General features: G+C 36.0%; 1 protein-coding gene across 3 annotated transcripts; it reads right to left on the bottom strand.

Annotated features, from left to right (window-relative positions):
• Positions 1-35,737: 35,737 nt before the first annotated feature.
• Positions 35,738-69,601, bottom strand: LOC131079414 (26S proteasome regulatory subunit 4 homolog A). 3 transcript variants are annotated; one of them, XR_009113975.2, is made up of 7 exons: positions 68,993-69,580; positions 49,043-49,288; positions 38,444-38,613; positions 38,068-38,284; positions 36,784-36,924; positions 36,373-36,515; positions 35,738-36,239 (listed from the first exon to the last, which is right to left on the bottom strand). XR_009113975.2 is itself a non-coding variant. In XM_058017352.2 (6 exons), exons 1-6 carry the CDS (start codon positions 69,467-69,469, stop codon positions 36,432-36,434), a joined length of 1,335 nt encoding a protein of 444 aa, XP_057873335.1. In that variant the 5' UTR covers positions 69,470-69,601; the 3' UTR covers positions 35,738-36,431. The 3 variants fall into 3 exon arrangements, 1 of the variants encoding a protein (XP_057873335.1); XR_009113976.2 differs by having other exon boundaries at positions 35,738-36,173; XM_058017352.2 differs by having other exon boundaries at positions 35,738-36,515; positions 68,993-69,601.
• Between the last annotated feature and the right edge of the window lie 2,488 nt (positions 69,602-72,089).

The raw sequence follows: 72,089 nt of genomic DNA, 5'->3' as shown, positions 1-72,089 counted from the left end.
CCTTCTACACCAGAAAGAGTTGAATCGAGACCCCTAGATAGCCAAGAATTTGAGGAGAGCTCGTCTAGCTCTGAATCTTTAGAAGAGGAGGAAGAACCTCTAACTCAACTTGTTCGAAGGTCTACAAGAAATAGACAACCACCTGAAAGGTATTCACCTAATGATTGGAGATATATTTTTTCTTTGAATACTAATGTGGATCAACCGAAATCTATAGAAGAGGCATTGGGTATGAATGATGCAGAATCCTAGAAGATTGCTATGGAAGAAGAAATGGCAACTTGGAAAAAAATGATACATGGGATCTTGTACAATTTCCTAAAGGACGGAAACCTGTTGGTTGTAAATGGGTGTTCAAGAAAAAGATTGGTTCAAATAGAGGCATTGAGAAGTATAAAGAGAGGTTGGTTGCAAAAGGCTACTCTCAGATTGAGGGTGTTGATTATGGTGAGATATTTTCTCCTATTGCAAAAAAGACATCCATTAGAATTTTGCTTTCTATTGTTGCTACTTATGATTTAGAGGTTGAGCAAATCGATATGAAACTTGCTTTCCTTCATGGTGGTTTGGAGGAGGATATTTATATGACACAGCCAGAGCACTATGTGGTGAAAGCTAAGAGTACTTTGGTCTGTAAATTAAAGAAATCTTTGTATGGTCTCAAACAGAGTCCTAGGATGTGGTACCAAAAATTTGATACATATGTGTTAAGTTTGAGATTTGAGCGTTCTAAATCATATCGTTGTCTTTATTATAAATCTGATGGTGATCATTTCCTGAACATTGAATTGTATGTTGATGATATGTTATTCATTGGTAAAGGGAAATGTATGATTTTAGAACTAAAGTCTCAACTCGCTACTAAATTTGAAATGAAAAATCTTGGTGCTACAAAGAACATTCTTGGGATGAATATTAGAAGAGATAGAGTTAACATAAAGTTGTGGCTAGGCCAAAGTAAGTATGTGAATTCATTTTTGCAAAGGTTCAACATATAGGATTGTAGACCATTATGTGTTCCTTTTGTAGTTGGAAGGAAATTATCTACTTCAGATTGTCCTACATCCCCATTGGAGATGGAAGACATGAGAAGAGTGCCTTACCAGAGTGCAGGTTGGAAGTTTGATGTATGCTATGGTTTGTAGCAGACCAGACATTGCCCAAGCAGTAGGATTTATTTCCAGATATATGTCTAATCCTGGTAGAGTTCATTGGGATGCAGTCAAAAGAGTCTTCATATATTTGAAGGGTACCTCAGAGTATTCTTTGTGTTATCATGGTAATTTGGTTGGAGATATGACTTCCCTTGATATTCATGGCTATGTGGATTCAGATTGAGCAGGTGATATTGATAGTAGAAGATCCACCAGTGCTTATGTATTTACTTTATTTGGTGGTGCAATTAGTTGGATTAGTAAGCGACGGGATGTGGTTGCTATGTCCACTACTGAAGCAGAGTATATGGCAACTACTCATGTTTGTAAAGAAGCCATTTGGCTTAAGAGGTTGTGTTCAGATATTGAAATAAAACAGTGTTTAGTGACAATTTATTGTGATAGTTAGAGTGTGATTTGTCTAGCTAAGAACCCAACATTTCATGCCCGAACCAAACATATTGATGTTCAGTATCATTTTGTCAGAGATATGGTCAAAGATGGCAGGGTGAACCTGGTTAAGGTAGAAACTTTGATTAATGTTGCAGATGCTTTAACTAAGGTTGTGAGCACAAAGAAGTTCATATGGTGTTCAAATTCTATGGTCCTCATGGCCCCTAGCAATTGATTTATTGTGTTGATACTCCCTTTGCTCTTGCAAGGTGTTTGACAAGTGGGAGAATGTTGGGAAAAATGGTGTCTCAACCTTGTATTTACATGAGGATACTATTTATAGTTAATTTTTATTTGGGCACGAAATGGTGTGAAATTCTCTCTGAAGCTTCTATTTGGTTAGATAAGCATTCCAGTAAAGTTACATCACAAGATCATAGCTAGTTTTGAAGATATTAAAGTTTTCGTTTCGGACGGGTGCGATGAAAGGTTTAAATTTAATTTTGAGGACTTTATAGGCCCCGATAGCCCTTAAAAGTGGGCATGAGAAAAGTAGATGCTTACGAGGCAATAGAGAACTTCACAAGATTGGTGCTTCAAACGATTCGTTAATAAGACACACGGTTCTCAAGTTATGGCCTCCGAAAATTTGTACTCTTGAAATAGGAAATATAAAATGTATCGGACACATAAATGAGTTGTAAGAGGGAGGGATTGATGATTAATGATGAATAGTAAATACCTAACAGATACTAAGAGGGGGGGTGAATCAGTATAGATAACCTTCTTCAACAATTTAAACTGCAAAGACTGCACTAACTGGTAAACAACATCACCAATCTAAATCAAGGCAATACCGGTAAAACACAGTGGTTGTAAACGTCATAAACCAGTTCATCTAGATCATCTTCAGACCTAACATCTCATCTCAACTTCACCCATATTCTTAAACAAGTAATACATCAGAAATATAATGAGCATTGGATCAGCATGCATTACCGCTTAACAGAAAACACTAAAATATCACAAGAAAAAGCATCACACATGACACACTTATTTTTCACGTGGAAACCCAACTGGGAAAAACCACAATGGGGATGAATACCCACAAGTTGTTCTTGAACTCTTTTGAAGTTCGCTTTGTTAGGAGCCTAGTCCGGTTAAAGACTTTACAACAAGTTCTGCTAGGAACCAAACCTACTAGGGATCGCCCGGTTAAGGGATGGCTACATACCTGGTTAAAGGTTACCTCACAAGAGGATTTGAAGAACTCAATGATTTTGAGTCACCCCGTTAAAGGATTTACAAAAATCCTGTTAAAGCTACCCAGTAAAGGGATTTTCCAACTGCTGAAATGGTTAGAAGTCAACAGGTAATACACTGATCTGATAATAGCACTTAATGCCAAGGCAGATCCACTTCAGTTCCTTTACATCGGCAATTACACTTTGCAGGTATCTACTCACTTCACTGGTCTGGCAAGAATCACCTCACATACAATCATTTGCCAACAATCTCAAATGAGAATCATCATCGACCTTATAGATAACGATTAGGTCAGAAGCCAAAACCTAAAACCCTAAGCATCTAGGTTAACAATACAATTGGTCCAATCCTAACCGTTTAATCACATTTCATGGGGTAAAAAAATCTTGAACAAATCTCAAGATGTTCTCCATCATCCATTCTTCACCGCTTCTGGAAGCTAATAGCCCATCACGTGCTCTCCACCGTTTACTAGGATTTTGCACATTCCCGAGGTGGATAGAATCAATATTCTTCATGCAAGATCCTCAAGAAGATCCTTCACACGCACAAGGGTGACATGGCAATGCGATCTAATCTTCATTTCAATGCTAACTCATCACAGGATGTCATTGGTAAAATCACACAGACTTGGAATGCATCAACCAGAAACCCTAAAGCTGAGACTACCAACCGGTAGTCATATCAAATGAAACCTCAATACAAACTTTGCATATACTGGTTCACATTCCAACATACCAGTTCACCTTTTCACATATACCGGTTCATACCATCATACCGGTTCTCTTGCCAGTTTGCTTACTTCAATATACCGGTTCATACTTTAGCATATTGACATCAATGACAACATACACCATCATGTCATCAAACTCTGCACATATGCCAACAATCTCCCCCTTTGGCATTGATGGCAATATACAAAGATATATCTACATCTTCACATCTTCTCCCCAATCTCTTCCATACTATATGTCTTCAATACTATAGATATCTTCTCTACTTCACATCTTCTCCCCCTTTGACAACAATGCCAAAGTGGAGGCATAAACATCCATGATCTACTATGTTGCTCCCCCTAAGGAGTAGCATACTTCAACACATCAATCCTAAAAAGATTTGTCAATGCAATACTTGACTGATGTGGAGCACATACCTTTAGTTCACCTGTTGAAGGGGCAGCACCCCTAATTTACCTCTTAAATAGGTAAATGTAGCCTTTGGTAGAGGCTTGGTGAATATGTCTTCTAATTGCTCTTTACTGGAAACATGTTCCAATACAACCTCTTTGTTTTGAACTTTCTCCCTCAATAAATGATACTTGAGCTCGAAGTGCTTGGTTCTAGCATGCAATACCGGATTCTTGGAAATATTAATTTCACTTGTGTTATCACAAAATATACTCACCGGTTCAAATACAGGGACTTTGAAACCGCTTAATACATGCTTCATCCAAATTGTCTGAGTACAGTTCATAAATGCTGCTACATATTCTTCTTTTGTTGTAGACTGAGAGATACAACTCTATTTTTTTCTCATCCATGAGACTAATCTACCACCGAGAAAGAATGCATCACCTGTTGTGCTCTTCCAGTCGTCCACATTACCAGCCCAATCGGCATCAATAAACACTTTGAGATTGAAATCATTACTGTATGGATACCACAATCCATAATCTATAGTTCCCTTCAGATATCTAAGAATCTGCTTGACTTCTACCAAGTGGGATTCTCTTGGACTTTTCTAGAAACGTGCAGCAATGCCCACTGCACGTGTTATGTCCGGTCTGTTGTGTACTACATAGTGCAACTTACCAATCATTGACCGGTATTCCTTCTCATTCACCAACGCTGAGTCATCTTCTTTTGACAATTTACAACCAGTCATCATCAGTGTACCAACCGGTTTGTTGTCTTCCATGCCAAAGGTCTTCAACACCTCTTTAACATACTTAGACTGGGTGATAAAGATACCATCTTTCATTTGTTGAATCTGTAATCCAATGAAGAACTTAATCTCTCTAATTAGTGACATCTCAAATTCCTTCTTCATCTCATCTGCAAATGCATGGCTCATCTTGTCATTTCCACCAAAAATTATGTCATCAACAAACACTTCATAGATCATAATTTAATCTCCTTCTGACTTCAGATAGATATTGTTGTCTTCACTTGTTCTTTTAAATCCAATCTTCACAAGATGGGAGTGTAAACGTTCATACCATGCTCTAGATGCTTGCTTCAATCCATACAAGGCTTTATGTAGCCTACACACCATATCACTATCTTCTGATAGGGCAAACCCATCTGGTTGCTCTATATACACTTCATCTTCAAGTATTCCATTCAGGAATGCAGATTTTACATCCATATGATACACTTTGAATCCCTTGAAGGTTGCATATGTAAGAAGCATTCGAACTCCTTCCAATCTAGCTACTGGAGAAAAGGTTTCTCCATAGTCTTCTCCTTCTTCTTGAGCATATCCCTTACATACCAGTCTTGCTTTGTTTCTTACCACTATGCAATCTTCATTCAGCTTGTTTCTAAAAACCCATTTGGTGCCAATAACATTTTTGTGCTCAAGTCTGGGTACCAAAGACCATGTACCTTTCTATTCTATCTGGTCAAATTCCTCTTCCATAGCCTTAATCCAGTCTTCATCTTTGTGTGCCTCTTTAAATGTTTTGGGCTGAAATTCAGAAATCATGCAAGAATTTTCTCTGACCTTTCTTCTTGTAAGAATTTCTGCATCCTTATCTCCTATGATTTGCTTTGGATCATGATGCAGCTCTACATACCTAGGAATGATCTTGGTTGATTCCTCTTGCTTTTCCACTTCATCCTCATCTTCATCTTCATCTACATCAGCATCTACTGGTGTAGGAGCACTGTTACTTGTACTTGGTTGTTTTGCAACTGGTTCCCAAAAGGTTACAACTGGTTCATCTATCGCTCACTCACTATCGGTTTCCTCAGGTTTCTTAGAGGTTTCATCAACTCTAACATTGATACTTTCAACAATTCTCTGAGTCCTATTGTTAAAACACTTGAGAGCTTTGCTCTTGGTGGAATACCCTAGAAATATTCCCTCATCACATTTTGCATCAAACTTGCTATGGTATTCACTTCTCTTGATATAACTCTTGCTACCAAACACTCTAAAGTAGCTTACTACTAGAGTTTTACCAGTCCAATACTCATAAGGATTTTTATCGTTACCTTTCTTGATTAGTACCTAGTTCATAGTGTAGACTGCAGTGCTCACCGCTTTTCTCCAAAAAGTATGAGCAACCTTCCCTTGAATCAACATCGTTTTGACTGCTTCAACTACAGTCCAGTTGTTCCTTTCTGCTAGGCCATTCTTCTATGGAGTTTGGGGGGCAGACAGTTGCCTCTTGATGTCATTCTCTTCACAGTACTTATTGAATTCTCCATAAGTGAACTCACCTCCTTGGTCAATTCTAAGGCATTTAATCCTCTTACCACTTTCCTTTTCAACTAGTTCTTTGAAGGCTTTAAACTTTCCAAAATCTTCAAACTTGTCTTTCAAGAATGTGACCCACATCATTCTTGAGAAATCATCAGTAAGAATCATAAAGTACCTATCTCCCTGAACACTCCTAGTTTTCATAGGACCACACAAATCAGTATGTGCAAGATCAAGTAAATTATCTGTTGTGAAAGATTTACCTTTGAAGGTTGAGGAAGACATTTTCCCTAGTTGGCATTCTCTGCACAAAGGATTCTCCAATTTGTTCAACACAGGTAATCCTCTAACTTCCTTGATCTTACTGGCCTTCACAATATTTATCAAAATTTACATGGCAGAGTCTCTTATGCCATATCCAACTGTCATCAAACTTAGTCATTAGACATTGACTGATATTTGTATTTAACTGAAATAAGTTACCTTTGGTCTGCATACCAGTGGCCATCAGTTCACCAATCTTTCCTTTTATTTTGCATACTCCATCTTTGAATTCTAGAGTGAGTCCTTTATCATTCAGCTAGGCAACACTCAAAAGGTTATGCCTGAGACCTTCTATCCAATACATATTATCAACACTCCTTTTTCCATTTAGAGAGATGGACCCTTTCCCTTTTACCATACATGGTGCATCATTACCAAATTGGACTACACCTCCATCATACTCTTCCAAAGATAGAAACTTTCTCCGGTCACCAGTCATGTGGTGAGAACAACCACTGTCAATAATCCACTCATTAGAATTATCAAAGCGAGAGACAAGAGCCTTCTTGTCTTACACATCTTCCTTAACGGCTACAAACACTATGTCTTCACTTTCTTCATCTTCTAATTCATCATCAGTGACACCTTCATCAACTGCAACAAGACAGTTTCTCCTATTTCCTCCTTTGAACTTTTTGAACTTCTTTGGTTTGTCCTTATTATCACTATTGGGACAGTTTACAGCAATGTTCCCTATCCTATTACAAGAAAAACATTTCAAAGGGAGCTTACCTCTGTATTTTCTAGTTCCCTTAAGAAGTCTCTTGGCAAGAAGAGCTTCAAACTCCATCAGGATCTCCTCATCATCCATATCTCTGCTTTGTCTACGTTCACAGCTGGAACTAGCTTCTTTTCCCTTTCTAGATAGTGCATTAGATGCTCTAAAGGCTGAATCAGTCTTCTGAATACTGCCATCATAACTGTTTAGCTCATATGCGGTCAACTTAGCAATGATAGAATCAAGGGATACCTTTGTCTTGTCAATAGATCTCAACTCTTGAATAGAGGCAACCCTTATTGCATAGACCGGTAATAAGGTTCTCAAAACTTTGCTAACAATGGTGGAGTCATCCATTGTACCTCCTACACTCTTGATGTCTCCAACAACAGTTTTAATTATTATCCCATATTGTTAAATAGTCTCTCCTTCAACCATCTGCATGTCTTTAAACTTTCCCCTAAGGCTCTCTCCCTTAGCTTGCTTCACATGCTCATCACCGCCATAGATAGACTCCAGAGTATCCCATACATCTTTGGGATTGTCTTTGTCTTGACAATCTATAAACTCAATATCAAATAGACTGTTGATAAGAGCTTCCATGACTTGCCCATTCTCCTAAATTTCTCTTCTTTGATCATCGGTGAGAGTACTGGTAGGGACAACATAAGTATTATCAACATAGTTCCAGTGTTGAGCGCCCATGCTTTTAATGTATATCTTCATTTTGTCCTTCCATATCTTAAAGTTATCTTTGTTGAACTTAGGACCTTCCCTCTTCATCATTAGAATAGGATCTTTTCCTCAAGCGGTTAAGCTTATAACACAAAGGACCTGGAGGACTCTTTGATACCAATTGATGCTTAATAATGAATAGTAAATACCCAATAGATACTAAGAGGGGGGGGGGTGAATCAGTATAGACAAAAACTTCTTCAACAATTTAAACTACAAAGACTGCACTAACTGGTAAACAGCATCACCGATCTAAATCAAGGCAATACCGGTAAAACACAGTGATTGTAAAAGTCATAAACCAGTCATCTTCAGGCCTAACATCTCATCTCAACTTCACCCATATGCTTAAACAAGTAATACATCAAAAATATAATGACCACTGGATCAGCATGCATTACCGCTTAACAGAAAACACTAAAACATCACATGAAAAAGCATCACACATGACACACTTATTTTTCATGTGGAAACCCAACTGGGAAAAACCACGGTGGGGATAAATACCCACAAGTTGTTCTTGAACTCTTCTGAAGTTCACTCTGTTAGGAGCCTAGTCCAGTTAAAGACTTTACAATAGGTTCTGCTAGGAACCAATCCTACTAGGGATCACTCGGTTAAGGGATGGCTACATACCCGGTAAAGGTTAAAACCCTGTTAAAGGTTACCTCACAAGAGGATTTGAAGAACTCAATGATTTTGAGTCGCCCTATTAAAGGATTTACAAAAAGCCTATTAAAGCTACCCGGTAAAGGGATTTTCCAACTGCTGAAATGGTTAGAAGTCAACATGTAATACACTGATCTGATAATAGCATTTAATGCCAAGGCAGATCCACTTCGGTTCCTTTACATCTACAGTTACACTTTGCAGGTATCTACTCACTTCACTGGTCTAGCAAGAATCACCTCACATACAATCATTTGCCAACAATCTCAAATGAGAATCATCATCGACTTTATAGACAACGATTAGGTCGGTAGCCAAAACCTAAAACCCTAAGCATCTAGGTTAGCAATACAGTCGGTCCAATCCTGACCATTTAATCACATTTAATGGGGTAAAACAATCTTGAACGAATCTCAAGACATTCTCCATTGTCCTTTCTTCACTGCTTCGGGAAGCTTATAACCCATCACGCGCTCTCCACCGTTTACTAGGATTTTGCACATTCCCGAGGTGGATAGAATCAATCTTATTCATGCAAGATCCTCAAGAAGATCCTTCACACACACAAGGCTGACATGGCAACACGATCTAATCTACATTTCAATGCTAACTCATCACAGGATGTTGTTGGTCGAATCACATAGACTTGGAATGCATCAACCAGAAACCCTGAAGCTAAGACTACCAACCGGTAGTCATATCAAATGAAACCCCGATACAAACTTTGCATATACCAGTTCACATTCCAACATACCAGTTCACCTTTTCGCATATACTGGTTCATACCAACATACCGGTTCACTTCATACCATCAGACCGGTTCTCTTGCCAGTTTGCTTACTTCAATATACCGGTTCATACTTCAGCATATTGACATCAATGACAACATACACCATCATGTCATCAAACTCTGCACATATGCCAACAAGGACAAGTGTTGATGTGTGTTTTAACACATCATAGGGCATCTAGAAGGGAGATAAGGTCGTTTACACCTTATTAGATGGTTTTAGCCCATGGTTTTGTAATATCGCTTGACAAATTCTTGTATTGTATCTCCTATATATGAGGTGCATGAGATAGAGGTTGTGTGTAATATTCTTATGGTGATTGAGTTACCTCTGAGTTTCTAATTAGTGGTACTCCTGCAAAGAGATTTCTTTGCAAGTATATTGTAATCTATTATTTATTACTGAATAATATATTGAGTTTCTTTTATAGTGTGGGGTTTTTCTCTCGAAAGGGTTTTCCCCATGTAAATCACTGTGTTATGGTATGCATGGTATTGTGTCTATTTATGTGAAGTTTTTGTAACTGCTATAACAATTTGTAAAAAAAATTGCATTATCCTCCTCTCAAAGTTAGCGTAGGAAGTTGTTTCACTACTTAACTTCCTTGCACTCCTCATAATGGACTCGATATTCTTCCTACACTTTCTATTCCTTCCATATATGTCTTAGTCTCACCTCCTGCGTCTTACAAAGGAAAGTGCTTGGCATATTCTATGTCTCAACCTAGTGTGGTTTCTCATGTCTCTCCTCCTTTAAAGGAATAAAAGAAGCATATGTTCATTGATCCTCAGCCTTCATAAGTCTCAACTAAAACTAAAAGGAATCATTGTACGAGAGAACACCAACAAAGATGTCATGCTAAGGCTCGTTAACTTGTTTCTCAAACCATTTTTTCCATGAAGACACCAAATGATGACTTGATCCCATTTGTCCAACCTTCACCTAACCCGAGGGAGTAAGTTCAACCTAAATCACTGATTAAAAATCCTTTTAAAAAATGATGGTTCATTCTCTTTTCACATTAGAGATCCTATTTTTATAAATATAGATGATGATATGGATGATGATGTTTTTCATGCTAACAATGGTGATTCTAATGATTATGATAATATGTATGAGCTTATTTATGTTAACCATGACTTGTCCTCACATGTTGCGAAAGCATTAACCCTAGCTCCTAGTGACAAACAAAGTGACTCATCATTAGAGCATGGTCCTTGTTTAGAACTTGTTGTAGCTCCATCTACCATGCTTGACATAGATCCTCTTTCATCTTGTCCACCTTCCCTAAATGATGTTCAGCAAGATTGGGAGGCAAATGATTTGCTTGACTAGCTTCATTTGTGTTGTAGATCCTGTCTTGTGTGTTTTCTTGTTCGTAATGTGCTTCCCTTGTGATGTGTTATTGTGTTATGTTAGGTCATCTTTACTCTACTTGTGCAAGGTAACAAAGAGGTTGAATTTGTTGTGACATTCTTTTATTTGTATCTTAATCTTCTATATTTTGTCCCTTGTGTTGTCTACTTGGGGATGATGCAAAGAGTTGAGATATTGTTGGTCCCTTCCATGATGACTCAAAAAGACACATGTTCCCTTCTTCCATTGTGCTTGTAGTTCCACTACCTTTGGGAGATGGGGTCAATTCAATATAAATCTTAATGATATACATTATTTATCATAAGATCATACTGACCATAGAGATAGTGGATCCCTTATGTGATTTTATATTTTGTGACCATTATCCTTTTATTTGTCCTTTCTTGGGGGCATCTCATTGTGGTAATGTGCATGTCTTTTGGATGCATGCTACCTTAAAGCAATTTCTCCCAATAAGTCATATGCAATCACTTTAACGTGGGGGCATACACTTCATTCAATGTTACACTTTATGCACACACCATGACATATTTTTGATACCCAAGAAACTTTGTAACTGAGCCTTTTTCTTTTTAATTTGGTATTTTTATTTTTCATGACTCATAGTAAGAAAATCTTACTAGGCTAGCATTCCTGTGTTCTCTCTTTTCTCCTTTCTTATGATGTCCCTTTTATCTTGATACTAGAGTAGTAATATCCTAAATTCCTTGGGAGCTTAGTGTGTCTTGTCTCTTTGATATCTTCATGAAAGTTTTCAATGCAAACCTTTGTACTTCCGTGAGAATGCTTAGGCTCATACTCCCACTAAATTGGGGGCTAAATGTAGCGATCCTAAATTATGCTCACCTACAATTTTTTCCTCACTTAGGCCTCACTTTGGCATTCCATCTTCCAAGGCATGATTGCAATGTTGATTCTACTCACACCACTTACCTATTTCACATTTTCATCAATTTCCCAGCTTCGCCCCCAATTTGGAGTCTTGATTTCCAAGACCAGGATGTACCATGCCCTAGTCTCAAATCAAGACCAGGGAATACCACACAATGTTCCTAAATCAATACTAGGGTGTATATGCCCTAGGTCTCTTAAATAGGCCCCAAATTGCCCCCTCTTAACGATCATCTTTGGTGAGCGGGAAAATACATCCTGTGTTGGCCTGTGTCAAAAATTTAATTTGATTTTTGAAAAGAAAGTATAAAAGGAGGTCTACCCCTCTCATTTGAACCCTAATCAATCAATTTTCATAATCACCTACACTCTAGCAAATTCAAGTGAGCAATAAAACGGGCATTCATCAAGCATTGGAGTAGAAGTGAAATCAAGTTTCAATCATTGAAGACGGCATTCATGATCTATGTTTCATGAAGACAACCTGCATGAAACCCTAATTTCTTGGTGGAGGTCATTCAAAAATTCATTGAGTATACCATAAGTGTTTCAAGAATTTTCATCATTTCCCTCAAAATGAATGTATTTTACTATAGTCTTTCATTTATATTTATCAATTCCAAAATTGGGGTTCAACCTAAGGAAAGCCCCTATTCCCAACATATTTTCCCTTTTCTCTGTCTGAAGGGATAGGTAAAGAGTTGTAATTAGGAGGATCGATAGAATTCACAAAGACGAACAGGTTCATCTTTCAACGACAAGAAATTTAGAGGACCATGGCAAATTGATACTACTTGGTCTCGAAAAATCAGCCCAAAATTTTGGGAACAGATCCAAAACAAAGAGAACACATGACATTTGTAAACCCTTTATGAAAGGAAAGCAAATGAACCAATAGTTTGGTGAACCTAATTAAGGTTCATCCTCTGCATTAGAGGGCAGCTCCTTGTGAGATTTACAATGAATTTGTATGCAGTTAATTTAGAAACGAATACACTTTTCACCAGAAAGCGCAAAAGGCTTTCGCATTAATTCATCAACACAAAAGAATGCTACAAATATCTATTTTCAAGTGTAGAGCTCACAGACTTCTACTTCCACATATGCTCATTCAATAAACTCAAAATAAAGTAAACTCAAAGTAGTGTAAATACTGATCGATTCTCACTCATGCCTTACAGGACAACGGGGATCGGTGCCATTTAAACAACAATGGAAATTTCTTATAAACAATGAAAATCAATGAATTTACAAACATAGAAAGAACTGGTAATGAAATATCAAAATCACAAAGTCCAAATCCTGGAGACTATCAGTTTCGGCGGAGGCAAGTCAATGGCATCCCTATCAGAGCAAGGTTTCCAACACTAGGAACATTTCTCCATTATGTTTTGCAAAATGTGTTTCCCGGTTTGAAGCGGCATGTTGACTCCAAGCGGTTCAAGGGATTAAAGTGGAATAACACATTTTTACCAGTCTTCATTTTTGTCAAACCGACAACCGACATTTTGTATGAACCAGTAATACTCTATGATGAGTTACCAACCAACATTTTGTGATGAGTTACCATCCACCGATTGTTTGACGGTGCCGACACATTAACGGTGCTTTTTGTGTCGTGGTACCAAGTATGTCCAGGTTCATTGAACCTAGGAAATTGTAATGTAATCCTATTGGACCGACATGAAATAAGATTCCTTTATAAGGACAAATATAGATCTCTAGCTGGGGATCTATGACTCCCAGAATTCGCTAATCCTTCAAACACACATCAACATACATCTCAACAGAGATCGCTAATCCTTCAAACACGGAGATTTTAAATATTGCATCAAAATAGCATTTCATTCAAGTACCGGAAATATCAATTCTAAGAAATTCAAGGAAAATCAAATTTGTTCCTCCAAATCAAAGTTTTTTGGACCCATTAAAAGACTTATCCCACCATATAAATAGCCCCCAGGCTATGATAGTTTGTTACACATAAAACCAGAGTTAAATAATTAACTCTATCCCAAAGTTTAAAGAAGTCTAATTTCATAAAACTAAAAAGCGATAACTAAACTAAAAACGTGGCATGAGCCGCGAGCAAAGAAAACATGATCAAGCTCCAGTAGCTGATGTGGCTTCAGCCTATCTATCTTGTGATCCAGGAGTACTTTGAATGTTCTTCCATTCCAGGTGAGTTGTTGAGAAGCTTAAGATGAGCTGATAATGTGGGAGGCCTATGTGTAAAATTCGTTGCTTCCGTACTTCTTTCTTCTTACCTACCTGCAGGACTTTATTCTTATGCTTCTCCAAATGATCAAAATAGACAGCCAACATAGATTCGACTCTTGCAACCTTTGAGAAGTTCTCAATTGCTAAGGACTTTGCTTCCTGAACCTGTTGTATGTGATCTTTGAAGGCCTGAATTATTTGTGATGAGTCCTCAAGTGTTTTCTTATCCTCTCTTAAGAGCTGAAGATATATGCATTTTATTTCTTTTTGCATAGTGTCATTCAACTCCTTCAATTCTTTTAAAAGCTTGAGGAATTTTTCATGTCCTTGTTGAATGATTGAGTTCCTCCACTCAATGTTTTATTTGCAAACAAATAGTATGTTGTCATCTAGGCCATGCACCATCTTCTCAGCGAAGAAGTTCATTATCCCATATCTTTTTGTGTCTCTCATCTGCCTCAACACATCTAACCATTTATTCTTTTCTTTCTCCCAGGCAACCATCTCTATTTCTAGCTCTTTCCCATCAGATTTTGCATTCTCAAACACTTTGACCAAATCAGAGATATAACTTGTCCCTTGTTGTGCAATTGATTCAAGTCATTCGCTAAAAACATCTATGATCATTCGGCTCCTTTGAACTTGATCAAGTAGCTTCTGATTCAAAGGTGATTTTGGGTCGAATGATAAAGAAACCTGGGAGAGAGGTTGCGGATTCGGGTTCTGGATAGCATTAATATTCTGGGCCATCTGAATTATAATTTGCTTCATCTCACTTTTATCTTTCTCATCCTTTCGGTTCCTTGTGAGAATCCTTTTAGTTGAAGATTCCAAGTGTTTTACATCAGTGGCCCGAGAAGTTGTCCCTAGATCGAGCTTTTCAATGATAAAATATTTCTCGGTAACATTCTCAATCTCTTTATCTGTCGGAGGTCTAGCTACCTCTACAACCCAGTGTCCCATCTGCTCATCCACATTAATCATGGTTTATGTTTTGAGTCTTTTGGAGTTTGAAGTCCTTCCCAGGCATTTGCTAACCATATTCTCCATTGGGATCAAAATAGGGATGACGTTCCTCATTTTGGTAAGTGAGGCACTCAGCCACTTAGGAGCGGTGGATGTTTCCTTTAGCAATGGTGATTGCTAATCATTAGTGACAACGGCCATAGTATTCTCGAAATCTTCAGGTTGCATGATTTATTTTCCACTGTCTGTTGCATCTAGGAGGGGTCGATCTTGTATTTGGGCATCCATTTTTTCTTGAATTTCTTCTTCAGAATCTAAGTCCACTACTAGTAAACTTGCCAAGGTTTTCTGATTACTTTTCTTGTTGTGCGATCTGGTAACACAGGTGGAAGCTGAACCTGTGGGAGACTCTCCTAGACTTGTGTTTTTAGTCTTCTCTGTCCTTTGTTTCCTTTCACCTGCAATATCAACAACAACATTAGAAGAAGGGAGAGATGTTTGGGAAGCCGCACGAGTTCAACCGACTTTCTTATCCTTAAGTGCAAGAACAGGCTTTTGCTTGAAACGATGATCCTTCAACCTTTTCTCTAATCTTCATATTACATTAAAGGTTCTAGACTGAATGCTATCATCGCCTTTTATACTCCAATCAATTTCTGGAATAGGATGTCCCTATATCTTTTCATCAAACTCAAGGTCGACTACTTCTTCATCTCCTTCTTCTTGCACCCCAGAAACATTCATGGATAGGCCCATTGTGAAAATTTGTTGAATTGTGAACCTTGACCACAGCCTTCTTCGGACTTCGAACTCATCAACACAATTTTCCCAATAATCTTCCAATTGAGGTTCATGCTGAAAATCACTATCCACTTCTAAATTTACTCTAGCAAATGCTCGGCTATCAAATTTGTATCTGGCAACATATGGTTGAAGCTTGAACTTTTTGAATTCAAGTTCAAGGTTCAATGCATCTAAAACAGATGCACAGCTATAATGGCCAAGTTCCACAGGAAATATCACCCTGGACTTCCCTCCACTCTTTTTGTCAATGTGTGCCAATTGACAACAGACTTCAATTATAATATAACTATCTAATACAAACTGGGGCAACCTAAAAGGTTCACCTTGGAAACCGCCAACTTGAATATAACTGAACTGAGGAAATTGGATAAAATAACTACCATAAATACCGATGAATTCCATGGCCTCTGTTGTCAGTCTCTTATTTATGTTTCCCTATAACTCGTGAACCAATCTCCCTGCGAAGATGTCATTCCATCTCATAAAATTCTCTGCATATTTTAGTTCCTGCAGGTGAGGATAATATTGATACACCTTTATCCCATCAATCCAAGGTTCATGATGCAGCCCATTCCAATCTCAGGTACATGCAATCATATAAAACAAATAAGATGACATAAAGAAGCCAGTCATTCCTACAAACCTGTTCAAACTTTCATGCAATCTTTCTGCAATTACCTGCCCCCAATCTAGGTAGGCACTCCCATTCAACATGACTTGGCTATAGAATTACATCTAGTCTTCCCAATAGAAGGCATGGGTATTCCCTTTTAACGTATTCAAAAGAATGACAATGCCCGCACCTCCACTATGAAGTGTTCTCTGGTAAGCGGCCTCGGCAATCTAGACCCTCCTTTTTGAATCTTCGGTAGCTAATTTCTTTCAATCACACTTCTATAAGTGCCCTTCTTCTTAGAGAAGAATGAATATGATGTGCCAATAGTCCATTCCTCATATGGCTCTTTATGAGGTATACCCATGGCTGCCATTACAATTTCTATCAATTTTTTAACAGCACTTCACCATTGACATTCATGACGCATCTATACTTTGCATCATACCTATTCATACATTCTAGTACCAACTCCGGTCATGGTGCAGTAATGGGGAATGTGGCGGCTTCAACCAAACCACTCTTCACTATTCTTTCCATCATTGAATTTGGAACTGGTTTTTTGGCTCTCCCGAGAAAATTAGAGAGGTCCGCTGGAGCTAATGAAGTATCTCCCATTTCTGGGAGTGAACTAATTGGGCAAGAATTGCGGCCTAGTTTGGGCAAGGTGGGCCTCATTATGGTGCCTCTCATTTAAACAAGCAATCTATAGGGATACAATGAACTTATGCATAGCAAAGGAGAACGAACGACAGCTAATTTCTTGAATAAGAAAACACAATAGAAGAGGAATGACTAAAACTAATTTGGTTTCAATTGCAAATTCTTGAAAAGCTTCTATGCGCAGATAAAATACCTTCAATTTCTCCCACTTGCATTACAACTGAAGAAAATTCTAGAGACAATTGCTAGCTTCCGCAACAATGATAGACAAAATTACACTTAAAACTTAGCAAGTTGTACGAATTAAGGAAGTTCGTGCGAGCTATCACCTGACTTGACATATAGTCAACATGCATTTAATGTTTAGATAAATTTATCACATGACTCGCGCTTTATCATAATTGTTGGTCATAATTTTTAGAAACTAACCTTTTTGAAATCCTCAGAATATTCTCTTTTCCCGCCACCACCTTGCTTAATGATGCATGTATCAATTCTACATAGAAATTTTTGATCTTTTAAGAATTCAGACTTTGAACCTTGAACCAAGAACCGAGTGGTTCAAAGGTTCAAGTTCAAACACAAGAAATGACACAGAACAACATAGAACACCAACTTCACGACAAGACAAATAACAATTAATGAGCGAAGACGAAACCGACACATGACCAACTTTGAACCTTGAACCTTGAACCAAGAGGGTTCAACGGTTCAAGTTCAATACAATTTACAACATAGCGTCCACCTTATCATAATACAAAGTCATGAAGAGAAGACCTTTAAGCGCGTTTTGAACTTTGAACCTTGAACTTTTACAAAGGTTCAAAGACTCGGGTTCAAAGATAGAAAGTATATACCGAAAGGAAAAGAAAGACCAAAGGCAACCTCTACATTTGAAATTTTAATGAAAGCTGGGGAAGGACTAACATTATCTTAATGTAACCCTAACCCTAATTTTTCACCATTACACATAATGCATACATATATACATATATGCATATATACATATCTACATATATATACATATATATGTATATATGTAAACACACACATATGCACAGGTACCCTTTATGGGTGTTGAGTGGTTGCAAGTACTGGGTATTGACTCCACTTGGCTCCACAAGTCTGAGTGTACCCTCCTTGACAATGGTTAACAAGAAATAGCACACTGGCCAACTTGTCACTAAGCCTTAGCCATTATACATTATTGAGTGTGATTTCTCATGTGTTTACCAATTTATATCCTAGCTACCATAGTTGGTAATATCCAAAAAACCTTATTATCCCCTTGTGGTAGACTAGTAAAGAGTGTTTACACATATATGTGTTTATTTTCATTTTCCACCAATTTTAATTATGAAAATGAGTTTAATGGTTTTTATTGCAATTTAATAATGTAGAAATAAAATGTGTCTTGTGTATTCATTTTAATGGAAATTGAATAATTGGGGAAATTATAAATTTGGCTCATATTATTATTTTCAAAAAGGCTAAAAGGGCATGGGATTTTATATTGGGAAATAGTTCATTTGTCAACACTTGGTTACATTTTTAATGTGGAGTTCTCAAACCTCCCTACACTTGGAATTCAAGATAGATATTTAAGAGGGAAATCATTGAATAAATTTTGTGGGAAATCTTGCATTTGGATATGAATGTGTACATGATCTTGTTGCTCTTTTGATTTGAAGGATTATTGTGATTATTAATATATTCACTTTTCAAATTTGGTGCACATGAGAGGGAGGAACTTCATTGTTTCTCCTTCTTTTTGGTATTCAAATGATTGAAAATTATTTAAATTGGCCTTAGGAACAATTCCCTTATTCAAATAAATTCATTTTATTCAAATGATTGAAAATTATTTAAATTGGCCTTAGGAACAATTCCCTTATTCAAATAAATTCATTTTATTGATTGAATCAATTGATTTGAGAAAAATCCATAAACCATGTCATCTAGAAATGTTACTATGTCAAAATTTCAATTGTAAGGGCAAATTGTGAAATTGACTGTGAAAACCTAGTGTTGTGTGGATAGGAATCAAAAGGATGTCTTTAGAATTTTGAGTTTTGGATTTTGAAAATTTAGTGTTCTTGAAGTTATTTTAATGGTGGAAATCACTTTTCCTTGGTAGCTGAGAAAAATAGAAAGTTGTTTTAAAAGTGGAATTTTTTATATTTAATGTTTAATTATAATGTCGAATGGTGGAAATATGTATGGAATTTAGAAGTTGGATCAATTTGGATATGTTATGATTAAATGTTATTGAGAAATGAGTAATTGAAAATGTTATGAATAGGAGCATTTTGAATGAGTATGTTTTCATTGTTCTTGCATTGTATATTTTAGTTTTATTTACTCATTCAAATAGAATGAGAATAGCCTTAAGATTAGGTACTAGAGCTAGTCTAGGGAGTGGCTCCCAACATGCACTCAGCTCGTAAGTGGCACGCTCGAAATTGTGGTTGGGAGTCTCATAATCAAGTGATAACTAAAACTAAAAATTGGTTAAAACATTAAACAATATAATAAGATGCCCCTTACATGCCTTGAGCGCTTGTATAGGCCTAGGATGACTTCAAAATGCATGCCCACTTGTGGAGTGTTGGGACTTGTCTTAGGAAGACATTCCTACTCGTAGAATATTGGGACTTGTATGACCAAATATTCTTATCTGTATGAGAGGTGTTGTGAAAATATACAATGCAAAATTATATAGAGAAAGCAATGAATGATAAGCATGTAGATTTATGTAGAAAAAGCTAGCAAAAATATACTGGGAAAAAAAACCACGGGCAAAGATGTTTTGTATTGTATTTCTCAGGAATTTTCACAATTACAACAATCTTCAAAAGTGTCGAGATTATATGACTTCTCGTAGCATTTTACATCGGAGTAATAGAGTCCTAATTAAAAATAACTCTCCAAAAATTGAAAGAATGAATTATGCAACTACATGTCAAATAAATGTCAAAATTTCTAAAAAATAGTAAGTCCCAAAAATTTTGAACACCTTCAGCTTGAAGCTACATCCTTTGGACAACTGTGTCGGGCGCAAGCCTGAAGCACTATCGTGGTACCCCATGATGACTATTTGTCATTGTTGGAAAAAAAATAGTACCCTTCCCTTTCCTAACTATTCATCATTGTTGGAATAACACTAGAGTTTCCTTCATATTCCGACAAGAGGATGCATGGTTCCTTGTGGTACCATCCATTTATACACAGGTAATGACACTCCCTATGCTTTCACTCTAGCATCTAAGTCCTAGTAGTTTGAGTAGCACGTGGGAGATGTTCTTGCCTTCCCTATTGGTGTGGACAAATTGATTATGATGAGATTTCCATATATGATTGGCCTTGTATGTGTATGTGTTACCTTTTGTTGGAAGTTTGTGTGATTTCATGCCTTGTTGCTTTATGTTTTGTGTACTTGTATGAGTGATTTACCTGTTCTCTTGTATAGATTGATCCAAAATTGAGATGTATAATCTTTGATCATGTATTATATGTATACTTCATGTTTGGTGTGCTTGTGTCTAAGCCTATAGCCCCATGTGTATTCTTGTTTGAGTGTTTGGCTCATCTGGATATCTCCAAGAACATGGTGGGGTGGACCTCTAGGTTTCACATGGTTGGGTCACATTGTTAATCACCATTAGGGATGAGATTTTTTCTTCGAGGATCGATGTTGAGTTCACTCGATCTCTCCCATTAGTTCATACTTCTAGTTCCTTTCATTTCATGCAAATGTAACTTACGTATATTTCAATCAAGGCAACACAATGATGAATAATGTATATTAAAACTTCCTCATGAATGATATTGTAAACAAATGATAATGGGATGAATTAGATTAGTTTTGTGTGTGTTGATGTTGGTATCGGATCTTGAGTTGTCATAAATTATCTCCTTTTATTTGAATGTTTTATCATGTTTTTTCGTAGGAATATTTCTTTGGGCTCTAAAATTGACTTTAATGGAGTCTTTTGTTGTCTTGGAAGGTGTTTCAGTCCCCTCACAATTTTGTCAAGTAGTCTTGTAGAGTTTTGAGTGGTTTTGAGTCAATTTGGGCTCGTTCGGGGCATTTCGTACAGTCTTGTTAAGTCTTGCATAAGTGAAAGAGAATTATATATGTTGTTTCTAGTGTTTTTTTTCTTGGGAAAATATTTTAGGGTGTTTTGGAGGTGGTTTTCTCCCTTCCCATACTCTCCTTTACGCATTGATGTTGCCTAGTTTCCAGGGGAGTGACTCTACCTTGTCCCAAAACCTTTTTAACATTTTCATGTTCCTCGGGTGTTTCCAAGGTATTTAGTCTACTCCAACATGCTTTTTATGTATGGGGGACTGATCTCTAGCTTTAATAGTTAGCCCACTAGTTAGGACATTAACACAATCAAAGGATGGCAATGTAGAAAACTGCTAACAATGGACACTAGCACCAAGATTGGACACTAGTGTCCTAGACGATTATAGCATGCCTAGAGGGATCCAACATGGAATTATAGTGTCCTCCTAGTGTTCCTTTGTCTTGGTTTGGCACCTAAGTTCACTATGAGCACCCTAGTCCAAGGAGATGTCCAACAAGGTTTTTGGAGCTGCGAAGGGACAATTTGAGTGTGGTGAAGTTGTCATTAGGGATTGAAGAGTCAAGGGAGCCTCTAAGATGGTCCAATTTTGTTTCCAATGATCTTTTATGGTGTCTATTTTATTTGGTTATGTGTTTGTATCCGCAAAAAGTTGATCGTCGCACTTAGGACTAAGGAGATTAGTTACCAAGAGAAGTCTTGTAGCTTCTTATGAAGTTTTGTAAGGTTCAAAACCTCTTATTGACCTTTTCTAAGGTGTCATAATCCTTCACCTATATGTGGTTGGCTTTTAGGGACTTTTTTCGCCCATTGGTGCATTGTCGCATGTGATAGGATGTCGTACGTAATCATTGGAGCTAGTGATCTTCTATTTGTGTTATAAGAGCTTGATCATAATTTGGTCGGCCTAGTGTGATATGGATTGGATTTTGATAATTTTGTATTCCCATCCTAGTCCCATTTGGTGAGAGGACACAATTGAGGTATGTGTCGATCATCGTCAAGGAGACATCTTTCTCTCTCTATTTTGTCATTTCTCATAACCATTTGTTACATTGTTAGTCTTTTGTTGTTGTCATTTCACTTGTGTGATTGTGTAGTCTTGTTAACTTGTTCTTGTGTGTTCACCCAAATCTTACTAGTAGAAAAAAGTGTGCAACTACTTATTTCATTTAAACTTCAACTACAAAACCATAAGCTTTAGAAGTATCTAATAAAAATGATCAAAACACACAACTAGCATTATACCAAAAACCACTATGAAATCTCCCTCCACATGATCAATGATGAGCCTATTTTATGGTCTTTTATTTCAAGTGTTTTGAGTTGTTTTGGGACCTTATCTTACATTTTGAGACATTAACTTTGTGTTTATAACCTTTTCTAAAGTTATAATGTTGGAAGACCTTGATATGTCCCTAGTCTTTTATGATACTAGCATTGGCAATATATGAATGCAATATCAATATGTTTTATCTATAAAAAGGTGTTAAATGGTGTATTTAAGTAATTATGAATTTGTTAGGATATTTGCATGTTAAACTTGGTGGATGCAACTGATGGGATAAGAAGTCTAAGTTGCTAATATGGAGTAAATGTTGATACTAGGATGTGGTAGAACTTTGAAGAGGTCATGGACAGAAAAGCAAGGAGTCAAACCTGTTAAACCTAGCCAGTGAGTTATTGTCACTATCTAGAGACTCCTCATATCAGTTATAAGGCAGTTACCTTTTCATTAATTTACCATGTCTGCTAGGAGAGAAGATATAAGAATAAGATGTAAATGCAATAATGCAGAAACGGAGTCCTTCTCTATTTCAGCCTGTTAGTTCTTAGTTATTTCATGTTTTCAATAAAAGTCTTCTACCTAAATGTTAGGAGTGGAATGGCTATTGTGGATAGGAAGTGAAGTATTCATTTTTTTATAATTTCTCCCAGTATTTCTTAAAAAGGATTGGTTGGAGAAAGCATGCAATCTTCTGGTTACTATTCAAAACATTTTGAATAAAAATACAGTTTATATCTCTTTTTTATCAGCATGAGTAGTGATGAGATAATGTGTGTGTAGTACTTGAGATTACAATTTATAGCTGAGGAGACTTATCCAAGGGGTCCCACTTGGTGAGGATTATGTATATTTATTTCTTGCATATTTACTTCCTAGTTAGTTTCATTTTGTTTCTGGTAGACTTAGTATTCGACTATTCTTGTAGCCACGGGACTATAGCTCTATGACTGTTCCTCTAGCCGAACAGAGCAGCGTAGTTGTTCTTGCTAATTAGAAGGATTATTATTTCAAAACTAGTTTCAGTTGGAGTAGAATGCAGTCATTGTATGTTAGAAGTGTTTTCCTGGCAATGTTTATTCTAGTACTTTAGTTGTTGAAAGCTAGGATAGGATAACTCCTAAAAGTTCTTAGTGCACAACTAGTGTTGGCCCATTTCAAGTTATACATCCCTAGGTTTGATATGATAAATGAGCTTTAGTGATGAAATTTGATGACTACTCAGTAAAGATATCATATCTTTGAGTTGAGGTGTCATGCCCAATTATCTATTCATTGCTTGAGTGCAACATTTTTGGTGTCGTTGTCGGGGATGGTGTCAAGCTAAGAGTTTGTAGGGAGATATAATAGTTTTTATTGCATTTATATGGAAATAGAATTTTTTGTTTTCATAATTAAGCAGTAGGATTAGATAGGAAGAAATTAAGCCATTATATTAATTCTCAGCAGGCATAGTGTAAATTGAGTTAAAAACTGCATACATAGGAGAAGGAGAAGGAATGCTTATGGGAGATTCCTTCCAAACGAACCTAATCTTGAAGATCAACCAGTTGACCACGAATTTGATCCTTTTGATGCATATGAAATAAATCCTTTTAGTGATCTTTTTCAAAATTTGGGACTAGTTGAACCACCTCCTCAAGAGCCACTAGTTGAGCAACCCCTTGAAAATTCTTGGCCACTTGTTGTCTATCAAGCAATTATGGTTGCCCAAGCTAATAATGCTCAACCTACTTTTGAGTTTCCTATTCCCAACCAAAATCAACTCCCTAATCTTAAGAATACTCCTGCTTCAATTCTTCCCAAATTTTATGGTTTCGTGACATAGGACCCAAACACCTTTCTGTTTGAATTTGATATCCTACGTAGGAGCTATGACTACACCACCGATGCTCACAAGCTCAAACTATTTCCTACCACATTGAAGGTATCTTCTCTCAGGTGGTTTATGAGTCTAGGTGTTGATACCATGACAAGTTGGGATGTGATGAAGGAAAATTTCCTTGAGAAGTGCAAGGATTATTGTAGAGGCAGTGATATGTGTGGGGATGACATTTTCAAGATGTCACAGAAGGAAGACGAAAGTCTAGAAGACTATGTTGAAAGGCTTTTGTTTAGCTTCAAGAAATCTAAGCATAATGCATTGAGTGAAGACTCGCAGAAGTTAATCTTTTTGAAAAGAATTAATGATGAATGCATGGATGCATTGGACCTTATGGGGGGAGGAGACATCACCCAAGTTGATCGGGGTGATATAAAGAAGCTTTGTCAAAATTATTCTAGAACTGCTCATAAAAAAACTAGAGGTTATTATTCTATTGTGACCATATATCACATTTAACTCATTAAATTCTACAAAATTAATTTTATATTAATATGATCGATGTTATTTTCCTTGTACACAATTTCTACACTTTTGAATGGTTTTATTAAATTTCTTAAGATAAAAAAAAAAACCAGCAACTTTGATTGGTGATTGATACCATTCACTTTGGGAAATAAATCTTTGCAAAAAAAAATATTTTTAACAAACAAGAAAAGAAAAGAAAAAGTTTTAATCATTAAGTGTTTTCTATATGCAAGACACGCCGAGTTGAAAATGCATTTAAATGTAATTAAATATGTATTTTATCGAGAAAGTCACTCGTGGGAAAAAAAACAATTTCCTACATTACTATATATTAAGAAGCACTTAATTGATTAGAAAAGTTAAAATAGTTTTTTCACGTAAACTAATTTATTAAAATATGATTTCAAAGATGAGTTGAAATCAAGGTCACATTACCCTCATCTTCATCTTCTCAAGGTGATGATTTGTGTGAGCTTTCAATGTTAAATAATTAAAAATTAAAATAATGTCTAGTTCACTTTATTTAATAATTTTTCCTTTAAACTTTTTTAATAGGTTGATGATTATCCGAAGTTATATTATTTTATGAAAAGATAAATATTTTAAATTTATTAATATTTTTATATTGGCATTGAGAATATGTAGGTGTAAGAATAGTCAATTATTTATTAAGAATTAAAAATTAAGAATAGTCACTTATTTATTAAGAATTAAAAATTAAGAATAGTCATTTATTTATTAAGAATTAAAAATTAAGAATAGTCAATTTTTAATTAAAAATTAAGAATAGTCAATATTTTTTTCATCAAAATTATCTAAAGATATGATTTCACCTCATCCCTTTAAAATATTACAAGTAATATATTCAACAACATTTAATCATTAATAAATTTATATGAACCATTCAACTTCAATTATGAATTATAAATTACATAACAAAATAATATTTAAATTTAAATGACTTTATTATCTTTGCATGCATATCCTCACTAAATCTTTATTTGAATTTATCAAACACAAGTTCTCAATTTTACACTTAGAAAACTTTGAAACACCCTTCACATATTTAATATAAGAGTGACAACATAGATTATTACTTACCTACAAAATTTTTGTAGTGTGTACATACTTTGTAAAAGTCATTAAAAGCATCACTCGACTTTTCCATGGGAATAATGTTTCAATATAGTCAAGGAAAAAACTAAAGAGATAAAATAATATTTTTAAATTAAGCCATCAATTTTTTGCATTTTATATTTTTCATTTGTCTGTCTTATTTAAATTTTATTGAAGTCAATGAATATAGGTTGTATTCTACTGGATTTTTCTAGTTGTCTTTTCTTTTCCAAGAACATTAGGAAGTCAATGCATTAACATTAATAAGTGTGTATAATATAATTTTCATATTTGAAAAAGACAGACACTTCCCATATAAACTTTCTAATCCATATGGTCTAAACTTAGACTTGGCTATGTTAGTATTAAATTACAAATGATACAAGAAGAGTGATGTGGGGCAACTAAACAAGCAATAATTGAACTATCATTGTATTCCAAGCCTTAAAAACGAGGAGCACAATTGTCAAAGATTCCACTATAATATAAGAGTGAAAACTAAGGTCAATAGAGTGAACAATGAAGCAAGGCCCATATGGATAATGATAGCATTGAAAACATTAGTAAACTATATATTTCAAGGTCACATAACCAACTTGCAAAAAGGGTATCTTTTTGTGATCAATAATGACAACTATATGAGGATAAACCTTCAATCTTGAGCATAATAATGTTTTTTTTTTAAAATTGATTGGGAATAATTATGCTTCATTAACACAATGTTAGAAAATAGTTGCCCACCCTTTCCACTTCTATGTAGCTACTCAAATTAATTATACTAAAACATAAATAATGTGGTGAGTAAACGGTTTAAATAAATAGTAAGAAAATTCAACATATGAAAATACAGAAGTATATATATTACGATAGAATCCTATATGAGGTCAAGGGGTATAATAGAATGTGGAGGGTGACAAACCCAAGCAAGTGGGATTTGGCATCTCAAGGAACAACTCTAGATGGGCATGTCTTGAAAGCACCAAGAAAACTCGTAAGTTGTGATCCTTCCTTAAAAAGAGATAAGATTTTCATAACATTAAATAAATTGATTATACCTATAAACAAGGAAACTTACAAATTAATAATATTTAATGTAGTTAAAATAGTGACATTTTATTCAAAATGATTTCATGTCTAACTTCATGTAAGCCTTTGGGATACCATGGCTATTAGAGACATCAACTCAAGTACTATGTTGATATATTTTATAGTTCGTGAGTTATAATTTTATATTGTTTGAGTTGTTCTAAGATAACATTTATGAGTGGTCCATGATATTTTTATTTCTATGCATTGAGGGGATTATTTAATACAAAATATGAAGTGGTGATAATTTATAAAATTAGGAGTCATTTAACAATCTAATGATTTTGATTGATTAAATAATTGAAAGCATTCGCATATAATATCATATAATCTTATTAAATGACAATTCAATAATATAGTCTAATAAGTAATTGAAGGCTTTTACAACAATAATTAGATTATGTTTTATTTTTACTAGATTGTCTCGTTAAAGTTGAGGACTCGAACCTAGGTCGATCTGGGTGTGGCTTATTTCCAACACCAACACCCTCCCTTAAGCCACACCTCTCATGTGCTTGGGGCTCCTAGCCTGGACCTGGCTCTGATACCATGTTGAGACATGGACCAACTAGGACTCGAACCTAGGACCTTCCATACGTTGTTGAAGTGCTCTACCACTGAGCTACTGGCCCCTCTTGGACCAGTCCATCGTCGGTCCAGGTGTGGCTTATTTCCAACACCAACAAAAGTCTTTACTTTTTTGTCTTACCTATATTGACTTCCAACATTCTTAAAACAATTTTAATCTACATCATTTGATTATTTGGCACTTGCCTTCTTAAGTGTGTTGATAATCCCCATCTTCCCACAACATTTCTTCTATACTTTTTTAGGGTTTTTTATTTTTAAAATTGAATCTACTTTATTTATTTATTTATTTACTTTTTACGTCGAAGGCATCTCTTATATTAAAGGGATGACCTAATATCTCAAATCAATGGTTAACATTTGCTTAAATGCGTGCAAGACGATTGAAAGGTTTGTCGACGTTTGAAAAGTTTGTCGACGTTGATTTTTTCATTTGATTTATTATTTTATTTGAAATGGTTGCAAACTCTGCCCACAGTATTGTTTTCTCTTCTTTTGCCAAGTCCAGCACCTGCTCCACCAATCACGTTGATGTACCTGCATTTGAAACTTGGCAAGATTTATCTCGTCTGTTCATGCTTTGTCGTTTTCTAACCGTGCAGATTTCTAGTCGTGCAATTCCTCGACACGTGACTATCAAGGAATGTAGTTGTTGATCCTATTTAATGCACCCAAACAGATTTTTAAAAACAAATATTATCTATCATATAATCTAAAAGTTTTTTTATTGATTAGTGTTAGCAGCTTATAATTTATTTACTTTTATTTTTTAGGAAAGCTAAATTATAGCTTACATATTAAAAATCTTGTTATACTATTCGTTTAACATGGGTAATCCATTAGGGCAAATGTTCAATAACATTTTATATTATTAATTATCCTCAATGGAAATTTTTCAAAAAATGTGTAGAATAATTTATTAAAAAAATTGAAATATATATTTGAATATTATTTTTGGTGGAATTAATTAAAATAGTTTATAATTTTGTATATATGAAAATAAAAATAAAAATAATTAAATAATTATATAGAAAATTTGAGGAAAGAATTAAAGAAAAAAATTAAATATAGACTAATCTTATGTAGCAATCTTTTTGCTTTGAAAGTGTTTTTTATAAACTAAATATTTAAGTAAATCTTAAATAAAATAAGTTAGTAATTAAAATAATAAATTTGAAAAAATATCATCTTTAAGAGTTAGATTTAGGATTAAGTTTAATAATATGCACAAAAGGGATTTGTTGAGAAGTCCTTGGAAACTTTCAAGCAAATGCAATCAACGTGTATAAAGTTGGTCCCAAAAAACTTTTCCTTAATTGTGCCAAAAGAGAAGATCTATAATAGGACGGCATCTATCATAACATCATGGAATGAGATTTTGTTAGATGTTGTATCCATCTCTTTCTTACATCCTCTCTTTTTGTTCTTTATATCTCACTCTATTTTTTTCCCTTTATCTCCTTACCTACCCCGCTCTCTCTATTGCAAAGATAACAAGAGCCTAATGGTAATGAAGTCTCATTCAAAGGTTTTTTTTTCTAAGAAAAACAAATTATCCGTGTAGGAGTATGTATTGTTATTTCAAACTATCACTTCTACATTGGGACATTTTTGGCACAAACAACATTTGCTAATGGCCTACCAATTGACCTCATGCATTACACAAATGTATGCCAAAAAAATACCATTTTTTTCCTAATTGACCTTCCATACCTCTTCGACGTACCCATTGCACACTAAGGTGCAATTGCTAGCTTGTTTTTTTCCTATTGTATCTCCCCTTGTTTCATCCCCTTCCCACTTCATAACCCTTCCTTGTTCCCACATTCTCCTTCACTCCACATCACCTTTATCCTTCAATTCCTTGTGACCTCTCTTTCAAGAGTAAATATTCTCCACCATTAGGCCAACTTAGGTGTACTTTTGAGTGTTCAACCCCATGCAACTAGTTGAAAAATAAACTATTGAGTATTCAAACCCATGCAATTGGTTGAAAGTAAACAATTTGCACATAGTGTTTCACATTGTGTGCTCCCATCACCTGGGTAATCCCAAAATGTGTCGATTGATTAAACCCTACCTATACAATCCACCACATCTAAAATAAGGACCATGATGATGAGGCACATTTTATTCTATACTAATTGAGGTGTTTCTTCATCCTAGCATTCCTCCACCAACTATATGCATGATCAACCTATATTTAAGGTAGTAAATTACCAAAAATCTATGAATCGTCTTGGTGATGGCAATTAGGTTGACAATGTCAAACTTCTTTGATAAAGCAAAACTCTTGGATTTACAATCATTTGAAGAGTTACTGCATGGTTCCAAATGGTCCATAATTAATATTTTTTGAATTGTTTTAATTTTTTAATGTCATGTAACCACGATCCTATAGTTTTGTAGGAATAAAACCTTCAACAATTACACATTGGTATGTTCTACATAGTATATTTGGGAGTTTGTTGATTAGTCATTAGATTTGGATACAAGAGTCTTAACCTTAAATTAACATCAAAAAATGTCGTTATTGAAGTGCAATTGTAATTTTATTTATAAAAAAAATTAAACATGATTTGTATTATTACCTCCATAGAAAATCTAAAAGTTCTAAGAACAAGAAACGAATTTCCAAAGGAAAAGCAATACAACGAATTAAAGCATTAGAGTGTAAGGTATAACCATGGAAATACCATGAGTGGGTGTTAAAGAAATTAAGATCCATCACTATACTTTCTCACCATTTACCCTCTTTCTGTGTTAATGTTTTTGGACAAAAGTAATGCTTTATCTATCCCATAGGTTATCTTTAGCCTCGTGGACATTAAATTTGTCTTCCTCTTCATCTTCTATCACCATTGTCTCACAATTCTCTTCAATGGGAGATCAACCATTTTACAACCACATTATCCATTAATGTTCATTCCTCTTCCTCCATAGATACCTCAAAGGATTGAATCCCCTCTCCTTCAATATACTTTCAAGTACTATACCTTTATGTGATTATTTCTTGTTTATTTTTTTTCCATTGATGGATATGTTAAGCAAACATTTTTCCACCTATAATTGCTTTAGCTTTTAAATGAAAAAACAAAATATTTCTACCAAATAAGTCGTGTTACTTAGTTCTACCAAATAAGTCGCGTTGCTTAATGTCTACTTTTAAACACCGAATTGTTCTTTATAGACAATAACTAACGTTCAACTTCCTTGATAGATACCTTAGCAACCAATTCTCCCCTCATGTAAACTAAAACTCAGCTTTACAAGGAGAAACATTTTGTAGATATTTGATATATTTGTAGTTCAATATTCAAGAGATTTAATCCCAACCTCTATCGTATAGGTCTTGTAACATTCTCTTTAGCATATGTATGTGATTATTGCAAGCGATATTGTAATTTCATTTTGTAAATAGCATGTGGCTATTGCAAGCGATATTGTAATTTCATTTTGTAAATAGCATGTGGCTATTGCAAGTAAGATGGTAATTTTATTTTGTTAATTTAATATAATGTATTTTTAGATAATTTGCAAAATTAAGACCTAAATTGTGACATTTCAAGATTTGTACCTCGAAACAATGAAAATTGTACCAACGTAAACCAAGCACAAGTGCTTACTTCATAGAAACATCATAATATAGGTACACCCACAAAGCATAAAAAAGGTATAATAGAAATTCAAACAAATCACCCTAAGTAGTAAGACAATTTTGAGTGACACTCCACATTATAAATAACTTATTGTTGCTATGTCATTAGATTTGTACTTAGCAAGATATAAAGCATTTTTTAAGGCTCCACTTTATTTTCCAAATTACCTAAATGATTATAGTGACATCTAAATGTAGTATGATAAGTATATAAAATGGCAAATATATGAGATTCTTATGAAGCCTTTTCTTGTACGTTGTATATTCCCAACCATGTAATTTATTCTCATTTCCCTTCAAAATTTGAAACAACACCTAATTTATTCAAACATATGAGATTATTATGAAGACTTTTCTTATATGTTACATATAATTTATTCTTGTTTCCCTTCAAAATTTGAAACTATACCTAATTTATTCTATTTAGGTTTTCTTTGAGTTTCACACACTTCCCTCTTAAGTAATTTAAGAGGTCAAATTAATCTAATGTATTAGTTAAAAAAAAAAAACTAATTTTAAAATTCAATTTGGTATTATATTACCTTTTGTTTTAGCATAGTGAGATTTCATTTTATAACAAACCATTGTTTTACTAAAATTGCACTACTTAACGTCCTTCGTATTTATAATATTGTGGAGGCTTCTTCATTACCTTAAAATTCTAAGAAATATGTTATACCATGTATCTATAGGTACCTTCCAAGTATCCTTTAATTCATGCCCATCCCACATTAGAGTGCTCATGCTTTACCTTATGCACGAACTTGCTCCATATCTCTATAGTACCTTGTAAGGATCCTTTAATTCTTACCAAACCTTTGGATGGGCGTGCTTTACCTTTATGCACGGACTTATTTACATTAGCTAATTGTGGGTTCTTCAAAACCTCAAATGATCAGTTTCCCAATCGTGTATCTGCTTTAGCTTTTATAAGGAAAATTATGTCTATTATGAATGAAATAAGATGTATAATATTGACTGACTGGCGAAATATTAATTGGGGGTAAGTTTTCACGAGGATCGGGGACCGTGATTCTCACCAACATGTGAATTTAAACCCTCCTCACCACATACAAGATCCAACAGAAAGATGTTTCATGCCAGGTACCTCCGAAGAAGTTTGGTGTTCTCTTCTATTCTACTACTAACCTATTACTTATCCGAATCGTTCTGAAAATGCGAAAAAAATAATAATGTAATGGTTAATTAAGCCTTAAGCTAACATAACAAAGCAAAGGGATAGACCTCAATAAGGGTTAAAAAAGGGAGTAATGGCTAGCGATGAGTTAAAGACGGAGAAACAAAATAAAAGAGAGGCAATTCAGCAAAAGTTCTCATATCAACACAAACAATCTACATTCATGAATAGTTAACCACTTGTGGTCAGGCTGACCCAGCTTACTTTCACAAAATTACCTGTGCATAGAACTATGTCAACTAACATTGTCATGGCTGATAACTTTGAGATACGCACAAACAATTTACTTCCATACAGAGAGGTCATTGGAAAACAAACACATACACAATCACAAAGATAAACCAAGATGCACTCTCCAAACCAAGATATGGACAAAGCAAGCCCATTCATCAAAAGCCCAAAGACATTTATAAAGAGGCAACCCATATTTATACAACCACGGGTTCAATCTTTTGTACAATGGCAACCAAAGAGAACCCAGGAGAATTTACCAAAGAAAAACGAATGGGAAGGGACAAACGTCAAAAGGACTTCACCATTAGTCTGATGATTTGTATGAGATATCAAATCAACACCAAAGAGCACACGAAGGCAGTGAGGAACATGGCTGCCACCCTTTGGAGCCATGATGGCCAGCCATGTGAACGAATAATCTGTAACATTCAAGTGGAAGGAGCTTGTGGAATCCAACCATGAAGAGATCTAAACTATCCACAGGGGTTGTTTGATGGTGGTTGCAGTGATGGGTCGTTAGTGAAGAAGCGAGTTGGAGAGGCCCTGAAATAACCACCTCAACTTGATATCATTGACCTAAAGGATAAACAAACTTGGTGGGGAGTAAATGTGTTCATGTACAGCAAGGAGAAGCAGCTTCCCACACAAAATCTCTGAAAGAAGGTTTAGCTCAAATTTACACTAGAAAATGCAAGAAGATTTCAACCATGAATCACTCGCTACATCAATGGCTGGTACAACCAAAAGGGTGGGGGGCTGGTTTTACAAAAATATCAATGAGGGAAAAAAGAGAGATGGTGTGAAGCCTTGGATGCTACCGAGATCCATAATGGTGAGAACCATGGGTTGCCAACATGACAAAAGCCTGGGAAACCTCCAAAAGGGGAGAAGGAATGAAAGGAGTGGTACTCAGTGTGACCACGGCATTACAAAGGAAGACACCCATGCTATCAGATCTAAAGATGAACAGCCCGCAAAGAATCTTGGTTGTTGAGTCATCGAACGGACACCAAAGGCCATGAAAGCCAACCAAAAAGAAGAGCAACCAATTCAAGCAAAAGGCTTGCAACAAAAAATCATTTTGACTGTTGGATTCAATGACGATGCTTACCAAAAAAGCTTCTTACTGACTTAACTAAAGCTTGGGATTATATGGACAATAACATGGTCATGATTTTTCTAGAATTGTGAAGCCAATAACTATTTTATTTTAATTTTGCATTGCCTCGGTTTCCAAGCTTGAATCTCCCTTTATCTTTTCAGTATATTTTTTTAATTCACTTGGTCTAGTTGAAGAACCTTTTTTATCCCACGCAACCATTCAACTCCTCATGAATTTTACCTATCTACTGTTAATGATGCAAGTATAGTGCCTGGAATAACTTCTACGTTGCAAATTTGAGGTTGTCTCATGGTGTTCATTACGGAAATTTTATCAAACTGTACAGTTTACAAAACTTACAGAAAATGGTTGCTTGCTTCTAGGGCTTGGTTAGCAAGTTTAGTCGGCGTGAACAAAACTTAAGCTCCTTTACAGAAAGGAAAGTTGGAGTAAATTTCACTACTAGCATGATAAGGGTTTTCAATTCAGCTCCTTCGACACTCGATGTGAACTTTTAAAAGGCCTAAGCCTTTCATAGATATTCTTGTATATTATTTCTAAACCAAAATTCTGTGGTACTCTTGCATTTTATTCATCGTTCAGGAAATTTAGAACCATGACAATCCACCTTGGTTATTAATTTAGGCCGTCCATTTAATAGATCAACATTATCAATAGATGGCTTTTGTTTGACAACTTTAACGTTCATATATAGCACAGGTAAATGAGCATAGCAAGAATAAGTGGTTGATGAATTCAGCAGGACTTACCCAACCAAAAAATCAAAGTATAAAAAATAAGAAATTATATGATAAGGACAAAAGAAGGCACTATTCAGTTAGTGATATTAACCATTCGCTTAATTTCTTGCTTAGTTTGATAGCTTCTGGCAGAACACAGTTTTCTGCCAGAAGCTGTCAAACTAATTCTAATGGACTGGAAATGTCATGTCTTTAATTTCTTGCTTGTTCACAAACCATGTGAGCTTGAGGGTTTTGTTTTTTTGCGAAAGTGGCAAGCCACTAATATATAATATTAATAATAATAATAATCAACTGGTTCAAGGGCTCCTGGAGGAAAGAACCAGCAAGAAAACCATGTGAGCTTGAGTGTTAACGATGACACATATTGGGATAACAATTTGTGCTACTCAATCCATACAGCTTAAATATATATTAACATATATTTTGTGTTTCATATAGAAACTGAAGCACAGGGTTTTATTCATGATGTAAAGAAAATGAGATTGACATTAACCAGTATGATTAAAAAAGGTCAATGGAACTCAAACCAAAGGTAGATCCAAAACAAAATGGAGAATAAACATAGGAGATGAAGTAAAGAGCACACCAAGTACAAGTTACAACCAATGCAAGGCAAACGTGCTAGGCATTCTCATTATAAAAGATTGTGAATTCAACACCTAACAACTGATATTCTGCAGAATGGCCAGAACTGTGAGATTATATTAAAGAGATTTAGAAACCTAGCTTTCGTTCATAGTAGACATGGTTGCTAATTATCTAGCTACAGGGGGAGGTATCCCAGCCAATAATTCATAACTGCTTTCTCTGTAGAAAAATTTATTGCAAATGACTTCTTGAATTGACCACAGTTGATGATGATCTATCATCACAGAGAGGTGCAAAATCCTGTATAAGCAATTTCCTTCTACAATCATTGAAATATACTGATAGAATCTCTCCACCCTAGATGACACATATCAAGTTTCAACCATAACCTTCATTGATCTGTCTTTCAACTTTTCCATTGCCATAAGATTTCTAATTTTCATGAAATTTATTTCACAAGCTTCAGATACACTTCAATATTTTCAGGTCAATTTCTACGAGTAGTTCTTAATGTTATTCACACCAATCATAACCAAATACCGAAGTTATAGGGGTTTGCAACTAAAACAAGTACCTGCACCCCCAAACCTATGCTACCTTGCCAATTCTAAGCAAATTAAAAAGTATTTTAATATAAGGTATACATAAGGGCTCTTCAATACCTCACTTGTATAACAAAGCAACATTTGCACTCAATTTTATTCACGATTACACAAAGATGCTATCTGGCAATCACAATTTTTATAGTATATACAAGAGATAAATGAGAAAAACCGACCTTCTGTTAGAGAGAACAGTCTTCCAACATGCGCACATGCGGCTAATAAAGTACATTTCTATGCTATTTAATCCCAATGAAATAACAAACAAACATGTGCACATGTGGCTTATAAAGTACATTTCTTTTGCTATTTAATCCCCCAATAAAATAACAGACATACCTCTCAAGAGGAGCCATAAATTACATACCCAATACCACGTTCAGAAAAGCCATTCACAAATAGCTCTTGGCAACTAAATTTGTAGTTGAGAAGCAGACAACCTGCAAGCCTTCAACTTTCAAGTTTACCCTTTTTTGAAAAAAGAACTTTATGGCAATCAGCCTGCTTGCAAAACCAATAAGAATTAATATTTCTTCACAGACCCCAACAAATGGCAGATTTTTGAACCTGCTGGTTCAATATAAAGAAATTATATGAGTTCATTAAAGAAGAGCACAAGCCACACATGCATGGCAATCATATGATCTGAATGCTCCAAATAATTGTGCATATCATCAGTCGAACATCTCAGCCTACTTACTGAACATATGCCCATCCCATTCACAAATCTGACTGATTCTGATATGCTTTTACAGAGCATTACATGTAGAGACCTTCAGGAACACCTTCCTTCTTCTTGAACATAACTTTCTCTTTAGCTTTTTTAAAATCAGCTTGAGTTACCTGAAAGGATTCCATTACTTTAGAATTTCAAGATACCGAAAGATCAATTAACATAATGGAAGTTGGGATAAGTTCGAGAACATTCTAACTAGAATAATGTAAAATAGCAAACATGACTTAGAGGAATTGATAGCATATCACCATCCAAATATAGAAGACAAGGGCCAATAGAAACAAAGGCACATAATAATAGCCTATTTAATCTTTGTCAAATATGTCATCGCTAATTCTAACCTATAATCTGATAGTTTTGTTTTGAAACGCTCACCTTCATACGCCTTTCCCTCAAAGCAAGTAACCCCGCCTCAGTACAGATAGCTTTGATATCTGCTCCTGAGAACTCATCTTTTGTCATTACGAATTCTTCTAGATTAACATCATCTGCAAGTGTCATCCTTGCAGTATGTATCTACAACAAAGAAAGAAACCAGATGGTAACAAGTTTGCACTGATAAGAGACGAAAAATCAGAAATTTCACAACACTAGAGCTAGAAATCCCTAGACAAAACTCCCCACATTAGCCCTATGTTACCAGTTCATTGGCCTGTGGCCTGGAACCAGGTCCAGTTCAAACCCAGTACAGATTCCAGGTTGATTCAACTGTAATGACACCCAGGGTCCCATCAAAAAGGGCTGGATTCAACCTGGTTAATCCTGGGTGAACCCAGACAGAACCCAGATGAAGCCACAGGGATTAAAAAAACAATTTTAAAAAAAATAATAATATTGTCTTTTTAACTTTTTATATGATGGGAAAAGACAAAAAAACAGGTTGGTTCACTCTGCAGCAGGCAAAATCCACAAGAAAGTCATCACATTTCATGGAAAAAAATGAATTAAATGCCCTTGCAGCTCGCCAATCCCAGCGCCATTTCTCTTTTACTCAAGGATTACAAACAGCACAGACTGCGTTATTCTTTCCAGCATCCACATCTGCACAGTAAACATTATCCCTTTTGACCACAGGTTTTATAATTTTATTTCTTCTTCCCTGCCACAATCATGTATTTTTTCTCCCCATGGATCTCAAAGTTCACCCACTAATTTTGTTCTCTGACAGCATTTTTATTTTAAATTTTGTTTCCCCGTGTTCAGATATATTTAAATTAGAAAATTTACAATAACAAAGCAAATTTAAAGTTTAAATATACTTTTCCATCTTAATAAATTGAAAAACTGTATTTTCGTATCATGCTGAGATATATTTAAATTTTATAATATTTACTAATCTTTAATACACATTATTAATTTATTTAACCTATTAAAATTGCTAACTTTAAATTATTTCAACAATATAAAAAAATTAAAAAAAAAACAACTAAAAACTTCAATTTATTTATAGTTTTAAATTTTTCTTCTTTAATCAATACATACAATCGAGAGATACTAGATCTTTATATATGATTGAAATGTGTATATACTATATATCCACTGTACACAAACCCCAAACTGGTAACTTGACATAGAACTAATTAAATATTAAACTGAAATCAAAATTTAGCCAATTAAAAATGTTTGAAAGAAAAAAAATCATTAGGAACCAAACAATACCTGGAATATTCGCCTCCTTGTTTTTATATCAGGCAGAGGAAATTCTATCTTTCTGTCTATTCTACCAGGACGAAGTAAAGCAGGATCTAAACTTTCAATTCGGTTGGTGGCCAAGATAACCTTGACATCACCTCTTGCATCAAAGCCATCCAGCTGATTTAATAATTCTAGCATTGTTCGCTGTATTTCTCGCTCACCCCCTGAATGAGCATCATATCTGCAGAGGAAGCAAATTAGAAGCCTGAATGACAAATAAACACCCTAAGCCATTAAAAGTGATATAAAATTTTATCAGATGGACTACAAACCTAAATTTAACTTTAATAAGTCTTGAAAAATAACACATGGTAACTAGAAAACCTGAGCATTCTTATACCTTTTAGTGCCCACAGCATCAATTTCATCAATAAAAACAATAGAAGGAGAAAGGTCATCAGCCACACGAAACAGTTCTCGCACTAATTTTGGTCCATCTCCCAAATATTTCTGGATCAGTTCACTTCCAACAACACGTAAGAATGTTGCTGAAGTTGAGTTAGCAACAGCCTGCACCATTTTATTCAAAAAATTGTCAAGTGAAAACTTTAAAAATGTTTTGTAAAAATAGAAAAAAGAACACAAGTATTGAAGAAAATCATGTAAAATACACTACAAAGACAGGTCTAAAACAAAATACCTGTATATTAATAAGAATAGAACTGAAACTAACAGTATCCATCCACCGGATATAAATAAAGCTATTATCAAAATAAATAAACATTCAATTCCACAGATATATGATACCAACCCAGTCTTCGGTGCTTTCTAGAGGCTGGACATGAATGTTATGTATACCATAGAAATATCCATACCCATAACAAGCTGATACTTGCTGGGAATGATCAATTAAATATTAAAATAAAAAAGGTCAAAACAAAATAAACTACCAGGACGCAAGGAATCCAATAATTTTCCAATCCAACCACACCTGCGCCATTTAATTGCATCAATGTAGATAACAAATTCTAAAATCAAGTAATCTTAGCATACTTCGAATGTATGCACAAAATTAGGTGAGGGCTAGTTTGCGACTGTACAGCTATGCGAGTAAACCTCCAAAGGTAAGTATCAATAATTATTACAGACAAGATAGTTCAAAATTACCTGTCCACTGTGTTACAAGGTCCTATTTAGGCCCACATATTTGAATTAAGTATGATTCTGAATGGGATCTGGGCCTGAAGCAACCCTGGGTTTGCCCAATGTCCAACCCATTGAACCCACAGGGCAACTAGGGTTAAAGTTAAAAATGAAAGCCAAGGACCTAGGGCAACAGGGCAACTAGGGTGCCCAGGCTGGACCTTGGGTGAACCCAGGGCCATCACAGCAGGAAAGCACCAAAAAATATTTTCTGAATGATGGCAATGGGAGAAAAACAGAAATAGAGAGGTTAGAGTTAAAAATGAAAGCCAAGGATGCAATTGGAGATGGATCACATTGGCCCATGGAGGGACTTCTTTCCCATAATGGAAAAAGATTGTTGTTATCTTATGCTTGATTTTAACTGTTGAAGCCTCCTTTGGTTGTATAATAGAGGCCATGGGATGTGTTGGGGTTTTTTCCTGTTTTATAACCCATGCCTGTTTTTCTGAGTGCCCTCGGATGAGTCCAGCTACTCAGGTTTGAGTCTGAGAGACTGGCACTATGCACTGGCAAAAACTCTGATAAAGAAAGATCGGTTTGACTGAACCAAATCCCCTAGGTTGGCATCCAGGAGCTCGATGGGTTACTGAGGTTTCCATCCCAGTAACGAGTTGCATTAAATAATGCTTCTTCAAACTAATATTTTTATGCATCTCTTTACCCAGCATTCATTTATTAAAACCGCCCACAAAACTGACACGAGGTAGGCCTAAAGGTACCGACACAATTATTTAATAAAATTTCCCTATATAAAGCAAGTTGGCCCAGGAAAACAAATTATTAATAATTTCATTTATAAAAATTTTGATTTATTTGAGACTTTATTTATTTACTAATAAAAACACACTGGCAAAAGAGGAAGCCAACCCATTCTAACCGGGGTCGTTACACTTTCTCCATCCTTGAGTTCTGCCAGACTTAGGAGGTATTCCATATTGATTCTCTTATAGGTTCACTAACAGTATGATGATCTCAAATAAAATTTTGACATGTTTTACAGACAGTTTCTACTCTTTAGACCAATCTTTATGACACAGAGCTGGCCCCAATATTGTTGTGACTAGCCCAGACTGTTTAACCTATTGAGAAGCATGTAGATGACTTCATGAGGCAGAAAAATCCCATAAACAATTACAAGGGCAAAGGTAAAATAGAATTTGGATTGACCTGCAATGTTCATATTAACAACAATCAATCATAAGTTATTTAAATTAAAGATGAAGCAGGGTAGCAATGGAAGAATTGTGGAAATTTGGGAAAAGACAAACGATTGGTGCCTTTTCTTTTGGGTACAGTATCAAGAATCAGACACATATTGCAACGGGATATCATAATATGCAAAACAGTTCAAGCAACCCGAAAATATTTAACTGCACTGTGTGGAGTTAAGGTCATTGATTGGCTCTTCATTTTAATCCAAAATTCTACTCAATAATCCTTTAAGCTAGAATTTAATTTTGTTGCTAAGAATGGAAGAAAACACATTACACAAAACATTTAACATGATATTTTACAGCATCCCTGGAAATAACCAACATATCATTAACATGAAATACCGCGCTTGTTTACACCTCACAAAACTGCAATCAGAGTAATAGGAAACAATTCTGAGACTTCAACAAAGAACTCACTACATTGATTTCATATACTAGGATTATCCTGAAATCCTACACCATGTGTTACACAAATTTCCTCTCAGAAGTGTTAAGTTTTAGTGATCAGATTAGATAGACAGTAAATCAAACACAAATGCACAGAATTTACCCTGGGAAAACCTTCCTCTTGAAGGTGAAAAACCCAGCAATTAATCTTTTGTAATGTATTAACAAAATGTCTTTACAAATGCTTCACACTATGAATCTATACAATAAGCCTAAGTTAACAGGTTCGCCTCTGGGCCCCCCTGGTACGGGTCTGGGTTCGACCGGGTCCGTGGTACGGGTCCGGTTCGACCAGGGTTCGAAAAACCTAGAGTGGGTTCGACCCTAGTCGAACCCAGTCGAACCCGGGGTCGAACCCGGGGTCGAACCTGGGCGGCTGGGCGGCCCGTAAAGTTAAAAAACAATGCAAATTTAATTTTTTTTTCAATTCCGCCTTGTAAAAAGTGAAAGTTATAACCTTAAAAGCAGAAAATTAGATGTCTTAAAAAAACAGAAAACTGATGCTCTGCCCCTTGATCCCGCTGGGGGCGCTGCCCCCAGACCCCGTTGGGGGTGTTGCCGGCAAAATCCAGGTCCTCAGTTTGAAAAATTAAACTTGGATGTTCTTAGTTTGAATCCATTTAATGATCAAACTTTAAATTGTTGAAAGTTGAAACAATGATACTTGAATATTTTATCATTTTGATATTAGACTTGATGTATATGATGCTGTTATGGTATGATCATGATGCTACGATTACAAGTTTATGTTGGTTTTGTTGTTTATATGATGCTATGTGACATGCTAATCTTAATTCATGCTTATAGGTTGCATACATATATAATTTACATGTTTTTGTACTAACGAACCCAAACGAACCCAAACCCCTTTTCAAAATTTTGCCGTACCGGCGTACCGGGTTCTTCGAACCCAAACCGGTACCCGAACCCGAACCGGTAACTTAGCAATAAGCAGATTCACTCTAGAATCAATCAAAACAATATGAAGATCACAACTTGATAATACACAATTTGCTGGGGTATGTATTCTTCAATGTGCTGTAGATAATTATCAACAAACTGCTGAGAGAGTGATGCAAACTGCTGGAGATAATAGTTGATTCGCTGATCAAGGAATACAGTCTGCTAGATGAATACACGATATCTTTTTCAGTGGTAATGATTCGATACATAGACCATACATATACCCGATCATAGGTTCCTTCAACCAACACAACTTCTCTAACAAGCCAGCCATAGCATCAAACATCACGTCTCTTCATTGTGATCAATCACGTCTTTAAGGGTGGCAGGATTATGAGTTGTTTAGCTTACAAATATAAGTTGGCTTATTACATTAAGCAAATCGTATTTGCTCACGTGACATCTTAATTGTTTTATTAGATCAACATATGGAATTGTCTAAGGCTGATAGGCCAATTAGACAATTAAATTATCTGTGTTGGTCCAAAAGGAATCCGACCTTAGCTATTAACATTAACAAGAAGTTCCTTGTACAAAGAGAAGAAATTCCTAATTACAGAAGAAGACAATGCTCACCTCAAGCAGATGGTTGTCACTTATCAACTTCTTTTACAATACGAAGTTAAAAGAAGTTTGCACTCATATAAGTGCTCATGTAGGCCTGGTTTTCTGATTTCATTAGGTAACACGTGACAGAGAATCCCTCTGAATGACATAAGGAAGATTTCCTTAGCTAAGTTTCACCTTGCAAAATAGAATATCAACAAATAGCAATAACTGCATCTTCAAAGACAGCATCATTAGACACATGGTACCAAGCAAATGCACAAAAACAACGAGTTGTGTCCAAGAGTTGTCAAAAAAGGTGGCAGCGAATCAGCGACAACAGTTTGTTGTTCTTCAATCTCCCTGCTGAGAAGGCATGTTGTGTGTCCCATTGAACGAACCTTCATCCTCATTCTCAAAAGCTTCAAGCCAAACGGAGATTTTGTTCCCCTTGATAAGCCTACCCATGGCAGACAGCTTCTTCCTAGCAGCATGTTGCAAACTATTGCAAGGACAAAAGGCAAGTCCCTAACTATGGTTGTTCATTCTGGAAGACAAGTCTATGATTGCTAGACTAATTTGGAGAACTCCACTCATATAACCATAACACAAAAGAGACCCAACAAGAAGACAAAGATGAGCAATATTGTGACACAAAATTCAAAGCTCGTCCCAGAACCTCCCTTTCCATAGTTAGAACTAACAAAATTGGACTTCTTACTTGCAAAAGAAAAATAAATGCACAATGCAAGGCTCAGAGCTTCTAAAAATAGAAGTCTCTAGGATTCGTGTCACCTCAATAATTGCTTAAATCAAGACAAAATTGCATGTGTAACATCAATACATACCTTATGCTAGACTTTCTATCATTCTTCAAAAGGCATGGCTCAAAGAACAAGGGAAAAATGCTGCCACTTTCTACTGATACTCAATTTCAGCTTCCTGAAATGAACGCATTAGAATGCTCCATAACACATGGGCATAAAATCAAGGCATGAGAGAACAAAAAACTTTGAGCTACTACTGATTTGCATACCTTTCTATCCAATACTGGAATTCTTTGTCAAACAGCCACACTGTATCTAAGATAATTTTGAATTTATTAACATTAGTTGTGTACCTGGTGTCCAGCTGTACATTCACCCCTTTGACAAAGCTATTCATTATGCTTTCAAGTGAAATGGCCTTAACACCCAGTAGCTGACCAATAAGGGATCAATCAGTTCGTATGAACGAATAATTTTTTTCTTAACATCTATTTCTTTTGACTGGCCAATGGAGCTTATTATGTTTGTAAAACCAAGTTCAGGCAAACCTTCGAATTCTTCCTCTTTTTCCTTCTATAGTATTCGCAATTTTGAGAGGAAGGCTAAGACTTCACTAAAAAGATGTGGTCTCAAAAACAGCATTAATTTGCTTTGTACCATCAGGGCTGTAATTAACACTCTTGTTAATAGTTTTCTTGACAGCAATCCTAGGAATCCATTTCATGTTGAGATTTTCAGCCTTGGGTTGAGCTCCTGCATATGCTTACTGATGCTTCTCAAATTCCCACAGCATCCCTAGAAATCATCTACCACTCTCACTAAATTCATAATTCTGGTTTTAAGGATTCTCCTAATAATATCCTCGACATCCTGACTAGTCTTAAGAGCCAAGTGCTTTACCTCAACTTATAGATTTTCAATTCGCTCCAACAATATTTGTTTATCCTCCTGGATGGCCTTTGCTAGAGAGCCAACTGTTTTCAACAGCCTCATCTGTTGCTATATAGCTTGCCTTCTCTTTCAATTCATGATTTAATCTAATAACATCCTGCAGAAGGGCATCACAATCACTTTGCAATTTTCTTTCACTGTTTCACTAAATTGAGCAGTATGCACACTTAATGCTACAGCCTCAAGAGCAGGGATATCTACTACCCTTTTGACAATCAAGGATCCTACCAATCCTTGGGAATCATCTTGGATCAGAGACTGATTATGTTCTGTGGCAATTAACCACATAGAGCCAATGTTCTCTCATGTGAACAAAACTCAGATCCTGAATAAAAATTTCTTGTTTGCTCCATGTCTTAGAAAACATCCCTACCTTCTGCATTTCTTCTCAGGGTATCAAAGGCCGACACTATATCCCAACTACGCAACAATAGGCATCCACTTTCCTTCACTAACCTTCTTGTTTGCTCTGAAGTGATATGCTCACAACTTACATTGAAGGATGATTCTCCCTCTTCTATATCAAGGTCAATACCAAAAGCACTTACAAAATCTTGCCTAGTCCTCAAGTCGGTAATCTCAAGACAGTTTTTGAATTCACAAATTCATATGAACTAAACATCGGCCATAAATGTTTCACATGTGTTTGTCCTTATATCATGCATGATCTCTTCCCCTTCTAATGAAGGGGACACTAGATGTTGTAATTAAATAAGGAGAGGAATACTCCTTATATGGAAAATTACAAGACGATCTTTCCATAACAGAAACGATCGAGAATAGAAACACAAAAGATAGAAAGGAAACTTCCTAATACTAACTAAAGACAAAAGACATAAATGGAAGTTTCTAAATACTAATTAAATGACTAAGATGACCATTATATGAATATTATTTTAATATCTAATTCACTTAATATGGTGACAGCTTCAGGGGCAGTGGCTTGAATTCTCCTGGAATGCTTGGGAGATTTGACTGCTCTGAAATCTCTGCATTCACTAGATTCGATTCATCAATATTCTCATCCCATCCAGGTGGGGCTAGGGGAGTTTGGGAATCATCTAATGACTTCCCCTCCTGTTGTAATCCAGAAGATCGTTCGACTAATATTTATTTCCCCTTAACTTGCATAACTTCCACTTTACTCACCTGTTAAGCTGCCTCTACTCTGCTTGGCTAGGATGGTAGATTTTCGGAAGCTGGCACAAAGGGCACAGGGGTCTCACTTGTTGAAAGCTTAGGGTGCATAGCACATTGGGTAAGCCAAATATCTGAAGTAATTTTAACTTTTAGGATATGGTATTTAATTTCCAAGTAGAACCCATTGAAGTTGTTAGGATCATTTTCCTTATGTTTTCCCTCAGCATTCTTGATCTTAAACCATGTTGCCCTCCTCTCCCTTTTCTCTCTCTCATCTCTACAACTCCTGATGAGATCTTCACATTCATCAAATTTATGCTGATATCCTACTAACCCAACTTCTTGCTTCTTATTATTTATGACGCCCTTAGGATCATAATTCCTTTCAATGTCAAACTCCACACCAAACTAGCAAATTATATCAATCAGCCCCTCATAACCCTCAGGACCTAAGATAGTAAAACCTGTAACCTTGGAATGAGGGGGAAGAATAGGAAGAATACTCCTCTTCTTGAGCTGCTTGAAGTGATCATAATTAGCTCCACTCATCTAACACAGAGCCTCTAAATAAGCAATTCTAGCTGGCACCCTGCATAGCAGTTTGTGGGGCATATATGGGGAATCAATTACTTAAGTAATAATGTATCCCTCATGCAAGTATCAATATCCCCAATTATGTAAGTCATTGAGGTCTAATTGATAATCCAAGGGTTTAAGGAACTCAGAAATTGGTGGGGAGTCTAGGCCTATCAAAACCTAGCTTGTTCAAGATTGGACTCACAAAATAGTCCTCAAAGATGCAAAAATGAGCCCAAGAATTATACTTGTTTAAATGAGGTGGCCAGTGTTGTAGAGGCCTGTAGACTCCTATCCCCGATTCATTTGCATACAGTTGGACATTCAACCTAGGATCCTAGCACCCACCAAAAAATGTAGAGATAAATGTGGCACAAAATAAAGTACAACTTGAAAGACTTTTCTCCTCCTTGCTTCTTGAGAATTTCTAGCCCTTCCCTCAAATGCTTCATCAAGTAGCTAGCATAATTATACAAATTATTATAGAGTGGGCTCTTGATATGAGAGGAAAAAATCAATGCTCCTTTATGATATTGTAAGGGCTGAATCTATTCCATTACCTGACACATACCCTCTTAAGTATCTCTAAAATTAGGCGCAAATGACATTATGTCAAAGGGTTCAATTTCTCAATATAAGATAGGCTCCAGCTCTTGTCCATGATATTTAAACCTAAAATTGGGCAACTATTTCATCCTACAACTATATCTGTGCTTGTTATACTCTATCTATAGGCCTTTTAAATCCAGGGGAGTATGAGCTTCAAATTTTGGTAGAAAAATCCTGTGGAAAAGACCCTCTTCAATAGTGAAAAATTTAACACCACTAAATCATATACAATGAAAACCTGAGGGTGGGTTGTACATTTTTCTTGTCCATTCAACCAAGTCTGAGTCAATAAAACAATTAGGGCCAATGACCTTCCCTAAATAAAACCTGCATCCATTGAAGGCAAGGATGTGGTCGTTCACCTTATTGTGAAAAGCTTGGAACAAAGACCCTCCATTAGTGTGAGTAATTGGGTCTACTATCTTCTAATAAATCAATAACGACTACACAACTAGTGGCTAGTTTAAATGGCTTCAAAGCCAAGGGAGTACTTCAGTTAGGTCCAAGGCTGGTTTCCTTTTGGTAGACATGATTACTTTTTCAAGAAAATTGCTCAACTAGGGCACTTACTTTCAAAATACAATTTACAACCAATATTTCACCAAATAGTGTAGACAATGCAAACAATGCAATGTCTGAATTTAAATTATCTTGAAGGTGAATTACATTTTTCTTCATGAAAGTGACGAGCATGGTGGGAATTTGAACTCACCAATTGTTTTTACACACCAGTATAATCACCACAATCAGTCAGCAATGCCCAACAAGGAACACACTTTTGTGGGTCAAAAGATCACAGCAACTTTTCCCTTCAACTGTAGAGATGCAGAATCAAAACCAGCTTAAGGTGCAATTGAATAATCTCACATAGAAAATCAACAACTATCATTGTTTAATGCAGCAGATCACACCCATCAGCGCCATTTCATTTGAAAAATATATGTTGACAAATGCATGAATATTTATCAATCTTGGCAAGCAGATTAACAGGTTCAAAACTTGTTTATCATCACTGTTGATTTTCCCTTCTCTCCAAATCAACGGCATCACAAAATTGTGGAGGTTCAGTCTTTAACCATTATGTTATTACTGTGTGGATCTCTTATTGGTTACCGAAGACACATCATATGCCAGCTAGCATACTCCATTCACCATCAATATCGATCCAGGCCCACTAGTCATTTCTCATAGCTATCATTTTTACCTGTAAACCTTTAATAGTGTTTGTCACTCAAATGGACAGCCACACATCACCAAAAAATTGGTTTGCACATCAGCACACTCAAGAAAGAAGTGGGCCCCTTCATAAGAGCATGGTGAAGTAATTCATATGCAACAATAAGAAGCCACCACATGGCGAGCATATACAGCTAATGATCTGTCAAACTAGTGATTTATATTACCAATAGGTTGAAGGACAAACATCATGCTTTGATTCGTCACCCATAATATACTCAGCCAAGTAGGGTCCACCAAAGATCCTTCTTCATAGTGGAAAAGTTAAGATTGAGGGGCCGCAGGGGTGCTGACGACAGCATGTTAACATTTAGTACGCATCAAAGTACCAAGTGCATGGACCAGTCACCATAATGTACACCAAACCTGTGAAACTAGACAAACCAATGGCTACAGATGCCAAGAGTTAAGTAGTAGGGGCCAAAATCATTTATGTACAAGCTTAGCAAACGATTCAAAAGAGCTACAACTAAGGGGCTCAATGCACTTGCACAGTAACAAAGCACAAAGGCCAGAAGCTTAGTGCACAAAAGCACGGAAAGCAAACTTGAGGCAATTTGAATGCATTTTTCAAGACCACGAGGTCTGAAATAATTTTGCAAAATTCCAACAGGATGATAAGATTTTAGTGTAGTAGGCTACTTTTGATTTTCCTCATTTGATCGAGCCCCTTCTTTTCTCAAAATTGACACTCCTTGTTTCAGACCTCCTTGATGTTTTTCAGTTTTTTATGTTATGGGCAAGGAACCCAATAGATCCCCCCAATTATAAAATAAAATATAAAGTAGTTCATGCTTCATGATTGAACGCCATACAGTTTGAGGGCCAGCTGCATTTTTATTTTTTTTTAAATTGAAGTGCTATATATTCTTTTATAATTATAGTTTCAAATTTTAATAAGGTAAAACATCTGCTTAATAAGGTAAAACATCTGCTTTAGTTCCCAAGTTTAAGCCATCGTTTTCCCATTTTAAACCCAAGCAATTGAATTCCATGTATGCTTTTATGATGATGTGTCAATCCCGTGTAAATGGAATGCTACTATGGGTGCTGCAGACATAACATCTAAACCAGCTGAAGCCACATACAAAGTGTATAACTGAATTACAACACGGGAACTGGCAAGAACAACTGGTTCATGGAAAAGGTCTATGCCTAAATTTTCTTTTTAGCTAGCTAAGTTCTGTTGAAAGGAATGAATTATATTATTGAAATAATTGAGTCTGTTCACTTATAAATTTTATTTAGATTTTGAAAAGACTATTGATAGAAAATTGTCAAAGCAATTTCTTAGCAAGCATCAAATATTTTTTAAACAAAACAAGTGCCTATGAAAAGATGCACCTTTGCCAGCAGTGTTTTGCCTGTTCCTGGCTCACCATAAAGTATGACTCCTTTTGGAGGCTTGATCCCAATATCTTCATATAATTCAGGATGAGTAAGAGGAAGTTCAACAGCTTCTTTTATCTCCTGAATCTGAGCATCTAAACCTCCAATGTCAGCATATGACTCCAATGGTGCCTTCTCCACCTTCATTACAGATACCATTGGATCGACATCATCCTGCAAAAGGCCGACGACAGAAAGGACCTGCAAAAGTAATAATATCTCATATAAATATCTAATAAGAAATATAAAAAATTAATATTAAAAATAAATATAATTAACATCAACAATAGCAAATGTAATTTACAGAATACATGTTCAAACTTTGAAGGTATTTTTCTTGATGCTTCTCCCTTAAGGAAGATAAATACAATGCAGATGAAATTTTGAAAACAAAACTCTAAATAGTGATTCATAGTTCATGGAGAGACCATTACTTAAAAGACACGCAAACCACTAGAAAATGTGTCTCTCATTCAACCAACCATTTTACAACTGCCCCATGGGCATATAACCATTTACACCAAAGTTGCATGGACACCAATATGGATACAATATCAGATTCAGAAACGGCTATTTTTCAAAAACACCTAATATAGATATAGCTTGATATGGCTGGGTACAGCATTCATAAAAAAATAGATAATGTATACATTTACCAGAAGACGGCACAAAATATTTTAAACAAAAAAAAAATTAAGCTATAATCCAGTGTGTTTAGAGATATAATTTCATTATCAAAAAAATACCAAAATAAAAGAGGAAATGCCATTATGTTAGTGAATTTCAAACTGGAAACCAAAAATAAAAAATTTATAAGTTCAAAACTTAAATAAAGATTTATGGATAATGAAAAAATAAAAATTATAATAATAGTATGAAGCTGGATTCACAGGTACTCAGGGCCATACCAAGCACCAATAGAGATTGGGTGCTTCCTGGGCACTCCAGGTATGCCCATCTAATATATATCCATGGGTACCAACAAGTGTCTAGGCCACATCCTGGGTGTCCACAGAACATACTAAGGCAATCAAAAAAAAGTAGGCAAAACAAAAAACACATTTAAAAACAGATTTCTGGCATGTTCAGCTCTGAAATTTTTCTTTTATAAATGTTTGCAGGTTTCTGATCTAAATCCAGTGCGTAATCCACATAGGACATGTGCTGGGCAAACAATTGTCAATGCAACATATTATTGCAGTGAAAGATTCAAGCAAATGACTTGCCTAAGTTGCCATTATTGCAAATTATGCTACCCATGTCTCTTTTTTCAACCACTCTCCTCTTTGTCCCAATTTACTAAGTCTTGAAAGCTCTATGCAAGCATGTGATTGGATCAAAGCAACCTTCTTATGGAGTAGTAACAGCAGCCTGAGAGATCAGTGGAGATGAATAACTCATGCACAAAGGTATATATCATTACAATGCCTATAATTTATTTCTATGTCATTTATTTTTATTTATATGATATATTTATCAGTGCTTCCCATCCCTTTGTTTTGTCAAAATTTAGGAAACATCCCCAAGATGTCAAAAAAATTACATGATACGTTAGAGGACAGCTAGCCATCCCCAAGACAATTAGGGGACATCCAAATGTTCCCCATCTATCTCAAGGATCGCTAGCCATCCCCTAACATACCCAAGGCATTTTAGTTACTTTAAAAAAAGCAACTTGCAATCTCTCAATGCTTGTTTTGTTTATGAAATGCCCATCTAAGATTTACAAAAAAATATGAAATGATGTGCACCATGAAGGTCTGTCTGGTTTTGAAGGTGTTAATTTGGGCTTGCTGGCAAGGGCTCTGCCCCTCGACCCCACCTTGTATCGTAACAAGAAATGCTTCAGGGGCACTACCCTTGGACCCCACAAGAAGCACTACCCACAAACCCCTACATGGGGCATCACTACCGAACCCCCCATCAAACTATAAATCTAACTGAGTAATAAACCAATAATGAATATTAAATAATGATCACAAAATCTACAAAATACATATCCCCCATTGCAAATCTCTGCATCTTCAAAATCAAAGCTACAATCAAGGATTACCTTGTTTCTTACATTGGACAAATTAATTAGTATACAAGGACTACCATAGAGAAAGTTGGCATGCTACAGTCATTATACTGTTGAATACAAGTTAAGTCGTAGTTGGCAAGGAATACCACTTTCAGCATGCTACAGTCATTATGCTGTTGAATACAAGTTAAGTCATAGTTGGCAAGGAATGCAATTTTCATAATGCAAAAATGTATCAACCATTCCCTACACGGGCAACTCATAAAACAATCCCATCTACTGGTATCCCAACTAAGGTCAAACTAGAACACAACCAGTTATCTTTTCACTTAATCATTTCTCTTTGTTAATCAGTTTGACAACAAAACATGCACACTCGAAAGTTTCAGGAAAACTTTAATAATAAATCTCTCACTTGAATATAAACACCAGCTAGGCATGTCTTTACTAACTCATGCTCATATGTACATATAAAGAACATTATAATTTCTATTTGATTACCCATGCTCACAAAGGTTCTATAATGTCTATGATGAATGCTTTATCATTGTTATCATATGAATATTTGAAAATTCCTTGTATTTTAAAATTTTCCTTATTCTTTTAATAGTCGTCCCTTGCCATGCCCTATATATATATATGCTTTATCAATGTTATTGTATGAATATTTGGAATTTCCTTGTATTTTAAAAGTTTCCTTATTCTTTTGATAGTTGTCCCTTGCCATGCCATATATATATAATATATATTCCTTATTCTTTTAATAGTCATCCCTTGCCATGCCCTGTATATATGGCAATTTCAAACCAAACTAGGGGAAAAATTCAATGTACTAGTGAATCCAATCCTCAAACCTGAACCCAAATTGGCAACATCGTAATAACCATTTAAGAAACAAACTTCAACTTGCAACAAATTTTTAATAATAGCATGATGAAAATCTAGTTTAAAAAAAAGCTTCTTTTTTTTCTAAAAACACAATGGAAATCTAACAAATATGTAATGCAATGAAATACCAAATAAAACAATGTGCCCTAGGGATGTGTCATTGGGGTCTTAGACACCCCTTGGAACAAGGACATCCAAAGGGTGGTGGGATAGGGACAAAACATCCGCCCCAATAGTTCCTAGCCCTTGAGCTCCAATAGGAGGCTTTCTCCGGTGGGCCATCGTAGGGCAGCATCTCCCTTCTGCAAGGACATCAAGGCATCCAAGATATCCAAAAACCTTAAAAATGTCCTACCCAAACATTAGCCCAAAGTTTCTTCAATAAGCAGTCAAAGATTTTGATTCCCTTATATAGATATTTTCATAATGGAACAACAAAAACTTCATATATTTTTTTCACTTGAATAATTATCTTGATTTAATACTTTTGCTTGTTAATTCGTTAAAAAGAAACTTCAACAAGGTTTGAGCAAGCCCCTCCTGTTCATGGGGCTTCTCAAGATAAATCGAAGGCAGTAAGGTATGAAAGGATAAAATATCCCCCCCATCCTACTAGTGGCTTCAAATTAAATTTGGACAGGGCATCTAGAGGGAACCTGAGTCTTTCTGGAGCTGGCTATATTGTGAATTTGTGAGGAATGATGCAGGTATCGTAATAGTTGCAGCTTCTAAGAAACTTAAGGACAGCACCAATAATGAATCAGATGTTCAGGCCTTCCTACTTGGCCTCCAAATTTGCTTCAAATATTGGATCGATGAAGTTTTTATTGATAGCAAACACATGATAATCATTAATAACATGAGGACAAGGAATACCCCAAACAAATTGCAGAATCCTTGAATTCCTTATTATTCAATATTGCACTGTTATAGAGAGGCAAATAAGGAAGCCGATTTCCTCACCAATTATGCATTCGATCATGATGACAATCATTAATACAATCAGGATAAGGAATACCCCAAACATTTTGCAGAAGGCTTGGAGACTTTTGGATTCCGAGGACTGTTATTCAATATTACACTGTTATAGAAAGGCAAATAAGAAAGCCAATTTCCTCATCGAATGCACATTAGATCATGATGACAACATCATTATTGATCACTCCAACATCATGGGAGGGACTAAGTAATAAATAAAAGATCACACTGAGGAACGTGATTGATGCCCTTGACACTTCATGCATTTATTCTCTGACAGTTTGTGAAACTGAAAAATGTTGTAAATGGCAGAAGTTAGGTGGCAATCCTCAAATGTTTATTCCCTGGAGTTGACATTGTTCATGTTGCAACCAAAGTTTCATTTATTTTCTAAGAAGAGGCAGTCTTCAACATTGGTAGGAAGCAGCCCAGTATGATATAAAGATGATGATGGGTACCCATTTTTGGGGGCCTGCTATGTGGCACGTGGTTGAAAGTGTGTGTGTGTGTGTGTGTGTGTGTGCGTGTGAGTGACAGTGTGTATGAATAATTTAATATAATGTTATAATAGACAAATATTAATAATATAAGATTCTAATATTATAAATTTAATAGATATTAATAATAAAATATATAAATATAATAACATTATTATTATAATATACTAATATAAATATTATATTATAATATTATATAGAACTATTACAGTAATAAGAGATTTGATTTCAACAGTCCATTGTCATTACTGCAATAATTTTTCTGGATTAGACTGTAAAATTTTGTACGCATCAATGTTTAGGATCACACTCCATGATCCATCATTAGGATGACAGTGAGAGAACTGCAGGAGTAAAATGAGAGAATTGCAGACCAACATAGGTTAAAAAAACAGGAGAGGAAGGGGGAGGAATAGGTAAGAGGGTAGGACAAGGTTCAAGGGTGGTGAAAGAACCAAGACCAAAAGTGAGGAAAAATTAAGTAAAGAAACCAAATCAAAGGATTATGAAAACATACAAATATTATAATAAACCAAATATTATGATGATTGTAATATATATAGAATATTATAGAAGTTATTATAAATAAATAAAATAGTGGTTTGATTCCAGTAGGGGAATTTCATTTACAAATCCACCTAGGGCTCCCTTTCCCTTTTTGATTGATTGCTTCAATTCCATTACTTCTGTGGATCCAGTTCCAACTGTCATTGATTCAGAACAATTCAAGATTCAGTGAAACGGAGGAAGAGCAAGTTCTGAGACAAGATAGAGATTATGATGTTCATTTGCTTGGTTTTGCAAATGAATAGGACATATGGGAGCTGCCAACTTATAATCAATCCAATCCAGCACTTAACAATACTCCTCCTCTGTCAACAATAAACCTCAATGGATCCCTGCCACACCAAACCCAATCCTGAATCAGGTTCGATCCGGACACAGCTCCGACACCTTGGCCCACAGATCCAATAACATAACAGAAAGTATTTATTGGTAGGTGTGGATGATGCCTTGCAACTCTCCACAGCTCGCTCAAGTCAACAACTACCTATTGTGGGATGTGAAATGATAGGTATTGTCTCCATTGCATCGTCCAAGGAGATGGATGTGCAGTTCCTGGTGCTAGTTGAAGTGACTGAAAGGATGCAAAAGGAAAAAGATGGCAAAACTTACTCCATTGGTCTCAAGTTCAACATTGCAGATTTGACGCAAATAGTGCAAAACAAGAAATCTCCTTTCTGAAACTTATTGCAAGAATTGATGTTAACAAAGAAGATGATATGGGTGCAGCAGTGGAGATGAAGCTGGGGCAATTGAAGGTATGAAAGTTAAAGTGCCTAATTTTTTTAATAAGTTTAAAATAGTAACCTCCCTGTTAATGGCAGGAGTCTTCTTTTGTTGGTAAATGAGGTCAATATATATAGCTTACTTGACAATAGTTGAAGATTCATTGCTTCACATCATAAAGAGTGGAAGCATTTTTTGTGATTTTCATAGCACCTCTGTTTAAAAGCGGATGCTAAGATTGGTGTCTATATATTTTCTGTTTAACATACAAGGGAAAGGAGCCCCAGTTTAAAATAAACATATCAGAAAAAAGAAATTGAGCAAGCTCTCTTATTTTATACGAGTTTCTTCAATAAACAACCGTAGATTTCAATTCCCCTGAACTTATAGCTTAAATAGCAAAAATAAATCTATTTACTTCCATTTGACTTAAAAATCTTCTCATCCTTTTTTTACCAGATTTCAAATAAATTTTCGCAGAAACTGAAAATCTAAAACATCCAAAGAAATTACAATGAAATGATTCACTCGAGAATTTCAAGAGCTTGGTGACAACTATCCCTTGGTGGTGAAAAGGATTTGTCCTCAAGTGGAATTCTTTAAAATTTCGAAGACATTATTTCAGCTTCGCAAGTATAATGTTTTATATACATTTTTTTATTTTCCATTTTAGGGCCCTTTGGAGATTTTCTTCAGATAATCTGAAGATTCACTGGTAAAATATCTTATTAGTTCATATTAACTAGTAAAGATTACAATTTATAGAAATACAAAACACTGTAGAAATTAATGATATTACCTACCTCTATCTACCTAATACAGTAGATACATTAATGAAATCTAACAACCTAAGTTGACCATTAACAACATAAGAAATTATTATTCTAACACCCTCCCTTAATGGTCAATCTATCAAAAACACCAAGTTGCCCCCTGAATTTTACAAATTTATCCGGACTCAAAGACTTGGTGAGAATATCCGCAGTCTGATCCGTTATCGGAACATACTACAACTAAACTGATCCGTCTTCTACCAGCTTGCGGATGTAGTGACAATGAAGTTCGACATGCTCGGTAAGTTCATGGAAGATTGGATTTTTGGCCGGTTTGAGCACCCCTTGATTATCAGTATGCAAGGGAGAAGGACCTGTCTGTGGCATCTACATGTCAGAGAGCATCCTTCGGAGCCAAACTGCCTCGTAGCCAAACTGCCTCGCATGCGGCCTTGACTGTTCCCCGGTATTCAGCTTTGATCGAGGAAAGAGCCATGGCTTGTTGCTTCTTGGTGCTCCAAGTGACGGCACCAATACCCAAACTGAATACGTACCCAAAAGTGGATTTTCTATCATCCACTGATCCTGCCCAATCAGTGTCAGTATAACCAATCAGCTTTGGATCGTTGCACCTGGTATACAGAATGCCATAGTCTGAAGTGCCTTTCACATATCGTAACACTCGCTTTGCTGCAATCCAATGATCAGCTTTTGGAGCTGTCATGGAGCGAGAGATGTAGCTGACAACGAAACTGATGTCAGGTTTAGTGGTCTAGTGGCAGTGAGATAGATGAGGCTGCCTACTAGCTGTCTAAATTTTGTTTCATCTACTGCAGGTGAATCAAACTTGGCTGATAACTATAGCCCTTTCTCCATAGGTGTGGAAGTAGGTTTACAATCCTACATTCGAAACTTATCCAACAAACTGCGGGCTTACTTGAACTGTGAAATAAAGATACTGTCATCAATCTGCCACACTTCAACACCTAAGCCATAATGGAGAAGCCCAAATTTGTCATGTCAAAAGCTTGGCACAAGTCCTATTTGATTGTGGCAATCAAATGTGTTGAATTTCCAGTAATGATCAAGTTATCCACGTAGACAACAAGAAAAAGGATCTCATCACCGAAAAGTTTGACGTACAGATTAGTGTCAGAGGGACTGCGTTGAAAACCATGTTCAACTAAATACTAATCAATCTTGAAATACCAAGCACAGGGGGCTTGCTTCAGGCCATAGAGGGCTTTTACCAATTTGCAAACCTGATATTCCTTACCAAGAACCTTGAAGCCAGGAGGTTGAGTCATATAAACTTCTTCCTGCAAGTCACCATTGAGGAATGCACTCTTAACATTCATCTGATAAAGTTTCCATCAAAACTGAGCTGCAATGGCGAGAAGAAGATGAATTGTACTCATCTTGGCAGTAGAAGCAAAAGTCTCCTCGTAGTCAATGCCCTCCCACTGTGTAAAACCCCGAGCAACCAATCTAGCCTTGTACTTATCCAAAGTACCATCTGCATTATACTTGACTTTGTAAACCCATTTATAGCTAATAGGTTTCTTCCCAGGAGGCAAATCAGAAAGAACCCAAGTGTTATTCTTCAGAAGACTGTGGTATTCGATCTCCATAGCCTTTTCCCACTCAGGAATGCCTTTAGCCTCGGAATATGTATGGGGCTCATGGATGTTGTGAATGTTGGCCATAAGTGCAAAGTTGATTGTATTTTGTTGCTTTCTCTTTCTACGAGCGGATCTTCCCTCAATAAGCTCATCATCATGAAGATCTTCGATAGTCTTGGCCCACCACTTAGCCCTAAGGGTAGAAGTACCAACATCTGGCATTGGAGGAACAACATCCCCTGGAGTTTCTGGAACAAAGTCATCTGGATGCGAATCCTATGGAAAATCAGGTGGTGCTGGATCGGTAGATTCCTCATCTTCAGAGTCAGAATGCTCTGAAGCCCTCCCATCATGGGAACCAAGAGGAAGATGAACGCCAACATCAAGAGTCTTCACAAATTGAGTCGCAAGACTAGGAGTAGTAGAAGGCATAAATGGACTAGTAGTCTCATCAACCACAACATCACGATCGAAAATGAGACGATTTGTCTCTACATCAATCAACCTGTAGGCCTTGTGGTTGTCGATGTAACCAATAAACATAAGTGTTTGGCTCTTTGAATCCAGCTTACACTCTTAGCATCAGGAATCCATACATGAGCCGTAAAACCAAAGACTTTCAAATGGCCCACTTTTTAGGCTTGCATCCTAACCAGGCTTCTTCAGGAGTCATCTTCTTAATGGCATGTGTAGGTGACCGATTTAGCAGATAGACTGCAATGTAAACTGCTTCAGCCCAGTATTTCTTAGGAACATTTCTATGTTCTATCATAGAACGAGCCATTTCAGTAATGGTGCGATTTGTACGTTCAACTACACCATTCTGCTGAGGGGTGTATGGTGTGGTGAGTTGGCGTTTAATGCCATGTGTAGCACAAAATGTAGAGAAGTCATTGGAACAAAACTCCCTCCCATTATCTGACCTTAGAGTGACAATCTGAGAACCGGATTCTTTCTCAACTAAGGCCTTAAACTGCTGAAATGTACTAAACACATCTGATTTATTTTTCAGAAAATACACCCACATTTTACGATTGAAATCATCAACAAATAATAAGAAGTACCTGCAACCAATAACAGATGGAGTGTTCATTGGCCCACATAAATCAACGTGAACCAACTGAAGGACCTTGGAGGCTCACCAAGAATCACCATCCGAGAATGGTGTCCGATGTTGTTTCCCAGCTTGACAAGCTGCACAAACTCCATGATTTTGAGGTTGGATCTCACGTAGACTAGCAACCAAACCCTCCCGATATAACTGAGAGAGATAGTGCACGTTTAAGTGCCCATAACGCTGATGCCAAAGTGTTCTGATGGATGTACTCCTAGCAACCAAAGCATGCTCTTGAGAATCACCGGAATCAGCAAGTCTATACAAACCATGATCTTCAAGTCCCATAGCGATTGTAGTACGAGTCTCCCTATCAACAATGTTGCAGATGGACGAACTGAAGACAACATCTAATTGAGGAGAATGCCTCATGATCTGACTGACAGAGAGGAGATTATGTCCCATGCCTGGAACATAGTAGACATCAAGAAAAATTAAATTTCTACCTCCTGCGTGTATCTGGACAGTGCCCTTACCAGCAACTGTGTACTCTTCTCCTCCTCCGAAGATTACTAAATCTGAAAATGGTTCAAATTTCGTGAACCAATCCCGATGATGAGTAAAATGTCATTAAGCTCCTGAATCAATATACCAGGCAGAAGAGTGTACTGGATTTGTTGTTCTCTTGGCCATAAAAGCATAGAAAGCAGATTCTTTCTGCTCAAAGTGTTCGGCGGCATTTGCTTTCTGTTGAGACCCTCCCTGCTTCTTTTGTTCAAAAGCCAATCGAATTCGACACTCGGCCTTCATGTGACCAAACTTGTGACAATAATTGCACTAAACGTTCTTCTTCTTCTTCTTGCTGTCCTGAGAAGAACCAAAGCCTTTCGGCTAAGAAGATTGAGCCTTCCCTTTGTTCTTAGCAGAAGATTTGGCAGAGAACGCTTGCTCGGTGGAGGTAGAGCTAGTACTACTTCCAAACCACTGTCACCACTGATCTTGCTATAAAAGCTTGTTACAAAGATCGGAAAACTTCAAATCGATGTCAGTGGAAGTGATATTGAGTGATTCGATGAAATGCTCATACGAGCGTGTGAGACTCTTCAGAGTAATGACCACCATATCTTCTTCCTCAATTTTTCGACCAATAGCTTCCAGCTGGTCGCGAATATCCTTGATCTTTGTCAGATGCTCCTGAAGAGATGTTTTCTCATCCATCATGATCGTGAAGAGCATATTCTTAAGAAAGAACGCTCTGCTCTTGTCAGAGGTTTCATGAAGACTCTTCAAATGATCTCATATTTCCTTTGCAGTTTTGTCGGACGGTACCTGAGGTAGCCGCTCATCGGTAATAGAGAGTTTGATGAGCATGACGGCTTCTCGATTGCGCTCATCCCATTTGTCTTGATCTTTTTCGACAATGTCTAGACATTAAGACGTGCCTAGAACAACTGCATCAAGACATCGGTACTCAAAAATCGTCAACATATGCTGCTTCCAGATGTTGTAGTTGTGGCCATTGAACTTCTGGCTGCTTTCGAGCATAATGTTCGTCAGCGATGCCATCACGTACCCCAAGGTCGAGAACTGGTGAAGGCACGAATGCACAAAAACCAAAGGATGAAAACAAAGGGTTTTTTAAAACAAATTCTGCTAGTCGGATTCAAAGGCAAAAACTAAAACCCTGACACAGTTTTCAAGGCAGAAATTTTTCGGAAGACCCAGAAAAATTTGATGACAACCCAGTTCATATCTCAAAAAACCCACAAAGATTCTGCAAATTAAAAAAATCTGACTTGAAACAAAAGAGAATCTCAAAACCCTAGCACAGTTTTCGAGGTAAAAATTTTTACTGGCCCAAAAAAATCCGACGAAGACCCGAAATCCTTGCGAAAAACCCAAAAAGAATCTACAATCAGAATATTTTTTCTGAAAATGAAGAGTCAAATCCGCGGACTCAAAAAACAAGGCATAGAAAACGATGCACCCAAAAAAAAATCCGACGACAATCCAATTGAGCTCTCGAAAAACCCACAACAATTCTGCAACCGGAAAAAAAAATCGCCTTGAAACAAAGGGTCAAAACCTTAGGCGAAGTTGCAGAAACCCTAAGCGAAAAAAAAATCTGCAGACCCAAAAAAATCTGACGATGACCCAATTCAAGTATCGAAAAACCCACCAAGCATTTGCGATCGAAAAAAAAATCGCCTTGAAACAGAGGGTCAAAACCCTAGGCGTTGCAGAAACCCTAAGTAGTTAAAAAACATGCAGATTTTCTGAGAAAAACAGGTTTTGTGCCCTAGCTCTGATACATGTGAAAATCAGATTCACAGGTAAAATATCTTAGTTCATATTAACTGGTAAAGATTACAATTTATAGAAATACAAAACACTATAGAAATTAATGATATTACCTACCTCTATCTACCTAATACTGTAAATACATTAATGAAATCTAACAACCTAAGTTGACCATTAACAATATACGAAATTATTACTCTAACAATCCCAAACTGAAAAGGAGCAACCTAAAGAAATTCAAGCTTTCCAACTCATCCTACAATTTCTGATTCAAACTGTAAACCAAGTTACATGATAGTTGTAGAGCAAGGTGCCCAAAACTGCCGCCTGGATTGAACCTTCACTGCAATTTCTTGAATAAATGTATTTAATAACATGAAAAAGTTTTGAATTTTGCTCTGAATTCAGAATATTCTTTCATTATTTTATCCTCTAATATCATTACTTTGTTTTTTAGTATTTTACTAGCACTTGCACCTAATCAGAGGTGCAATGGGTACGCCGATAGTAATATATGTTTGAATATGCTAGTTGTATAAAATAAAATGTGAGGTTGTTTACATTGTAGATGGTTTGTTAACAAAATGAATAAGAATTAACTAATGCAACTATATGTCTTCAAAACAGTTGACAACAATTTGTACAGTTAAAAGAATCCAACAAAATTATTATATTAATATTTTTAATAATCATGCGATTTCATGTGACAACAAATGCCTCCCTTAAGAAAACTATTTGAGTATTAAATAAATCTGTAAAGATAAAAAGGTCCAAGGGGCAAAAAATCTGGATCCCTTTTGCTGAGTACGCTTTTGGGTTGTGCTTGTAATAGCAAAATTTGAACAAATATCATTACAGAGATATGCAAGAATATAACCAGTATCCAATAGTTCTTGTATATAGCTTTTTTACCTTATAGAGATAGTTGTTGTAGTCTTGCTTCTTCTTTCTTCCTGATGATTGTATATAGACTGTTTTGCATTTTAAAGTCTCTCTTGAAGGAGAATGCAAGTTCAATATGAAAACCATCCAATGATTTAACTCTGGATATGGCTGTGAATGTCAAGCCTTGTCTTTCAGTTGTTCCAATATCAATCGTTGCCTTCTGGAGTATTAAACCCTGGGATTTGTGGACTATATAATAGCCCATGCCATCGTAAGCAGGACTTGCCATCTATTACAAATTTTGGATCAGTGGGATTCCATGGTGGCCTAGTGTAGTTATCAATTCTTGTTATAACATATGCTGGAATATCTGGTGGCTTGGACCCATATCCATACACAATGTCAACTACTTCACCAAGAGCTCCATTTACAAGGCCTGCATTGGTTCATATGAACTTGCTGCTAGCATAATTTGCTAGCCTTTGCATAGTAGGACTTGTTTTTCGAGTTGTTCATCTTCAGATTCAATAGTTGGTTTACTTTGAATGTTTGTCACGTTACTAATTGCAATTGGACGGTTCAATTTTTTTAACATCCTTTTGTTATGGGATCTTACCAAGTCATTTGTAGCAAATAGGTGTATTGATTTGTTAAATTGTACATTTTGACTTGGTGTAAGTTCCTTGCTTGTGCGTAACATCAACTATTGCCAATCATCTTGTGTTCGCTGTGCATTCCGTATGTTGATAAGAATCTGTCTAAATCGTGCTTGTGCTGGATCCCCACCTTGTTGGCAAAATATTGTGTCTAAGGTTACAGTCGTTGTAAACAGGTTTCGTTTTTCCTTAGATAGACGTATATAAACAGCAGGAGAGCAGTGGGAGAAGTTAATCTCACACGGAAGTTTATCTCACCAAACAATAGGGTTTAGGTTTTACCATCCATTTTACAGTTTCACGCCACATTAAAGTTTATCTAACCACGTAAATGGGTGTGTGGCAATACTACAATGAATTGTTTGCATAAAATTGAAGTTGTGCCAGGACATCATTGTCTAATTATTATTATTATTATTTCATTCACTGCAACATATAATAGTACTAAATATTAATTGTTACTAACTACTTCTCCATCGTAATGTAAACGATTTGATTCTGTACTCCTTATTCTGTATTCTTTATTCTTTATTGCTTATGGAATTTCCGTTGTCGTTCAACACAAAAGTAAAATAGTTAAATAGAATCAATCTAATTCTTGAAGTTAAATAGAAACAACCAAATTATGAAAAAAGTAAAAATGTTCATTCCCTCCCCATAAAAATTTAAATTGAATAGTAAAATAGAATTCATACTAATTTATTAATATTCATTAATCTAAATTTAAAAGTTAATAGAATTCATTAAAATTAATGTTCACAATAATTCATAAAATAAATAATTAATCAGCTTAATTAATTTATAATTATTTTAAAGTTAAATATTAAATATATCATATTAATTATTTTGAACTCTTCAAATTTAAAATTTAAAAATAATTAATAATTTTACATTTTTTTTCTTTATATGCTATTTTTCATTAAGAAAGTGCAGCTATTGATACAGTTACATCAAACAAATATAAATTTATATTAGATTGAAAGTTTCTAAATGGTATTCCCAAACTAAATTAGAATGAGCCTCAAATTTTTATTACCATCCGGAATTTGAACGCGCGTTTATTCATACAGCGAGCTAAATTTCTTAATTTATTTTTATATTTTAAACAATGCACAGATAGTCATTTATGGTGAATTTTTTAAGTTCCTCGGAGGGAGGAAACACACCCGGCAGTCATCACAAAAGAGCACATTCTTTCAAGATTGCAAGCTCTCTTTGATTACATTCACGTGATGATTGCCTGAGAAATTCCCACGGCTATTCAGTGTTCCAATGCCTCCAGGAATATGACACGTCCGCACATTCCAGACACATTTGCCCAGTTTCATCCGGAACAATACCATCTCATTTTCCAGCCTGCTGAAAGTTTAAGGAAACTTATTGAGTATGAAACTTTTCCAACATGCATGAGACATTACCGGTGGGCTAGGCCCACGTAAAAATAGCCTATTGGCTAATTTATTGCTTGTGAGTAAAATGGCACAACTTTAAAGGAAAATATAATTAATAAAGAAAAAGATGGAAGGGACAGTGGTGTAATGGCAGTAGCGAACATTTGAAAGAGTAAGACCTGTGTTTTTAAAAAGCAAAAAGAAAAATGTGAAATGAAAAATATTAAATGACTAAAGAGAAGATTTGAACAAAGGACCTTATTGTGTACAACTTGAGCAGTACATTATTGGGATGAACCCAACTAGCAAAGTAGTGAGGCAAAGTAGTGAGGCTTTCACCAAAACCCCGAGTTCAAATTCCCAAGCAATATAATAAAGTGCTATACTTGACTAAAATGCTGTAGCCAGCTTGCTTGTTGCAGTTTATGACCATAGTTACCAGGAGACACAGATATACCTTATGAGTATGGGGACAGGGATGCCAATCAAATTAGGGTACACAAGTACATGAAAAGGGAGACAGCTATATTATATGTAATTGTAATAGCCAGAAACTGTGTGTACAGGGATGGCTACATGGTCCATGTTCCAATAATAGAGTTACGTAGCAAATATGATTTTATCCCACCAAACAATGCCTGGTGACCAGAGAGATGCCCTTGGCCACAGCAGCTTAACAGAAGGGAAATTTCCTGAATCTCAAAATATCTCTCGAAATACAAGTCGTCACTTCTAAATTTTCACAACTGAGAGCAAAATTTAACCATTCCAGAAAATTCTAACTTTTCTTCCTCAATCATAAGTTTTTGCTTCTGATTGTGTTTTATTCTTCTCTATAAATCAGTTTAAAAAATGGTGAATTTAGGGTCAATTCTGTGCTTTTCTACAAAAAATTTATTGTACTTGTATTCTATTGTTATCACTAAAATCATGAATCCTCAAAATTAATGCAGCAAAAGATACTATGTCATGCCCCCTACAGCGAACCTCATTATCTGAATTCTAATCAGCACCAGGAGCAATCAAATCACTGCTACGAAACCCGGGGACGCGTCCCCTACCTGAAAACCCCCGTCCCAGTCCCGGGGACGTTTCAGGGACTTGGGGACGGCCAGGGGACGTCCCCCCCCCCGTCCCCAAATTGCCAGAATTTTGAGGGGACGTCCCCGAAACGGGGGGACGGCTTCCCTAGCTGTGGGGGACGTCTAGCCGTCCCCCACAGCTAGGGAAGCCCGGGGACGCGTCCCCTACCTGAAAACCCCTGTCCCAGTCCCGGGGACGTTTCGGGGACTTGGGGACGGCCAGGGGACGTCCCCCCCCCCGTCCCCAAATTGCCAGAATTTTGAGGGGACGTCCCCGAAATGGGGGGACGGCTTCCCTAGCTGTGGGGGACGTCCGTACGTCCCGGGGACGGCTGGGGACGGCTGGGGACGGATTGGGGACGTCCCAGCCATCCCGGGGACGGCTAGACGTCCCCCATATCTAGGGCTAGGAAAAAATATTAAAATAAAAAAAGTCGTATTTTCATTTTTTTTTAATGATGTTTTTTGCGTAATTGAGGGAGTGAAATATCTCATGAAGGGTTTTTTGCCAATAGAAAAATAACACCCAACGCCTAAATAAAATAATAAAAGTATTTTTGGCCTCGCGGAGCGCTGCCCCTCGACCCCGCCCTGTATCGCGACAGGGAGTGCGCAAGGGGCGCTGCCCCTTGACCCCCGTCGAAAAATATTGGGGGAAACTGCGCTGATGGAAGTAGTGAAAATTTAACCTCCGAGTCTGATTAGGCTCCATTATGTATGTTATTTCTTTAATATCTATTATGATATGCATATTGACAATGTGAATGAATTGAAATTCTGAATTATGAGTGCATATTGAGTATTGAGTCTATTGATAATGTTGTATGTTCGATGTTTGCATTCTAAAATGTTTTCATAGTATCATACACATGCTATATCCATGTTTTCATATGAATATAATGTATAGATGCATGCTTTATCCATGTTTTCATATGAACATTTAGAATTTTCCTATATATTTTAAATTTTCCCTATATTTTATATAGCCATCCCCTTTGCCGTCCCCTCCCGTCCCCAAATTTGGCAAAAAAATTTGCCGTCCCGGAAACTCGTCCCCCCATTCCCCCGTCCCGGAAACTTGGGGTAACGTAAATGTCATTAACATTGCAGCGTATGTATTCAAGGACAGCAGCATAGAAGGCCGACATTGGATAGAAGGGTTTGATCGATTATATATGCAAGGAATATGTGATCAATAATCATTGGTTAGTCTTAGTTAAGAACAAATTAGCATTTGGAAGAGATGCGTTGCCCAAGGGACTTTGCCAATGGGAAAAAACACCTTTTTTCCTCATACTATGGAGAGGTATTAAAGACCAAAATTGAGCAAGACAGAAGGGGCATCGAAGCATCTATATTATAAAAGACAGAAAGCATTCATGTGCCTTCAGACAGACATTCACATCAACCACTCCGCAATCTGAGTATTCTTATTATTCGTTTGGAGGTATGATTTATACTAGGAATCAAAGTGCCTTTATATGAGAATCATACTTATATGATCTTAGATTGGACAACTCTGATAGGTCTGCATATATGTTACTAATCAATATTAAATCTGCATATATATTTCTAATCAATATTAAATCTGCATATATATTTCGAATCAATAATAAGTTTGCATACATTTCTAATCAGTATTAAATCTGTATATCTAAGTTGCTGAATCATGGGATTTTTCGGGCAATTCTGGGTACGAAACGTACCAGAATCGGATTCTGAAACAAATTTCCTGTGGGTGTGTGGGTGTGTTGAGGGTTCATATTTTTAGTTTCTGAAATGCTTAGTGAATCTAGTTTGATCTGTTTGATATTCTTAAGACCTAAACTGCTAATTAGTGAACTCGAAATTTATCTATCATGAGATTCTAGTTTGATCTTTTTGATATTGAAAACTGAATTTAAATTAGTATGTTATGTTTCAAAATTTGAAATTTGCAATGGTTTTGTTTAGCATGTGCATTGATATATGACATTCTAAACTTAATTCTATTTTTTGGCTAAATATATATATATATGTATATGTATATGTATGTGTGTGTATATATATATAGACACACATGTATTTTTTATTTTTGTATGAATGTACTGAAAACGTACCCAACTCCCAAATATTCTTTTGCTGTACCAGTGTTTCGATCCCACATACCTGTTCCCATACCCGATTCGGCAACTTAGCTGTATATATATTTGTAATTCAGTATTAAATCTGTTATACATTTCTAAATCTGCATAAGATTGAATGAACAGAATCTGTAGAACTCCAACCAATTAGACATTCTATTGTGGAGGGGATGATACGGTACACATAAGGAGGGCAAGCAGCCAAAAGGTCCATTCTACGTTAAGCAGGGTCTGACTGATGCATATGCTTCCATGCCCCTGAACTCTAAAGAGTTAAGCAGGAGGCAACGAAACGGTGGTATTTCCATACCCCTGAACCTGTTGGATAGGCTCAAAGACGCCTTGTATGATCTCCCACAGTACTTCACAATAGCAATGGGTTGACTGGAACGATCTCCAAAGACATTTATTGAATACCATAAGCATGATAGTTCTATGTGTACATAGTTGAATATATGTTTATTTGTGTTACGAATCTAGTTGCAGGTTCAAGATCAAGGAACTCATACAACAATCTCAGTACCGAACAATGAACATCATACTAAAACCCTACTTAGGGCAAACTAGGGCAATTTAAGTAAGGTTCCCGTAGGGACATTACATGCTTAGACAAATATTAGAAAAGACTTACTAATAGTTTTTATCCTTGTCAAAAAAAAATCACAAAACCTCAAATATATAATTTACAAAGTTTGCTGAATTTAGGGCTTGAAAAGTGGCTATTTGTTATTATTATTTTTCAAGTGATTTTTTGCAGTATGTAACTGCATAAGAGCCATTTAAAATCAACTACAAACCTGTAGTATTGTCCAGCAATTAAAAATTGATTCCAAAATATTCTTATATAATAATTTTTTATTGTTGTCGGAAAAATCACAGAACCTCAAGAAAAGATTCTTAAAATAAAATGCTGAATGAATTCAGAGTAGAGTTTAGTGCTCTCAGAAAAAACACAAAATGTCATGTCCCCCTTTTCAAAATAGAGCCAAAACATGCCAAACAAATTTAGAGTTTGAAAAAGTGACTAACAATTGTATTTTATTGATTGCAGCACAATCAGAAAACCTCATTGATAAAATTCAAAACAGAAATCCTAATTAGATTTAGGGTTTGAAAGGGTACTGATAATTGTATTTTTTCATTCTAGGGACAATCACCAAAGCTCAAAAAGATAACCTCACAGAGCAAACACATTATTGAATAAACTAGGTAGGGCTTGAAAAACTTGACCAATAACTATACTTTGTATTCTCTCCAAATTGATGAAACTTCCAAAAAAATTCACAAAAAAGAATTGCTGAATGAATTCAAGGGAATGAAAAAACAAATAAAACTCTTTTTAATATTTTATTGCAGAGGATTAAAAATAAAGCAGTTCTTTAGTTCAGGGACAAGCAAGACACCCTGTTAGTGTATTGGACAAAGAACTTGCTGACTAGATCAAGAGTTTAACGAAAGTGAATTGAACAATAACTGTAATTTATTATTCATGGAAAGCATGTTTTGAACTGAACTTAGGGTTTGAAAAAGTGAAGAAGATTATATTCTATTGTTCTCGGCACAATTTCAAAAACCCACAAAAAAATTGATAAAAGGAGTGTCCTTAGTTTCGGATTTGAAAAAAGTAAAGATTGCTGTCCTGCATATTAGACTGAGTGGCAAGGATGAAACATTATGCAATGATGACCCAGATTCAAAACTACCTATTAACCACTGGGCAAGCTCCTGGTATGTGCAAGCTTTATGGTGCTAATCCAAAGACGGTAAAGTGCACATATGTAGTGCTCGTAAATAATTTAAGCACAGAGACTGGGCCTCTATTTGTGCCCCACTGGCCAAGGGTTCTTTCTACTCTCATTTACCCATATTAAGAAAACTGCAAATATTGCTAAACTTGAGACTTGGATGAAGTGCTCTCGGCACAATCACAGAACCCAAAAAATAATTCACAATACAAAAATTGCTTAAGTTAGTGATGCCCTAATCAGATAATTCACCAGAAAGTGACAATATAGATTTTTTCAACCATATTATTCACTAAAAAGGAAATGTCGAATTCAGGGTTTCTTAAAGCAAATAATTTGCCTAAAAAAATGAGTTCAGGATTTCCTCAAGCGAGTAATTTAGCAAGAATATAAGGTTTTCTTCAAGCAAATAACTCACAACGCAGGATTTAGCGTTTCTTCAAGCAAATGTTTCACAAAACAAATGCCGAATTCAGGGTTTCTTCAAGCAAATAATTCACAAAGACAATGACGGGAATTAGGGTTTCCATCAAGCAGACAATTGACGAGTAGAAAAAAAGATCAGCTGAATTCAGAGTTTGAAGAGAAAACACCGACCTTATTGTGCATGAGAATAGCGCATCCAGGCTCGAGCTGATCCTTATCAACAAACGACAATATATTAACATAATACTCTGGTCCCACCGAGGACGACACGATGGCGTGATTCTCGTCGATAATCTCCTCCAGATTCCCGACGCTCATAGGGGAGCCTCTCAGATCGTCCACCTTCGACCTGTCCTCCTCGTTCTTATCCTCCTGTGGCTTCAGCGTCTCCTGGTTTGCCACGAATTCTTCTTCGATGAGAAGGTAGTCTTTAATTCTCTCGAGCTTGAGCAAACGGAGCTTGCATTTCGTGTGAGGTGTTACGACGGGGAGACGGGCAGCGGCATCGGCGCCCTTTTGTTTTCTCTGCTTTCTTCCGACGCGGGTGGGCGGAGCCGCTGGTTCGAATTTCTTGTCCTTCTTGTCGTCCTGCTTGCGGTCGCCTGGGGAGCCTTGGCCGTTCAAGCGGCCTGGTGGAGCTTGCCCCATTGTTGCTGCAGCAGGGATTCGATCACGGTTTGGATTTTATTTCATAAATAGAAAGTTTAGGTTTCGATCTGGAAGAGTATCTTTTATTATCGGCAGGAATACTAATGCATTCATTTCCAAGGAAGCCAATCATACGAGAGTATTTTTAAAAATTTGTTCATATTTCTATAGTTCTAATTTTTGCTTTTTTTTACAAGTCAAATAATACTAGTTATCTGCTTTCTTATTGATGAATTCTGCAAACAGTCGTTCCAAAAAATCTATTTTCTTCAATTATTTAATCAATAATTTTATGAACCATCCAAAGTGTCAAACCAAAATCTTATCTCATTCAATGAGATCCAAGAAAATCTAAATAAAAAATTATTTGTTAAAATATATCTTCCTTACAAATGTCATAAAATTCAATGCATATTTATTATACTTTTTGACAATTGTATATGTATTCAATACATAGAACTATTAGTATTGTACTTTTTACTGTGTATACAGTTGACACATTAAATTTTAGTCTCAAAACATCTTCAGTTGGTTAATGCATGCACATGAATTTATGTGGAGTTGTTCGACTATTAATTATCTTTTGTTGGCTCGAGAATGTTCGTCTCCTTTCTTTTGCCTTTATCAGTTTCTGTCACCTGTCAGCTATGTGTATTCGAGCAGTACTGCAAATAGTTATTTCTATCTGGTCACCTCAGGAACGATTGAGTAGCAAGTGTTGGAGAACTGGAACAGTGTTTTATCAGTGTTTTCTTTGTGCTTGTAGATTTAGGTACAACAAGTTTCTTCTTAATGTGTTTCCGCGGAGTTCTGTTTGGTTTTGAAAATTGGGTTTTGTTGTGCTTTTTCGGCAGAAAATAAAGATTTTAATTCTGTATAACTTGCTAAGTTGACAGAAATTTGTCGTTAATTTACAGGCTATGGAGTTGGGAGAAGCAGTTAGGCTTCAAGGTCGCGCAAACATAGGACATCCGTAATATAAATCTGTGCTCTGTTGATAAATAGGTATGTGCGCAAGACTTTGTTAGCCAAGCATTTTGTGGTTTTCATATTTGAAGAAAAGTAAATATGCTTCTTTTTCTAGTAAAATAGTATTGAAAGTGATCTTATATATCCGGAAACAGTGAGTCTTGCTTGTTTATGGATATTTAATTGTTGTCTTCAAAAGTAAAGAATCAGATTATATATTTTCTAATTCCAGAAATTTAACTTGTACATGTAAAAAATTAGCGATTGTTTCCTTAAGTTCTAGGGTTAGTTTTGTTTTAAGTTACTTGTGTGCTTCTTCATCTAATTTGAGTAAAGTTTTTGGTCTATATGTTGTTCCCTTTTGTGTTGTTCTGAGAGGCACAAACTAACACATTGACAGTGCCCTTTGTATGTACATGAGCTGCAAGTGACACATGCTAGTTATGTCCTAGAAAACCAGTAATGAGTAGAAGAGCAAACTAGTTTGGGGTTAAATCATTAAATTAGTTCATACAAGTCTCTGTAGCAAGTTCGTCAGCTATATATGGGTTAGTAGTTGTTCAGAAACTCTTTCTACTGAAAGAGGGTTTTAGGATGTTGTTTCCATGAGGTAATACCGTTTCCAAACTTGCATGATATGATATGTAGTGATGAGCTTGGACACCATCAGCAACTTACCATTGTATGATTTTTCTATAACATTACATTTTACAAGAAACTAGAGAGATTGCTATCTCTTGCATTTCACTTGTTTGATTCTTCTGCTTTTATAACATTTTGAAATGATCTTGCTAGCTCCCGCATTCCAAAACATGAGATTGCTAGCTCTTGCATTTTATATTTTTTAATTTTTGAAGTCTATACGTGGTAATTGTTTTTCTGTTGAATCCTATCTTTGTCTGAGAATTTCTTGAATAAGTAAATAAGTTCACTTCAAACTTTATTTGATTGCTTTGCATCTGTAGTTATTTGTATGGTAGCTTTACATTGATGGATCAATGAGTGTTGTTCTTCTATAGTTTGAACAAGCAGTCTTAGCTTATATAGTTGTATCTAGCATGCAAATTAGGAGTAATCTCTGCCTCTCAGAGACCGCTCTTCGGAGATCGGTGTGTACACCTCGTTGTTTAAGTTTTTGACAGCTTTGAACCAATGAGCTCATGTATTAATAAGCTCGTGTTTGAGCGCGGAGCCTTACATTATCAAAATAAAAACTATTAATGTCTATTTATAGGGATGACAAACACAGATTAAGTTTGAAGACATAAATTACCTTTCAAGTTGTCCTGTCTTAATTGAAGCGAACTTTACTATTTCCCTCGCCCCCTGAAAGATGGGCATAACCACAATTTACCTAATTTCACAATTTGCTTGTTTGTTTCTTCTACTGTTTTAAAGGAATATTGGCTTTTGTAAATCATAGCTTAATTTGGAGGACACCTTCCACCTTGAGTTGTAGTATTTTCTATGAACTCATCTTGGTTAATTTGTCCTGCTTATGACCAGAATAATCCTTTTTGATAATGCCTTTTACTGTAGTGTAATTTGTCTTGATAAAGAAACATGTCCATATAAATTTTTAAAACACAACACTTATGCCATGTCTAATCTGCTCTAGTCTCTTCTGAAATGACAACGATGGAGGCATATC

The sequence above is a fragment of the Cryptomeria japonica genome, chromosome 6 (assembly GCF_030272615.1).
Source record: "Cryptomeria japonica chromosome 6, Sugi_1.0, whole genome shotgun sequence".
Classification (NCBI taxonomy): Eukaryota; Viridiplantae; Streptophyta; class Pinopsida; order Cupressales; family Cupressaceae; genus Cryptomeria; species Cryptomeria japonica.
The sequence above is the reverse complement of the archived record's forward strand: the minus strand, read 5'-3'. Positions and strand labels throughout refer to the sequence as shown.

Coding starts and splice junctions, on each gene's coding strand:
- LOC131079414 (XM_058017352.2), bottom strand. CDS start 69,469: ATGGGGCAAGCTCCACCAGGCCGCTTGAACGGCCAAGGCTCCCCAGGC. Junction 38,614..49,042: donor GCAAAACACTGCTGGCAAAG/GTGCATCTTTTC, acceptor AAAATGGTGCAG/GCTGTTGCTAACTCAACTTC. Junction 36,516..36,783: donor TGAGGGAAAGGCGTATGAAG/GTGAGCGTTTCA, acceptor GAATCCTTTCAG/GTAACTCAAGCTGATTTTAA.